Raw genomic sequence first — 72,089 nt, 5'->3', positions numbered from 1 at the left:
ATAGAGGAACATAATTAAAACTTGAGAGGGACCAGGTTATAGTGCAAGTTGCACAGCCAGTAGGGAACATTGCCAAAATTCAAAACCACCTTATGGACTTTGCCAAATAATATGTAATCTATATCTTCCCAGTGTGTTACTCACCTACTCACGTGTGCAAACACATGCACTTTATAAACTCACAAGGTACATACATATTCACATAGTCTCACAATGTAGAAATATCACATACAGGCTGTGCACACACATGTATTCCCAGACTTATGCCACATGCATAGATAAAATGCATGTCCCCCATACACACCATTGTTCTGGGAAGAGTCAGTGCTCTTGGATCCCATGGGTAAGCATATGGCTCAGAACAATTCAATCAGGATTCTCTGCCAGCATTTGGATCTTGAGCAGAGACCGAGTCAGAAGGAATCAGAGTAGTCTACTAGGAAAGCTCTTGAGATAACATCATGAGTGACTGATCCCTCTTAGCTACCTTGTTCTTGTTTTTCTTGTGCTTGGTTAACCAAATTCTCCCTTTTACTCTGCAAGCTGCATGGTAGACTTCCAATAATTGCTTCACCCTCTTAAGTTAATTTCTGTTGATCACCACCAAAGAGCCCTAATTGCTATAAATCATCTCTTCTTTAGCCAGTACAAGTTATTGCAATGCTGGGGTCCACTCCAGTGAGAATTGTGGCCGGAGAAATGCTGAAGGCAAGGAAGGAGCATTTTGTTGCTTTGTTACAACACTGTCCATGGGGTAGGGTCATGATGTAATGGAGGCTGATATACGAGGGCTTTCTAGAATTTACAGTAATAAACCATTTGCAGAGGGGGGGTCAGAGCAGATTGACCTTATTCTGAATCCATGAATTATGAAGTCTGGTCTGATGTTAATTTTCTTGGTTGTAGCTTGCCTTACGTTTTTCCTCACCCCCTTCCTTTCTGGTACTAATATGGTGGTAACATAATGTATTGTTCCTTCTCCCTTTAAGTTTTCAGAAGGTTGGAGCACTCTACATGATGGTAGATACTCTGGGGAATACAGAAGTAACTCAAAATATAGAGACAAATTTAGAGCTGTAAGATATGTTTAAAATAGTGTAGTTTGACCCTTCTTATTTTTAGAGAGGAGGAAACAGAGGCTCAGAGTAGTTCTGTGAGTTATGTAGAATTACAGATCACTGTGGTCATTCTGTGATCACATAGGGCTTGAAGCCCTAGGTCAGTGACATTTGTGGTTCCCGAGACAACTCTTGGAATCCAGATGGGGAGATGGAGCACACACAGGAAGCACTTGGCAAACCCAGTACCATCATCTTTCTCAGTTGAGTAGTTCTGCAGAAACCGAATGACCCAAACAGAAAATTAATAGTCTTTGGAGAAGCTGAAAGCTTGAAGCTTCTCAAAGTCCTTTCACAACATCACTACTTATCTCTTTCCTTCTTGAGATTGGAAGGTGACAATCAACCAAGGAGAGGGTAGGATCTGTTAAGCTACAGAAAGTATGAATGCCTGCTCAAACCACAGGCACAGAAAATCCCAATAGATGAGAACAAGAGACAGATACCACAGACCCAGTGACCTTTAATATGCCCCCCAAACAAACAAACAAACAAAAACCAGTGTGGATAGCAGATTCCTGCTACCTCTTCAATGGGATAAAGACCCTAGCTTTTATTTATTTCCATCTGTCTGAATTACACATGCATGTAGGTATGCGGTGCTGGGGATTACACCCATGGCCTTGCACATGCCAGGCAAATGCTCTACTGCGGAGTTTCATGCTTAATCTAAGGACCCTAGCTTTTAATTACCATGTGTAGGTTTTGATGATCTCCGCAGCGTGACATAATGGACAGTTCTTCTTTCTTGAAACTTAAATTGTTCTTGACTTCTGGGACACCCCAATAGCTTAATTTCCTTATTTTTGGTTGTTTCTTCTTAGCTTGTGCTCTGTGTTTTTTTTTTTTTTTAATTTTTAATTTTTTTTAAATTCATTTATGGTTTCTTTAAATGTGATGCCCCACAAGGTTTTATTGTTGTTATATGTCCCTTTTTGGTCTATGAGTACTTCTTGTTTGACTTTATCATGGTGGCCATCTGCTATTTTCACCCTTCAGCCATTCCCTCCCTTTTTTTTTAGTAAAAGAGAAATTGATTTGTTCTGGTGGAGCCAAAATAGCCTGAACCATTCTCCGATATCCATGGGTCTGCTGTGCTGGTGTGTGTTTAGCAACGAGCATGGGGTACCGTGGAGAAGCCGTAATTTGTAGCATTTCATTGTGGTAAATACTCCCACTGTGGTCAAAGCTTATTACTCCAATATATGTTCACTGAACACCTACTGTATGCCAGCAGGTAAATTTTAGAGACCAGAAATCCACAAGTTAAACAGAACCAGGGATTTGACCTGCTCACTGTTTTTCTTATCCAGCTATGTTAAACGCCAGCACACTTCTGCATTCTTTATATACATCAGATAATATATGTGCCTTTTTCTATTTTTTTTTTGTTTTGATTAAGATAGTTTGTACCTTAATCAATGTCCTAATTCTCTTTCTCCCTTCCCTATCCCCCGCCCCCTGTGCCCTGCACACATACCCATGGCTTCAAGTACTATTTACATGTGGATGACCCCAAATCTCTCTCTCTAGCTAGATGGGTCCTGATTCTAGACTCTGCACATATGTGTGCAGCTACCCATCAGGCATCTTCTCCTGCAGGGATTTCTTTTTGCAAATATCACAGATATTTTATGTACACATTTTAGCTCATAGTCTTTCCTCCCCAAACTGCTTACTGTGTGTTCTATTTCTACTCAAGCCCAAACCCTGGGGGGTGGAGGTGTCATTTTCTACTCTTTCATAGCTCTCAACCTTGCTTAACCAATGACTCACTCATTTTCATGGAATATAGCTTGTAAATATCTCAGGAACACACTCTGTTCTCCCTGTTCCCACCTCCCTGTTCTCATCTGGATTGTAATAGCTCTTCCTGTAGCTCTCTGCAGCCAGTCTTCCCCCATTTAGTTTCTACTGTGTGGCCAGAATAAATGTTGTTTTTAGGTTAAGAAGTTTTCATAGTAAATTTGACTTTAGACCCTGTGTTTGTCAGACTTCTCCAGAGAAAGAGAACTCATGTGTATATATGTGTATGGGTGTGGGCTTGAGTAGAAATAGAACACAGAGGAAACAGTTTGGGCAGAAAAGACAATGAGTTAAAATGTGTACATGTTATATGTGCATATGTATATATGTATATTACATACACACATACACATATATATGTATATGTATAATGTACATAGAAAAATATTATTTTAAGAACTGGCTCAAAAAATTGTGGGTTTAATAAGTTGGTAGATCTGCTTGTCAGTTTGGAATTTCAGGCAAGATTTCTGGGTGACAGTGTTGAGACAGAATTGTTTTTGGAAGGGTGGAAGGGAGTCTTTGATCTTTCAACCTTCAGCTGATTGAATGACACCCACTCATATTATAAAAGAAGATTTTTCTCTACTTAATGTCCACTGATTATATTTATAAATCACATCTACAAAACACCTTCATACCAACTAGACCAAAGCTTGAACATCTATGGGCTCGGTGGTCAAGACAAGTTGACACAATTGGCCATCATAGACCGAGGCTAGGTAGTGTGGACTTGGCCGCCTCAGACATTGAGAATCCTGAATGATTCATTCATTAACTCCTCAGCAGGCTAGAGCATCACCTGACTGCTTACCGTTAAAAACACTGGTTCCCTGACCTTGTTCACAGCGGGGTGTGACTCCCAAGGAACAAGGTGGCAATGAAGTTAATTGGGTGGGGTCCACCAAGATTTAGAAAAAGAACTGAAAGATTGCCGAAAGTATCAGAGTGCATCCCATGTGGTAAAAATGAGTGCTGTTTGAGTGAAAGTTTTGGTTCAGTTATGAGTGTGGGGTGGGGTGGGCACAGGTGATGTTGTAAAATATATTTCTAACTGTGAGTCAGAGTCAAGGTCAAAAAAAAAATTGGAAGCCTCTGGTGAGGGAAAGGGTCAGTACTCACCCTGGTGACATGATGTGGCAAGTCACTTTCTTCTTTTTTAGAGCCATTGACAGTGCCAATTAGTCAGTTCTTCATGCCTCCCAAAGTCCAGTGGTTCTGAAGAAATGAAGGGATAAGGCAGGGAGAGTACAGAGAGCGCTATGGAGTCCCATGTCAGCACTCCAGCATCCCCTCCTTCTCCCTGGTTCCTTCCTACCCATCCCGGGAGCCCTCTTGGCAATTTGTTCGACTCTCTGTTGCCTGTACTGCAGGGACAGCAGAAGCCTGAAGTCAGATGTAGGGTCAAGCCCCCCACAGGGCAGATAGCAAGAGCAAAGTGCACTTTAATAATGCTCCGCTCTCGAGCAGCTCTGGGAACCAAACTCAAGATTTCCTGTGCTGTTTCTCCTTGGCTTCTTGGCCCAAGGGGAGAACTGACTGATGGCTTTGAATATCCATCAACAAATAATAAATAATAATCATAACCTGCCTGCCGCAGGGTTGCGGATGCTTCTTGCTTCTTAATACAAACTCCAAGTCAATTTTAAGCTGAAAGCAGATCAGCTTTGCACCGCATGAATTCTTCCTTGCTACTGTCCTCAAGTCTGATATGCAGGGTCAGGACTCGTTGAGGTGACATTCTGACACAAGCAGAGTGTCCATGATCACCCTGGATCCCCAAGTCTGGATTCCTGAGGTCACTTTTCCTCAGATGCACCTGGCTAGGGCAGCTTTCTTCTCTTCTCTCCCAGGTTATGGTTTAAAATAGACCCAAGAGGAGTGAATGAATCCTTGGGTGTTAGAGATTGTCACCTCCCGAGAACATGCCCACCGTGACAATTAAGACCTCACACTTTGACATCAGAGTCCCCGGGCGTGAGTTTGAATTTCTGCTTTTTTTACCTGTGTGTGCATGCACACTCTTGAGCACATCACTCAACTTCTTTGAGCCTCAATTCCTCATCTATGAAGCAGGGATGATAATAATAGGGGTTGTTATAATAGGTAACATTTATTCAGAGCGTATCAGGCAGGGTTCTGAGCACTTTGCCTTATGTCCTTGAACCCTAGGGACAACCCCCTAGGGAGGTAATGTTATTGTCTTTGCTTACAGATGTGGACCTCCAGCAGAATTTATGGAGCCTTTCTGTGAAGATGAAGGGCTGGGATTGTGGACAGGGCTCTCCCCAGCCTAGTCCATGCTCCAGGTTACATGGTCACTAAGTGTTAGTGAGATGGGCATATTCCACCCAGGATGAGGGACATGGGAGACTTCCCTTTAGGATTTTGATTAGCCCAAAGTAGATATTTTTAATCCCAGATTTTCAGGTCCAGGGAGTTCAAAGGTGCAGGTAGTTATCCTAACTCTGCCCAGGGCCCTGGCAATGGTTCTCTACTCCAATCCCCCAACAGACCAGCTCCCTCCTTGAGAGGCAGGCATAGCCTTCGTCCCTCCCAAATATCATCTCAGTGACAAGAGAGACTGTGCCTAGCACCCTGCACATTGAAGAGTTTATCCTCCGTGTCCGGAGAGCTTTAAAGACAACTGACATGGTGACCAGACTGTCACCATGTGAGGGACCTGGCTTCCCAGTGTTCCCTTGGCTATCTGTGTAAACAGGAATCCTCTACCTTGCAATTCTCTTGTTAACTGCAAATACCCTCGATTGGGAGAAACTTTGAGCCATCAATTCTTTGAGGTGCTTTCAGTTACTTTCAATTGTAAGGAGCTGGTTCATCCCATGTCCAGCAGGAGAAGATGGAGTTCAAGTTCCATTTTACGAGTTTGCCTTAGGCCAGTGCCCTGGGCTGCATGCACCAGGGCTCCTTGTGGAACGTTGTCCTGGGCTGTGGCTGGGAGATGATGTTCCTTTCTTTGCTCATGGTCTATGACCAAGGGGGCCTCCTTTATTTTGGACAATCTGGAATCCAACCTGGGGATCTTGCATCTTCTGTTTCCACATAGCTTCTTGCTGCCCTATGGCTCATTTCTGAGTCTCCCAGAGATGAATAATTTAGCTGGGTTAGGAATAAAAGTCCCAGCACTCACATCTCACTTCATTTAGGATTCACATTTGGCAGCTAGAGGTAGAAGGGCTGTGGAGAGTGACTGAGAGAGACCGTAAACCCATGATATGTCACAGCTTTTATGGCCTCTCTCATGAAGGAGGGTTGCCGGTGCCAGGCATGAAATGGCCAAAGCCCCAGCCGTGAGAAGCCCATTCCAACAGGACTCCTGGAAAATGGCTCAGCCGCACTAGCTTCTAATCCAATTTAATGATTCTATTTTGATAGCATTACGTATTTATTTGCTGGTTAAGAGAAAAACCATCACCCCACAAGGTCTCCCTGCAGGTGCACTCAAAACAGGGCTACTGGTGGGTCCATTTTTCTTCTCTCCAGCCTCCCTTGCCCCCAGCCTCCCTTCCCTCCAGCCTCTCTTCCCTGCATGTCCTGGGCTCAGGTCTTTCATGTGAGAATGTGGCCTCACATGTGCTGGGGTATTTGAAAGTGCAGGGATGGTGGGGCTGGGGTGGCAGTGCTAAAAGTTCTCGACAGGCCAGCTGGGGCGGGAGCATGGTGGCGAGGGAACATTATCTGGTGTGAGTCTTTGTTTGCACGCGGCATCACCTCCTATTTCTCAGAGCAGCAGAATCACCAAGCTGTAAACGGCACACCTTACAAATCAGCGTCCCCTGACGTGGCTGGAGCGTTCATTACCAGCTGTAAAGGTACCCCAGCAAGAAAGGTTGCTGTTCTGTAGCCCAATTTTCCATCGCAATAACCCAATTAACTGGTGTGTGTGTTTGTTTTACAAAGCTCCAAGCTACCATAAACCATACAGATACGCGGGCTGCAGAAAGCTCTGTAATTAGGACAAGGTGTACAAATTAAACTACTCTTTTTAAACTTCAAACCAGCTAACTTCTGACATACTGTACTGCTGGGGCTTCTGGGACTGAACCCAATTAACATCTTAGTATTTTATAAGCATCGTTTTAATTGCATTTGTATGCAATCTTCTCTCCCCGTGCCTTTCAAGGTGCTACTCCATGTTCAGCTTTTATTACTTTGGTGATTTAAATCTTCTCTCTCTGAGGTTCCCATTAATAATGACTGCTGCTACTTCAAATGCTGGTCCAACATAAAACTCGTCTCTTGGAAGAATTATGCTTTAAAACAGTTACATTTAACTTTATTATTACATTTTTAATTTTTTTTTCTCTGTTTGAACATTATGCCCTTAAACGTTTTATCAACCTGTCAGCTCTTGGAATGCCTGGAAAGAGATTCTCTTGAGGAGCTGGGATGATAGTTTTAAATTTTTTTCTGCTCTGCTCTGCTCACCTTTGGTCTGGATTAAAGGTGTTTGGCGCCATTGCGTGCCATGATAATAAGGGGGGATTTGAATACATAATTTTATTATTTTATTTTTTTAGTTTCTGTTAGGGTTTTGGAGCATTTCAGGGCCAAAATAGGTACTTCACTCCTCAAAATGCAGGGATCAAGATTAATAATATTTTAATGCAATATTTTAACAAATAAATAAAATCAATCAACTATGATCCACAGGCCAGTTGCTTGCTTTTGTTAATAAATCTTTTTAGTGCCACAACTGGGTGTTGGCAACTAGAGTAAACAGTAGTATGTGCAGGCGTAGAGTTCTCTCCCATTTTTATTTAAATTGTGATATTTTACTTATAAAATTTTTGAAATTCATGACTACTTTTTAAAATATTGTGTTAGAATATTATTTGTCTGGATTTCTGGGTTTCTGGTATCCCTTTGAATCTGGCACCCTAGTGACTGACTCCCAACTTCCTCACCCCCCAGCCTAGGCCCTGCTGTGTAAGTCCAAAAAGCCTTTAAAAGGGATTCAAATATATGAAGAAGTCCTGAAAGAAATTTTTCATCCCATGAATGAAAAATTGTAGGGGAGGCCCCTGATCCCCTGTGTGTTTCTTTCTGAGTGCACCCAAGTTTTCACCGTCTGCTGAGCAGTACCTGAAACCGTGGTGACACCTGAGTTTATGAGAACAACCAAAATGGCAGGCAGACTCCTCTTCTCGCCCTGTACCCCAAAGCAAAGTGTTTCCATCATGTTCCTTTCATGCCACTTATTGCAAGAAGGAGTTGAGAAAAATGAGTACTAATGTTGTGCTCAATTAGGATTTCTGTTATCTGGATAAAAATATACAGTATTGAGCAGGCAGTGAGATCCTCCTGGAATATTTTAAACCTTTTTGCTTGATTGAGTGTCTTGTCAAACAAAACTGGCAGCCTCTCTCCCAGAGCTGCCTGAATCTATGCAGATATGATTTCTATCATGCCTTTATTATGTGTAGTCTGTAATAAGGATGAGCACATATAAATCATCTCCGGGTGGCAGTTGGAATGCAATACTCAAAGGAGAAAGACGTTTCTGCTTTCAGATGTCTAGCGATTTCAGATATTATATAGCAAGTCTCCCCTGAACTGCACAATCTTCAATTCCACTCAAGCCCATCTGTGGACCAATGTGACTTTCATATCTTTCTTTGTAAGAATCACTAGTGAGATAAGAATTGTGTTGCTAAGACCAGGGGCTCTGCATTTTTTTTTTAACACGGAAATCAAAGTTATAATTAAAAAGAGGATATTTCCATATTTGACTCAAGAGGCTGGGATTGAGGGACTTCAAGTTTTGGGTCTGTTTTGCCCTAATCAGTCACAGGCCTTGCAATGGGGAAGTTTTGAAATTCTGATGATCTGAATCCACCACAAGAAGCAACTGCACTTCTGGTGCCATTTCAAAGGTTCCTTCTCTTCCCTGAGTTCAAAACCCAGTTACCAATATCTTAACCTCCCCTCCATGATACACAGGGTGATTTGGTAGGAAGCAATAACAACAAAAACAAAACTATAGTGCAAATTCAAGGTTAAGGGCTGCAGACCTCGTTACTAATATTATTGAAATGTACTGAGCACTTATCATTAGTTCTAAATAACAAGCATTCCCTTGTACCATCTCATTTAACCCTCAGCAGGATGCTACAGATACTGCTGAAACACCCATCGTATAGATATATAGGAGGAAGTAGGTGGGTTAAGTAATGAGCCTGTGGTCACAGATTTAGTAGGTGATGGGCCAGGATTAAGGCCCAGGCACAATGAAGCCTGATTAGACCTCTTATCTACTCTGCTTTCCCTTATTGTGTGGCCTTGGGAGGCTTCACCTCTCAGACCTCTGGAGGACCCGTCCAAGAACGAAATAGCTGGTTTGAAAATCAAAGCAAGTCGGCATTCAGAGGATCTCCGGATTCTACCTCAGTCCCTGTTAACAGGTGGTGGCATAGGAATTGCTTGGTTGGGTTGTGATGTTTGTGTGTCTAAATGGGGTGGGGAGTGGGGTGGTGGTGACGGGAGAGGAGGTGAAACCCAGCCCTGTTGTAAGGCAGTATTTGTCTTTAGGACCCCAGTTCTCCCGTCTGGGGGTTTTCTTTCCAGTGCCTTCCCCTCCTCTCTCTCAAGGAGCCTGGGATTGCCCTGAGGTCGGTCTGCTGACCCAATGGTCTAGCCCTGTCTTTGTGCATCTCACAGAAACAGACAGCTGATAACCTCATGTGGGGGTGAGTTTGTCTGTCACCCAAGGGACCAAGAGGCACTGGATGGTGACGTTGCAGTTGCAGTTGGGGAAGCTGTGTGCTAGACCATGAGAGACCTGTACCCATGAGTGCCCTGAATCCCTGTGCCTGGCATCGTTGTTGACTGGATAGATCACAAGGCCCCCTCCTGTCACATTCTGATCAAAGTAGTCCCACCAAGGTGCCATGATTTGAGTCAATATGGACACAATATGAGACTGTTCTTCATTTAGGTCACTTTAGCTCTTGGGAGTGGGAGACATTTAGACACAAGGGACTTTTCACGACCTCTGACTTCTGTCATCATGCCCCAAAGCTTTTTTGCCCTGACAGTGGGAGGTGAGAGGTGAGACCCGGCATGTGGTTGAGAAGAAGGAGAAGCAAGATTCGGGAGGAGGCAGGAAGCACACAGAACAGAGAAGACAGGAAGGCCGGAAGAGGGGAGCCTTCCAGGACACGAGTCTCTTTTAATGGGACAGAGGGGGAAGGGCTGTCTGAACACAAACCCCGGAAGTTGCTGGGATATACACTATCATCTTCCTTATCTGCAGGCAGCTCCTGCCAGATAAGGGGTGTCACTGTGATTTGTCACTTTGGGCTGCCGTGGTGGCCTGAGTGTCTGTGTATAGGCTTCCCTGGGCTTTCTCAGAAATCCAAAAGGCTGGTTCAAGGATTCAGACCTTGGGAATGGAGCTTCTGAGAGCTGAGACCCAGCTGGCGGGGTGCATGGCTCTCCAAAGCTTGGTGGAAAAGCATCACCCTGGGAAAGTCACAAGCTTGCAATTCAGGCCCCGTGGTGGTCTTTTGCTGGCCGTGTGAGATTTTGACTTTCTTCACCTCTAAACTGGAGATGGTCAATTTCTTCCCAAACTCCTCTCCAGAAGTGTCAAAGGTGATCCGATCTCCATAACAATGCTTGCAAAGCTGTGCGGTCTACACGGGCATAAGACACTGCTGTGGTTCAAGGTGGCAACATGGATTGAGATTGAGAAGGGGTCAGCTGGTCAACCTCTTTTACTCCAAGAAAGGTTGTTGGCCCTTCAGCAGTCTGAGCCTATGACTCGCAGTTCCTACTCTGAAGCTCACTAGGGGTGGACATTCCCTCTCGGTCAGGATGTCCTTATTCACACTGAAGCTGAGATTTTGTTGTTGCAGTGGGAGATCCCACCTTTCTTCAGTACTGAGACAGATGGACAAAAGCAAGATTAAATCACCGTCATCAGCAGGTCCCTTTATACACTTAAAGATCATCCATGGTGCCTCCAGTGTTCCTTTCCCTTACAGCAGAAGCCCTTCCTTCCAGAGGACCCTTCACTTCCTTTCCAAGGCTCATTTTCTTCCTTTCAATCATTCAGACTCTTCTTTGTGGAGGTTGATGTTTCAAGCTCTCATCTTCTGCTCTGCCCTGTAGCTTAGGGATGAGGACAGATCTCACCCTCCCTGGGGACTAAAAGGTGTGGTTGAGAAATTCCTAGGGCCCGCACTTGGTGATGGAGGAGGGAATGGGCCATTTGGGGCCACTGGGCTGCTGACTGTTGACCTACGAAAGTCCTAGTGGCAGTCCCAGGCCAGATTTAGTTCTGCTCTTGGCAGCTAGAAGCCTGTGGCGGATGATATTTGCTGAGCGGATTAACTTTTCTGGCTTGATGCAGACAGACTGAGGAGCATGGCCCAGATAGGCTACAGTCAGGGTATGCTGACATAGGCATGCAGAAGCCACTTAATACGTACTGTGGGATTGCTGAGATGGCAGCCTCGAGGTCAACAAAAAGAATGCTTCAGAAACAGAGTTTTAGGGTGCTGGTTCTACCTTTGACAAGGAGTGTGACTTGGGCAAGTTTCTGGGCGTCTCTGAGCCTCAACTACCCGATCTTTAAAACGAGGACAGTAACCTATTTTACTAGACATCTTTTGAGGACCAGCAGAGTTCATGAATATGATAATGTGGAGGATGGTTTAATTTGCAATTTATGTGAGATCATTAATTATTATTTTATTAGCCCTATCATTGGCTTCACTAAATCAATATCTCCTTGGGCAGCCAGGATGGGAAGCATCAATTCTCAAAACACAAAATGGTGAGAAAAGTCCTTGTGTCAGGATTCCCACTCAGTTCCCACAACCCCCAGCAAGCAAAAACATTGCCTTTCCATGGTGAGACTCCAGGCTTAGAGAAATTTCCTTGCTGTCTGGACTGGTCAAGGTGCCCATACCACAGGGTGCTAAAGAATAACTTATCAATGGGGATTCTGAGAATTATGTTAGATGGATTGAACAGTCTTAGAACTCAGAAAGAACAAAAATGGACCTGTCACTTAACTTCCATTCAGGAACCTTCTAGGATTGAATTATTTCTTTATTCAACAAGCATTAATGAATTTCCTAAAATCAGGTGACAGATTGTATGTGTTTGTGCAATTCTTTTTTACCATGGGAAAAGTGTTTGGACCTTTGAATTTTTGAAAGGCTCAGGATCTCTCAGAAAAAGGTTAAAAATCTGGAAAAGATGAGCCATTTGCATTAAATAATAGCTGCAAGGCAGGAGTATCTTGTCAAGAGTATACCATGGAGATATTAAAGAGGGAGTGATTCGTGTCCGCCAAGGTGCTAGGTGAAGACTGCCTGGACAAGGATGTATATGACCTGATGCTTAACAGATGGAAGACTGCAGGTCAGTGTCTTTTTATTGCATAACTCCTGGAGGAACCATTCATATTATAGTCTGTATTAGCAGAGCTACTTGTAGTTGAGCAGTGCACAGCTTATGCAGCTGGACATGACCATCCTGGCTTGGTTGAGGGAGAGAAACCATCCTTGTGTCTGTGAGTTATGGATTACTTGAGTAAATTTTGCCGACTGCTCTTTTGTTTCTCATGCCAATGGAAGAGAAAAATGAATAGGAACGCTAAAGAAAAATTCAGTAATAGCATTGCTTATGGAACAACCTCGGTGTGCAGATAGCATCCATCTTTTCATTTTTCCACTTCGTTGCTTGGAATCTTTACATACCTTACACTTAGACTCTTATACCACCTTTTGGATTATGCCAAAGCCCAGGTGCTTACTCAGCCCAAAGGTGTTCAGTTCTTACTGAATACCCACTGAGGGGAGACTTGGAGTGTGGCCTGTCTTCGGGTGGCATGGTCTCTCCTGTGAGACTGGTAAAGCACAACCTTGCAACATTCTCAAGTGAGGATGCAGCTTGAGTCTTGTCATGTCTGCACCAAGATCTCACGCTCTCTTGGCTTGCTCTGACTTGCTCATCTGTCTTCCAAGGATGAAGTTGTCAACAGCTTCATTGGTTAAGGCCTGGCTTCAAAGCCCACTTGTTCAGTAGCCTAGAACTTTGATCCCTCTTCTCCCCTCTGACTCCCTCCCCTGGGGTGGGGTTGCTTATTTCTCAAATGCTTAAAATGAAGTAGGGTTTATTATATCCCTGCCTGAGAACAATCAAGTACTATTACAACATGTCTCTTTTGAAGAAAGTTTCCTTGGGTGATTTATACTGTGATGCAGCTGGTAATTTCTTTCCCCTGAAGAAGAAACAGCCCATCTTAGTCTCTGGCAGGCAGACCCGGGACAGGCTCCTTCCCTACAGAAAGGTTTTAGAGGCAGATGGTACCTTGGGAAGCTCATCAGCTTTAGAGTAAGAGTTTGGATTTGGATGGTGCATTAGATCCGTGACCTTGGGGAATCACTGGATTTCAGTTTCTTCTTCTCTCATATCTTTCTAATTTAGCCACCTCCTAAGGGTTATTACACAGATTAAATAAGATGATGCATATAAAGCACTTAGCACTGTGCCCAACATAAATGTTGTCCTTAATAAACTTTAAGGATAACATTTTAAACTAGGAGAAGAAGAGATGGAGGAAAAAGACAATTGGGCAGGCAGCTAGAATGAAAAGAGATACAGCAGACCCCCAGGGGCAGCCAACACCTGAGATCACCCTGCTGAAGCCCTGTCTGGTACTAGAGCACTCCCCTTCCCTCCTTCCCTTAAAAGCAGGAGAAATTGTGACAAGGACATTTCCCCAGCTGCACAGATCCCAAAATAACCTTTTTTTATTGGGAGCTTTTATTTCCCAGATTTCTTAATGGGTTATGGTTTTTTGATAGCCTGAGTCAACCCAATCTAGCTATGAGGCCACAGAAACCCCCAGCTCCAAAATATCTCTCTGCCATTGTCCCCTCCTAGATCTGCTGTGGGAGTCTCAGCCAGGTTCCCACTCAGCTTCTCAGGGATGGACCTTCCTGCATGTGCCTTGGAGGTAGTCGTGATGTCGGGATCTCTCTCCATTAGCCCCCTGTGCTCACTGAAGGGGACAAGGGAGCTCTTGCTAGGATCCTTGAGCTCGCCACTGAGGTGTTCTGCGGGATCCGGGGTACACATAGATGAAACTCAGCATTTGCTCATTGAACTCTTCTTAACAACACCCGGGCACAGAAAGAACAATGGGCTATGCCTGGAATCTCCCCAGTAAAATACAGAGGGATGCTCTCTGCCTCTCCAGGGGCTGGCAAGCTAGACTCAAGCAATATCCCTGCCTCCTGTATCTAGTTCTGGGAGTATCATTGTTTGGTATCATTGTTTGGTAATGAGGAAATTAGTCTCATGAAACCCCAAGAAAATTAGAAGCTCAGCACATGTAGGGGTGGAAAGATGAACACCATCGACGACCTTCTCTTACTCATGGACACTGGCTCTATCACCTACTGTGTGCATACATTTAAACAAGTTACTGTTCTTCTTCATAGGTTTCCTCATCTGTTAGGCAACAACAATGGTTGTGATAAGACAATGCTTACAAGTCCCTGCTGCAGTATCTGCAGGAAGTAAGTGCTCAGTCAACATTTGTTACTGGGTATTGTTATTTGAATAGCTCTTTTATTTTTGCAAAGCTTTGCGTACCCCTTACTTAAAGTTTCAAGCCTCATGAAACCTCTTTATAGGAAGTCAGTCTCATTTAACAGTTGAAGAAACTGAGGCCCCCACAAAGGACAGTACCTTGACTGAGCTGACACCCTAAGCCAGGCTCAGATCAGATGGTCTGATTCCCAGGGGTGAGTCTTGTAGCTCCACCCAAGAACAAATCCAGGGATTTCATCAACTCCAGGCACAGTCCACATGCTAAATTCCTGCAGAGGAGGAACTTGCGGAGGCTGCCTTGCTCCTCTTGGAATATGCTACTTCTTTGATGCAGGCTTGCAGTAACATTGTACTCCTTCTTTGAGGTCCTTCTCAAGTGCTATGGATCCCGTAAAATGAACTTCTCCAGGCCCCCAGGACAAATTAACCCTTCTTTCCTTGCATTTTGAACATGTATCTGATTTGGCTCTTGATATCTTCCTCTTGATATCATTGCAATTAAATTGCAATCAACCATGAATTCTGTAAAGTAAGGAACAATATCATATGCATCTTTGAATCCCAACCAGCTCAGAGTAGTTCCCAAAAAACCCCTTGAAGGATTAATGGTACCAGCAACTATGACTTCATTTAATCCTTCCAGCAGCCCTGAGAGCTACCATTATACTCCCACTTTTCTAAGCTCTTTGTCTCTGTGGAGTCAAATGTCTTCAACTAATCAAACGTGACTGTTCCTGAGTAATTCCATGGGTCAGCCACATACAATATGGGGATATGTTGGAGAACCTTAGAGAAATGGGTCTCTTCCATTGTAGTTGGCCTCTTCCAGGCTCTTGAACCAGTTGATCTTTGCATGTCCCCTTGCCTGCAATAGCTGAGAAATCACTTTTCAGTAAACACTTCTTGCCTTTTGCTATGTCAAGTTAATGGAAGTTGACAGGGGTCAGTTAGGAGTCACAGTGCCAACTGACTCCAAGGGGTGACACTCACACATAGAGAAATGCCAGTGATCACTTAGTGGGATAGGAATACAAATGCATGTGCAAGTGGGAGCCAGAGCTTCTAGGTCAGAAAGTTGAAAATGAGAAGGATTGTACTGCAGTTATGGAGCAGGTCACAAAACCAAGCTTGGGAATCAGGATCATCATAGTAAGGAAGAGGCCACTTTAAACCAGCTTTCTGGTTTAAATTCAAGAAGAAAGCTATGACTTCTGCCCAAGGCACACATTGCAACGTCTTAGGACTGCAAGGTAGGAACCCAGAAAATGGAGACTATTCATCTTTCCACTCTGCAACCCTGTGCCCATAGCAACCGTGGCCATCACTAACTGATGGTGCTGTTCTCTCTGAAAATGTCTATGCGTAGCCTCAGAATCCTTCAGTGCACAGTGATTCAAGCCCCCATGGAGTTGGACCAAGACTCCAACCAGGACTTTTGAGTTTCAGCTTAGTTCTCTGTGCACTGTTCCTTCTCACATGGGCTGTGGGAATGAGAGGACACATATTTAGAGATAGGGTCTTCACAGAGGTGATTAGATAGAGGGTCTTTGCAGACACAGGAGAACAAACAATAGAGGAAGGAAAGAGAAACAAGCATTGCCCCCGACACCAGACAGGGCCCAAGCCTGTCCCCAGACACCTTTAGGAGATTCCTTTATGTTTTGTTTGGTAAAAGCTACCTGCTGCTCCTGGGCATCAGATAGAGCCTGTTGTCTCACCTAGAACTTTCTGAACTTTTCCTGGGACAAAGGAAACAAAAATCAAGCTCAGGAGAAACTGGGATATTGGAAATGGACCGACATCTCCAATGAGGCTAAAGGGTCAAATCACTGTTTGAGACCCTTTGGAATTGGGCTGGTTGAGAGTGAAAAAGGAAAGGAGCCCCACGCTGGAGCTGGGGAGGGTTTCTTCCAGGCTCATTTGGCATTTCACCTGCTAGATGGCGCTGTCCTCTAAGAAAAGGCTCTGCTTGCATGGGGCTCCATCAAGAAAGCAGGAGCCACTGAAGTTGGAAGGCACTGAAGGGCAGGAGGGGCAGAAATCGGGAAGCTCTTTCCCCAGCACCACCAGCTCCTTCTGTGGTGCTCCTTAGTCCCTTTATGGTTTTTATTTTGTTTTGTGGGGGTTTTGTACACTACATCTGACAAGTTATGGGGCTTTTTACTCTGAGCAAAAGTGAATAAAGAAAAGAGAGAGAGAGAGAGAGGGGGGGGGGAATGAATGTATTGTGGGGAGGGAAAGGGTGGGAATGGCTGTGAGTGCCCTCCTCAAAGCCGCAACTTTAAAATGACAGGTCCCAACTAGGTCTTTGGCCTTGACTTACACAAGATCAGTTGGGGAAAGCAACAGTGCTTTCCGCACCTTGGATGCCTGGGGGGACTCCAGGTGGTTTTCCTCTGAAGCCTTCTCGCTTAGCTCCACTCAGGGGCAAGCTGCATGTCGGCACTGAGACCCTTTTTTCTGTGGAGTTTTAGTGTCAGACTGACAGGCTGGCTCCTGGTCTGCATGTGAAATCAGGGACAGAGCCTGCAACTGCTCCCACTGTATCAGCAGCGAGAGGAAGGAAAACAAAGATAAGGGGGAGGGGGCGGAAACCAGGAAGGGACCCAAGGGGAGGGGGAGGACAGGGAGGGAGGAGGGAGGACAGGAGACACAGGGACAAAGAACAGAGGTGAAGGGTGAAGGGGGCGGGGAAGGAAGAGCTGGACAAGGAGGACCAGGTGTCCAGAAAGAAAGGAAAGGGTGGGTAATGGGGACAAGTCCCTGGTGGAACAGGAAGACCAAAGGGGCAGGAAGTGGGAGGAAGAAGTGGGGCCCAGAGTGTGTGCAAAAGAAATGGAAGAGGCCAAGGAAAGAGGATTTGTGACAACAGGAAGAGAGAAGAGAAGGGAGGTCTAGTCAACAGAGACAGCTTGATGGAGTCCCTGACACAGAGGATGCACGGTGACAAGGAAATCAGAGAAGATGCCAGGCAGGAGATGGGGGAGGAAGCTCTGAAACAGGAGGTTCTGGAGGCAAGGGAGGCAGAAAGGAACTCAGAGAGAAAGAACAAGCACAACACAAGGGAGAGAAGGGGCAGGGGAAAGAGCCATTAATAGAATGCTTATGGTATAGCCGTAAAAACTGCAATGTGTATTTTGGCCTGTGGCCATGGTCCAGGAAACACAGTGTGGCTTTTAAGCAAACAATGGAGTAGTTGGGTCCACACTAGTCAGGAGATCACCCTGGTCCACTTCTTTGAAGTTCAGCTGCTCGGAGCTGCTCTTTGGTTGGCTGATAGCCTGGATTGGGGATACCCAATGGGTCCAAGGTGTCCCTGCTCTGGTCTAGGGTGCTCTGAGTTTGGAGTATCAGTTTCTCTTCCAGGGCAAACATTGAGACGTGTTCCCTTTGGGGATGTTTGGTGATAGAACGAAGGACTGGGGTAGAGGTTCTGGGAGAGCAGAAAGGGAGACATAGTTAAAGTCCGTGTAGGGTGGAGGTCAATGGGTGGGCCCCTGAAATCTGATGGGTACAATTCAGTTCTGAGTTGACTAGGTAGTTTGTCTCTCTGAGCCCCAGCTAGTCATCTGTAGAATTGGAGTCTTAATTAGACCTGTCTCACAGGATTCTGGTGAGGCTTTCATGAAAAGATCCATATATATTGCAGAGTTTTGCTCATAATAGTGCCCACCCAGTGTTATTTCCTTTCTACCTTTGATTAAGGACCATACAATTGAGCATGTGTTCTAGAGGATCTGTCCTTGAATGTGGAGCAAAGGACTTAGATTCGAAAATATTTTAGCAAGGGAGCGATTGGTACAAGGCATTATTTTGGAAGATGAATCCAGCCGTGACCTGAGGGCTGATCTGTGTAGTAGGGGAGACCATTTTGGTGACCAGAGTGGGTTTCTGTACCAGGGTCATAGGGTACTGCAAAACACGGAAAGAGTATTATGAGAAACATCTAAAACCCAAAGCACTTGAAAGTTGGATGTGGAAGAGGGACATTTCAAGCGTGACTCCAAGGGTTTGGGGCCAAGAACAGGAGTCAGAGGGAGCTCTCAAGCTAAGAATGTGTTTTACATTTTTAAAGGATTTAAAAGAAAAAGAAAAAAAGCAGAATCAGAAACAAAGAGGGATATGTAACCCTGTTGTGGTGTGTAGTACCTAGAATGTTCACTTTCTGGCTTTTTACAGAAAGAGTTAGCCCACCTTGGACTGGTCTTGGAAATAAAGTAGCCTGGTGAGGTTTTGGACAGAGTACAGCATCCCCCAGAAAATTAGATCCGTGAGACAAAAGCTGGAGCAAGGTTTGGGTGAATAATATATCAATTGATGAGTCACATGTTCATTTCACAAACATTTTTTGAGTGCAGGTTTAGGAGAAAAACAGAACTGTTGTGAATCTTAGCAGAATGATCAATCTCTATGGGTCTCAGTTTCCCCATTAGTAAAATAGAGATAAGAACAATACTTAGCTCCTGGTATTTTTTTGTTTTTTTAAATTTTGAGGATTAAATGCAATGAGACATGTAAAGCATTTAAACACCGTCAGGCATGAAACACACAATAAACATGAGCTATTATAGTTATTGAGGACCTAGAAGCCCAGAGCTGGTAATGAACAGGGCATATGCCAACCCACAGTGCAGGACGGGTTGGCCTGGGGAGTAACAGCAAGCGAATGAATATCAGTTGCTATTTTCATCATCAGTCTTATATCACTCTTTCACAGTGATAAGAACTTGGGGTCTGGTCTTGGGACCCTGCAACCCTCATTGCTAAGCACAAGACTTGCTTAGATTCCTTCTACATGATTTAATTTTTTTTAAAAAAAATTCAATTTCCTACATTTTTCTTCCTCCTTTCCCTCTATGCGGTTCCAAGCACGCTTAATTCTCTTGAACATTTCTGACATATGGGGCATCTCTCCACCATCCTCTTTCAAAGACCCCCATCATGTAAGAACGGATTCTATAATGCGCCTGCCCGCGCCCCATTCCCAGCCATTCTGATTCTTTCACGGCCCCTCCCCCCACGAGGCAGCAGCTTCCCAACAAAAGAGTGAAGTCATTTTTCATGCAGGATCAGCTCAACGTCAACCTCCGAAGCATTTGTCCTTGTTTCTGTGAGTGTCGGAAGTTCTCCGTCTTCCCACTAGGACTTTCTGAGAGCATGGAGTGGATCCCAGAATTTCTCATCCCTCCCGGTTGCAACGGAGCTCTTCCCACACTCTGAGAAACGTGCAAGTGGGAGAGGGCGGCCAGGAGCCAGGAGCGCAGCGCAGAGGCCAGGCCCAGGGGCAGCCAACGCGATGCTATGCGCCCAGGTTACTTACTGCTTCCTCCAGAGGCCAGGCAGGGGAGAGAGATTAGGGTCATCAAGATAAGGCAGAGAATATTCAAAGTGGAAGCAAAAAGGGCTGTTTTTCCAATAGTAAGTAATCAGGGAACAGGAGGATGTAATTTGCAGATTAGAGAAGTGAACAAAGAACATAAAATTAACTTTATTGCAAAGAGGAGCACAGTCTGTTTGAAGAAATAAACTCCATAAAGCATTCTTGTTGATACAATCAGACTGTTGATTTAAACGGAATAGGAAATATAACCAAATCAGCCAGAGGACGAGAGCTCTATGGAAGTTGAGATTGAAACTTCAGGCAGACATAGAAGCCCCCATGGACCTAGAGCTGAGGGGGACAGGGGTGTACTTGTGGGCTTCCTGTGCCAAGAGTACAGAGAAGAGGGATGTGCCTTACCAGGTTGCTTAAGCTTCCTTTAAGCAGGGATTCTTTATTTAAAAGGTGCCATTAATTTCTAGGATCTAGTAAGCAGCAAATATATTCTTGCACACATTCAATCTCTCTCTCTTCCTCCTCTCCTGTATTTAATTCTCAAGTGCCCATCAAAGTTCTGCCTGAAAAACCAACAACTGTTCTCTCAAACACCAGCGTTGACCTGGGTTTCAAAGCAGACCATTTGAAATGATGCTTTTGGTCCCGAGGTGGTTGGATCCGGGCTTCTGTCCATTTTTATCACGGGCAGGCTGACTCGATTAGGAAAATGTACTTGCAGTGGGCAGTGAGAAGCCCTTCACTATCCAGTGCAAAGCCTTCCTGGTCCCACATTGATGAGGGTGTGACACACTTGATGTCTTTGTTGGCTTTGACCTGCTGTGGCAGGACTCTCCCCGGTATCTGTTCCCAGAGCATCCGGTGCAGCAGGATGTCCTGCGGTCTTTGTTTACCTCTCCCCTGATCCTCTCCTCCTTTTCATATCTTGCTCTGGGTCTCTGGAAACTGCATGGTGGGAAGCCCTTGCCTTCTGGCTTTCTGTGGAAGTCTGGTGAGGGGAGGCACTGCAGGGGACCAGGTGCATCAGGAGAGCGGGTCAGGTATTTGTTCCTTTCCCACCTTGCCAGGCAGTCACTTTTCCCACATGGGCAGTCACTTTCTCTAGCAAAGTTCAGAGTGCTCCTTGGACTACAGATGCAGCCTCAGCTAGAACTCTCTCTGGGTTCAGAGTTCTGGCTTCATCCCTTCAGGTACAGGGGCATCATTCTCCCTCCCTCCCGGAATATGGCAGCCCTTTGCTTCCTGCCTGTGCCCTGTGTATTTGAACAGTCTCTTCCTTAAACTCTCCTCTCCTGCCTCCACTGCACATGCACTCTGGCCAGGACCCTGGTGGATACCAGGGAAATACTCCAGCCTGGAAATCAAAAGGCCTGGGCTACAGCTGGGGGCCTATCACAAGTTAACTGTGTGCCCTTGGACAGGTTGCTTGACTTTCCTGGACTCAGTTTCTTCACCTATGAAATGGGGATTCTGAGAAGGTGGCCTTTCAGCTAAGACATACCCTATTTCCACTATTGAGGGCTTTGGAGAATAAACATGGCTTTGAGTCTTAGTTCTGACCCTGACTGGGGATGTGGCCTTGGCCAAATCACTTGATCTCTCTGAATTTTGGTTTGCCTCATCAGTAAAACAGGTGTGATAACCCTTCCTTTGCAAGTTAAGGCAGGGAAATAAATAAAATGTCACGTGTGACAGCAGCTAGTGCAGTTGAAATTCAGAGAAGGAGGAAGCACGTGGACGCAGAGTCCTAAGGACTGATTTTAGAGAAAAAATAGAAACAGAGCCAGACCTTAAAGGATGGATGGAGTTGTTATGAGCAGAAAGGGGAAAACCTAGCAGAGGAGTGTAGGGGTGGGGGGATGATAAAAGATGGTGGATGGAAGTCTAAAAGTAGACCTGTTTGGCTGGAGTGGAGTGTTTGAGAAAGTAGCTGATCAGAAAAACTGGAAAGGCTGATTGGTGCTAGTTTCCGGAATAGACTGAATGGGTAATGGAGGAACCAGAAATAGAGAGCTCTTGAAGACTTGCCTGGCTAGGGAGGGGCACCTAGTGGAAGTATGCAGAATGATTTCAAGTCTGGAGCGTTTGCCTCATCTGTTGACTGACTCATAGACTCACTCACTCAGACTCACTCAGTTTCAGGGGCTCCGCTGGGTGCTTAATTCAGGGGTCAAGGCTGGATACCAGTTGTGATGTTCTTTCATAAAGTTAAGGAGACTTATTAGCCTTTGCTTAGGTGAGTTTCTTCATCAAGAACAAAGAGTTAACTTAAACATGAAGTAAAACCAAGTAAGCATTATAATGAAGGCCTTTAAAATGCATCTTATTGTAAAATTGTAGAAAAGCAAACAAGTGCTCAGTTTAGTGAATTATTATATGGTGAATACCATTAGAAATACACGTGAGTCAAGAAACAATTGCTGAAAATAGTAATAATATATCCATAGTGTCGATTAGTGGTATTTGAAAGGAAAAAAAAAAAAAGAATGGTATACTGGATGTAAAGAAAGAATAGAGATTGAATGGTTTACCTTAAAGTTGAATTATGACTAAGGATGTATGCTTTAAATCCTCCAAAGGACCATGAGTGATTTTGGGGGGTGATAAAACTCTTTTATATCTTAATTATGGTGATGGTTCTAGAAATTTTGCATTTGTAGAATCCTCATCATTATACGCAATAAAAGAGTACATTTTATCATATGTAAATAACAATTCCATAAACCTTTAAAAAAAACCCAGAAAGCAGAACAAAACAATGTTCTGGCTGCCATCCACCCCTCCACGTGACCCGCCCTAACCAATCCCTCCTTCTGAACATCACTGCTCTGCTTTTCTGATTTATGGTGATCACTTCCTTGAGCTCATCTGTGGCTTTGTGTGTACGTTCATAAACCCTGGCAGTTTGTCTTGCTCAGACACGTGTTTTTAAACTTGATATGAGTTTTGAATCTTTTCTGGTTTTTCCCTCCACCTCTTTCTTCTTCTTACAATTTTGTTGACAAATCTGGGCCATTTGACGTGTCAAATTTCCTGCAGTTGGATTTTTGATGCTCATGCCTGGTACAGTTTCACACGTTGCTCGATCTTCTTTATTTCCTGCAAATTGAGAACTAGATCAAGAGGTTTGATCTGACACAGGTTTGATCCCTTACCAAGTTGGGTTAGGTCTTGTGCCTTTTATTGGGAAGCATAGAATGTCTGGTTTGTGCTCTTTTCTGACATTAGCTGTGGAAAGGGCTCCATGTTTATATCCATTAATTCATTCGGTCTGAAAAATACTAACATTTTAATTCTATGTTTTTCTTTTATTACCTAAGATATTTTACAGTATTTTCCTTTCATCCACTATTTTTATACACAGTACTATAGTTTATATAGGATAGATAAGATAGGTGTTTATTTCCTTTTATTTACCCAGTTTCAAGAAAACAAGTTGGACTGTTATTTCTTCAGAAGGTGATGTATTATTATTATTTAAAAGTATGCTATTATGAACTCTTGGGTTTACATATATTTGATGTGTTTCAGTCTGTTACAAAGCCAATGGAAACCTCTTCCAGGTCATTTCAGACTCCTTTTGATGTGAATCTAGTGTTTGACAGCTTCCTCCTAACTTCTTGTTAACGTTATGACAGTCCTTGCCTCAAGCCTCAGGCACACTCCTGGCCTAGACCTGGAATCAGTCATCTGTCCAAGAAATCCTGTCTTAGTTCAATAAGAAATGTCATCTGAAGACCACATCTGATGTAGCAATGCACATTTCCATTGAGTTGGTCACTGTTTCTGTTGATGGAAAGTTCCGGAATGCACAGTGCCTCATGTGTCTATACTGATGTTTCCAGTTCAGGTCCAGATATTCAGGGTGTTTACGCAACACTTTCTGTATTGCTGGGCAGCTTCTTTCTATGCCCTTAGAATCCATGCAAGCTCAGTATTGAAGACATAGGGAATGATAGACCTGGAATATCCATATTTAACATTGGCTTATTCTACTTCACAAATACAACATTCTCAGAGTAAAAATTATAGTACTGCCACTAATAACAATACTAGAACTATTTATAGGCATTATTGTTATTGAAAACAGATAAGACACTTTGCATATACTGATCATCTCCTTTCTAATTGCATTTTTAAATGCTATAGTAAGTTCATACTACAGTCTCTCCTTTTACCCTTACTCTGTCATCTGCGAGTGACTGTATATCTGGTATTCACCAGCAGTACCTATCAGATACTAACTTTTTGGTAGATTCCTTGAGAATAATATTATCTTTTGCATGTTATTAACAGTTTGAGTTTTCCAGATGTAAAAGCCTTAGTTCACATTTTCTTCTTCTTTTTTTTTAATTCGTTCTAATTAGTTATACATGACAGAAGAATGCATTTCAATTCACTGTACACAAATGGAGCACAATTTTTCATTTCTCGGGTTGTTCATGATGTAGAGTCCTACCATATGTGCAGTCCTACATGTACCTAGGGTAATGATGTCCCTCTCATTCCACCATCTTTCCTGCCCCCCCCCCTTAGTTCATATTTTCTGCTCTTGAATATTTTAAATATATTACTCTAATTTCTTCTTGCATTAAACTTTGCTGTCAAAAATTCCTGAGAAGAATCTAATTAATTTCCTTCATAAGTTCTGTGCTCCTTTTGCCTATCTTTCCAAATATATATTTTTTTCTTTTAAACCATATTTTTCCTAGATTATGCTTGATTTTGGGCATTCTGGTTTAGTATTCTCAGGTGCATGGCATGTATAATAGTTCAAATCATTTTTGTATCAGGAAAACTTTCTTAAACTATAGTTTTTGGCATTTTCTCTCTTCCCTGAGGTTCCCTCACTCCCTTGCTTTCTTCTCAGGGTCTTCTATTAGCTGTGCATTGGATTCTGTTTGCCTTTCTTCCACTTAACTCTCTTTAATCTTAAGGTCTAAGCATTTGTGGTTTTTGTAATACCTAAGAGTCTTGGGCATGTGTGTGACTGTTTTAAAGCTGATTTATAATTTGGAATAATGACTAACTATATCTTTATATTAGTTTCATTTGCGGGGGGGCAGTGGAGAAACCAATGGACAGTGTGCATTTATAGCACCACGGGGGGCCAGTAGAAAATACCGTTGGGTGCTGCTCAGATGATACAGTCTAAAAATCCAAGACTGGCACTGGAAGCAAAAGAACTACCCACACTGATGGGATTAGAGACCCTTTCTTTGCATTTTCTAATCACTAAAGCTTTTTAGGAACAGGAAATCTAACTTTCATCTAGCATAAGACTTTAGGAAGACTGGATTATTTGCTTTCGTAGAACTTGAAGTACCATTTGTAGGCTGGGAAATGATATGAGCAAAAGCATAGGAGGTGGTCAGAGTAAAGCATGTTTTGTGACTTAGTGGAATAGTTTTTAATGGTGAGGAGATGAAGTAATGATGCTCAAAGTTCTTTGTGGTTCAAAGCAAAGTCATTTGTAACAGTAGTAATTGCTGGTCTCTACTATGACCTGGACTCTTATTTCTGAAATATATTTGTTTTCGGTTGCTGCTGTAATGAATTAACACACATTTAGCAACTTAGAACAATATAAATTTATTCTCTTATAGTTGTAGAGGTCAAAAGTCTAAAATGGGTGTTGTGGCCCAGTTTGTGTTGCTATAACAAAATACCTGAAGTGGGGTACTTTATAAAGAAAAGAGGTGTATTTGGCTCATAGTTCTGGTGGCTGAAAAGTCCAAACAGCATAGTGCCAGCATCCAGTTGCATCACAATATGGCAGATGAACAGAAAGCAAATGACCTTGTATAGAAGGGGCCAAGCACGTGGAGGAGATTTGTTACAACAATTTGCTTGGTGGGAGCTAACCCCGCTTAGAGAACTTCAAGAGAACTGTATTGGTCTATTCTTAGGGTAGTGCAGAAAACCTAAATCACTTTCTATTAGGACCTCCCTCTTGAGGAGCCTCCATGTCTCAATACCATTACATTGGGGACCAAGCTTTCAGTTTGTGAACCCTTGGGGACACACCAAAACCGTATCCAAACCATAGCAATGAGTTTTGCTTGGTTGGCTAACATTGAGGTGATAGTGGGGTTCCTTCTGAGGTTCTGGGGAGAGCCAAGCAGTTTCCCTGCCCTCTGCTTCTAGTGGCCCTTTCCTCCAGTTTCCAACTGCATAACAGTCTGCCTGCGTCCCCACGTCACCTTCTGTCTGTACTTCATGTGCATTGTAAGGGTCCTGTGTTCACAGGCAGGGCCTACCCAGCAATCCAGGGTGACCTCCCCATCTCCAAGTCCCCAATTTCATCACACCTGTAAAGTCCTCTTTGCCATGAAAAGTAAAAGGTTCTGGGATTAGCCCCTGGATATCTTTGGGTGTTACTATTTAGCTCTCCATGCACTTAAGCTCTTTCCTTCAAAGAACCCCTGATGATGGATGGGGGCAGTGAATTCATTTTCGGGGAGTTGATAGAGTTGGTGCACAAAATAGTCTCCTAGAAGCCCAGGAGTTTTTTTGAAGACTTCCATTTGATCTTTAAAAATCTGTTCCAGTGTTCTAAATTTACATTTGTTCTTGTTTCCTAACAAGAAGAATCTCCCTATCCCAATTTACAGCAGCAAAAGAAAACTTGGGGACCATGCCCTGAGCTCAGTGGTAGACTGAGTGCTTAAAATGTAGGAGACCCTGTGGGGCTCCAGAACACTTTAGAGGTATCCATATCTGGTTTGGACAGCATGGCATTGCATCATAGAGAGGAGTGACTGGAGGTATCATCCATCCCAACTGTGGCAATCTCAGACATAGCTCAGTAACTGGGGAGAGGAGGGGCCCCAACGGATCTTTCCCACCTTGATTGCCCCTCGCTCACGATTCTGCACTCATGCCTGAGACCTGAGTGGGTCAGGAGGCCTCGGTGGGGTTTGCGGTAAAGATAGTCAATAGGCCTCACTCTTCAATGAGGAAGGAAGTCCCTGGAGGTCACAGGCACCAGTCCCTCCATGGTAGTGAGTGGACAGCTGATCCTTATGAAGTACTCTTCAGGTGTCAACTGGGTCTCAGAAGGGACCTTTGTGGTTCTCCTGGCCTGGGGTGGGCTCTTTTCCTCAGAGGGCCTGCTGGACATGGAATCACATCCTGGGCTTGGATTCTGCTGGAGTTTGGTGGCCTTATTTCTGCCTGGAACCCAGGCTCTTGTTATTATGCATGCTTTCTCTGAATCTCTGCCCCACCCCTCTTCTCCAGCCCCTTCTGCTCAGTAACCACTCTGGGTCCCAGGACAGTTGAAATGTGACCAGCCACAGTGCTATTTTTACCGTCTCTGCGCATCACAGCTGAGGACTTGGCCCAAACGCAGGTGCATCCACGGTTGCTGTCTCTTCCTCTCGAAGGACGCAGGCAGAAAACTGATGCCTGCTCAGGGCCTGGGAGGGGAGGCCAAGTGGGCTCTCCACCTCGGTCTACACAGCTCTGCTCACTGCAGCGTGGAGCGTGGCAATATAGCAATTCATAAAATGTGACACTCGTGTGAGGCACACTGCTGTGAGCCTGTCTTACTCCATGATAAAGACTACATCTGTCAGGCCCTATCTGCTCATGTTCCGGCCAGGAGGAGAATTATATTGCCCAGATTTGCTCTCTCCTTCCCACTTACTGAGACAGTTTTCCCCTCCCTCCTGCCAGAGCCAGCTAAAGGGTCCTGTCTCAGGGGACAAATCCAGGGTGGATCTTGCAGTTTCAAGAAAAGGATGAATCTACTTCAAATTATGTATCTCTTTAAGGGACTTGCCTTATAATGTCAGAGAATTTCTGTTACTTCTTAAAAAAAAAAAACAGATACATTTCATTTTGTATGTGTGTTGACTGTTACATACATATTTGTGTTTAGGCATATATATATATATATATTTAAATTTTTTTAACTGACTTTGGTTTTGAAACTTTTCAGTAGGCATTTTTGTTTCAGTTAATCACGTTTCTATTGCAGCCTGGGGACTTTTAAAACATTTCTAGAACCCCCTATCTTGCTCCCAAAGGCTTAAGCATTATTTGATAATTAGCCTTCACAATTATGTTATACGTTTTGGAGAGAAGTGTGGGCTGGGGGAGGGTGGGAGGAGGAAAGTTGTGTGTGTTAGTTAATGTGGGAGGAATGGGGGGGTATTATCTGGGGATTGGAAGAATGCTTATGAGAGAAAGAAGTGCACTCTGTCAAAATTGTGTTGGTTGCCAGTTCTCCCTAAAACCCTCACTTAGGACCCAGGGAAGTGTGTGTGTGTGTGTGTGTGGGGGGGTGGTTACTGAAAACTTTCTCGCCTTTCCTAATTAAAGTGATGCCAGAACACAGGATCTGCATAGAGGCCAGCTGCCTGCCATTTAAAATGAAATATGCTTTGTTAGACCCTCTCTCCTCTTCCTAGAGCTCAGGATGCAAACAGGAGACAGAACACTTGTAAAAATTTTGGATGCAGTATTTTGGTATTTATCCGTCTGTGACTCTGATAGCACAACAAAATGGTCCTTGCTAAAATGACGATTTCTTTCCCTTTCTGGCTGCCTTGTGTTCAGCTGTGCCATTTCTCAGCACCCACTCACACAAGCAAAATGCAGACTCCCGTACTCTGGGAGGCTGTGCCTTGATTCATGCTCTCTTTGATTGCATCTTTTCAACTTCAAGGAAATATACTTGCTTTTTTTTTTCATTTTATGAAACATTTCTTAATTTTTTTAAAAAATTTTTTAACTTTTGGATTAGATTTCAATGAAATTGAGTAGCTGGCTGATTTGAAGAGACAGAGAAACAGTAGAAGGTGTGTGTCAGGGTCCATTTCTTCTTTCTTCATTTCTTTTCCCTATCAAGATGTTAGAGGAGCAGAGTACTTTTCTGAGATACAGTGAAATTTCAGTAGTACCAGACAGTGGGGAGGCTTGTTTGTTGTTTGTCAGCTTATTGATTACAATTGTTATTTATTTTTGGTGGAGGGAGAGAGATTTCTGAAGTTCTTGGTCCTAATCACACACAGAGCTGCCTAGGCTTGCTATGCTACGTGTTTCTTTTTTGACCAGGAGTAAGAATCACCAGTATAAGGGCTGTAGGTTCTGACCGGGATATGGATGCATGAACCAGTCCTGTGAAGAGAGCAAGGATTAAGGTGACTTGCAAACAGGAGCCCTGCAACCCCAGTCCTTTGCTGGTGGGCAGGGATATGCATCTAGGACCCACAGATCTTTGATTTTCCTGGATTATGTGAAATTTCTTCATTTATAATGTTGATCAGTCACTCAAATAAAGAGGATAAGTAAATACCTCTAACACACCACAGGACAAAGAAAACACATCTGTAGCCTGGGTTCCTCTGTCATGGAGAAAAGAGTGTTGTATACATATGGGCCCACTGACATGCTGCACAGGGACCTGGAGGAGGAGCTTCTGTAGTGTAAAGGTGTCTCCTGAAGTTCATGGGCTGAAAACTTGCTGCCTGATGTAGCTGTGTTAGATGGTGGTTGGGCCATGAGGGCTCTGCCCTCCAGAGTGGATTAATGCAGTGATCACAGGAATGGGTTCCTTATGCAAGGATGGGTTTGGCTCTGTTCTTTGTCTCTCTTACCTTCTCTTGCCCTTCCGTCTGTCAGCCTGGGATGATGTGGCAAGACCCTCCCCAGATGCCAGTTCCTTGATGTTGGACTCCCCAGCCTCCAGAACTGCAAGGAACTGAACTTCTGTTTTTCTAGATTACTGAGTCTGTAGTGTTTTATATACGCAGTATCTAAGACAGAAGCATGTGCAGATGCGGGTCAGAAAGATTTGGGAAGCGAGACCATTTCCTGCCCATGTGCCACTGTGTTCTTTTGGAGGGAAGCCTTCTTTGAATTCTTTATAAGAGCTGTCTTGCCCTTTCCCAACCCTCTCCTTCAACAAATATGCTCATCAAGTATATTTATTAATTGCCTGCCTGGGGCCAGGCAGACTGCGGTTTCTACCACTCTCCCAGTTGTGTTATAGTTATTTGAGTAAAAGGATAGAGAAAACTTGATTCCCTCAATTTTCAAGATGCCAAAGAAGGAAAACCTGCCTGCCGGAAATGCTTGCTAAAAGAAGGGTGAGATGAGCTTATGCCTCACCAAGAAGCTTACTCAGTGAGGTGCCCACCCACCCCGCAAAACCTGACCTCTGTGAGGAAGTGAAGCATGGAGTAGAGCCACCAAGAGGGTGGGGAATTGTGGTGCGTGAGGCCACCCCTCTCTCCTCAGTTTTCAGCAAGGTCACAGAAGTCATGAGGTGATGTGCCTAACCAAGGAAACAGGCTCAGAAGTGGCCACAGAAGAGGAAGACTGGGAATTTGCGGAGGTCATGGGAAGAATTGTAGATTCAAATAAGTCATAAAATTCAGTCCAAGTCAATTTCTGTGATGCACTGAGGTCCCCAGGTAATATCCAGGCACGTGATCTCCTGACCTAGCCTGTGGGCAGTTTGAGAGTAGAAGCCAGGTCAAGATGGACACTGTAGGCACAGAGCACATGGCTCAGCACCTACTTGCTGAATGAATGAATTGGCAAGAAAGCTGTGGACCACCAGTCTGATAACACAGAACACAGGTGTTGTCTGTACTAGGACTAGAAATAAACTAGATTGGAGAGGGTTAATTTCCGCCTTCAGCATTCGCAGGAAGGATAATGTATGCTGGGGAAGGAAAGCATTAGTCTTTCCCTTTTGAAACCCCAAAAAGATTTGTCTGAAGCATGTATTGAAATGGGTAGCATACAGGTGTTTTGAGAGCCGCTCCAGCCCCAGAGAAGGCCTCTGGGCAAACCAGAGAAGACGTGCTTGGTAACGAGGATCACTCCTCAGCTGCTCTGCGTGCTTCAGTGGGAAAATGCAAATCAATTCATTTCTGCTTTTGAGGACAACTTCTGATAAAGGGGTCCCCGGGCAAAGTAACCCCTTCAATGTGCCTGACTATCTTTCCCCATTGCTATCTTTCCCTGCACTTCCTGCAGAGAGCCTGGTGGGGGGTAGGGAGGGCCTGTGGATGGGCTGCAAGGGAGATGCGTAGAAATGAACTGGGAGAGGGGAGAGAGGGAAGGGGGCTTGAGCTTTGTGTATGGGGGCAACTATACAAGGGCCTTGAATTGGGAGGCGGAGCTGCCTCTCCTTGGGTCTTTGTCAGCCACCAGCTGTGCGTGACCTTGGGCAAGGATTGGGATTCACAATCAGTGGAAGCTTCAGTGAATAATGGTGGAAATCATATCAAGTCCATCATCTAGGTTTATATATTTATTTATTTTAGCAATGGGGAAGCAGATCTGAACAAGTTTTCCATGGGTACAAAATGTGGAAGACTGGAATTAGAATCCAGATCTCCTGGCTTCAGAGTGAAGCCCCTTCCACGGGCCTCACTTCAAGTGTCATGCTGAGCATCAGCAGCCGTGGGTTTTCATGTTTCATAAATGGGACATAAATGTTGGGGTGTATGGAAGGGTTTGATTTAGATTGTAAAGACCTGAATATCTAAAATTTACAGTGACCTCCCTGGGTTCTCAATGTAGGTAACTGAGAACAAAAATAATGCAAAATTGTAACACAAGTATAAAGAAGCAGGATAAAGAATTTTTCCAGTGATGACTACATTGATGATTTTTAAATAGCAAATTGTATTAAAAGTTTATTTTATTTTTTTTTAAATATTTTTTGACTTGTAGGAGGACACACTACCTTTACTTTATTTATTTATTTTTTTATGTGGTGCTGAAGATCAAACCCAGTGCCTCCTACATGCGAGGCAAGTGTTCTGCCACTGAGCCAAAGTCCCAGCCCAAACTTTTGTATTATTTTTGATGTTCCTGTTTTCCTGGTACCTTGGCACAAGCTTTTCCTGCTTATTTGGGAAATTCAGCTTATGGCTTTGCACGTCATCTCATACTGATTTTCGAGTGAGTGTATGAGGGGTTTTGTGAATGTATGTTTGAACAATTGTCTTTGGTTATTTGTGTGTGTGTGTGTGTGTGTGTGTGTTTAAGTTCTGGGGGTGGAACTCAGGGCCTTGTGCACACTAGGAAAGTGCTGTTCCACTGAGCTACACCCCCAGCCCTGTGCTATGGTTTTCTATGATAATAGTAAGAAGTGTGTGTGTGTGTGTGTGTGTGTGTGTGTGTGTGTTGAATATGTATGTGCTCAAAGCAGATTTGTTTATTTTCTTTCTATAGATTTTTAACCAAAGAAATTGCTTAAATTGGCAGACTCTTAGTTTGCCCAATGAGATAATATCCAAAGGGGCTTTGCTAGGGCTTGCAGTCCCTGCTTGAAGGTTACTTTTTCTCAACAAAGTTAAAAAGATACCACTCTGAGAGTTTGGGGTGGAGCTCAGTGGTAGAGCACTTGCCTACCGTGGTTGAGGCCCTGGGTTCCATCCCCAGCACTGAAAAAAGTGAATGAATGAATGATTTGAAAAATTATTCACATAAATGTCAATCTAAAAGAGAAATAGTTTGGCTTAAGAAAAGCAACTGGGACCTGAATTTCCAGAGAAAAATTGTGTGCTAAAGAAGTCAAAGAATGGATTAATTTGCTTTGGGCCTTATTGATTTTAATGCTTTGATCTAAAGGGGTAAATACCTTTCAATTCTTTCTCAATCTGCAAGGAGTTTATAGAAGTTTTTCCTTGTACACCTGAAGCATGTGTGTGTATGATGTATGTGTAGGCACATATGTGTACTTTATAGATGCAATATGTATTTCTATACACACATATTCTTTACTATTGGTGGCCTTTTGGTTTTGACATGTCTGCCTTCTTTCTTCTGTTATAAAACTTCTGTTATAAAACTTGGTGTGCCATCTACACCCTGGAATCATCTTAGGCCCAGGCAAGTGCAGTGAGACTCTGGCCTTATCTAGAGAGAGGGTCTAGGCACTCAAATCAAAGGCTGGAATTGCTCCTTGTGATAAGAAGAGTTGGAGGAATTTCCTGCTGAACACTCTTTCTCTCTCTAAGTGGTTTTCTCATCTGTGCCTCCAGTTGATTCTCAAAAAAAAAAAAAAAAAAAAAAAAAAGATTCTGAACTACTGTTACTGAGTCTTTTGCATGGTTAGGTGGTTTTGGGAGGAGGGTAATTTTTCCCATAGCCATCCTTCCCTCCAAAGGATACTTGGTAATACGGGGAGAGAATTTTGTTTGTCACTACTGGAGGAAGGGGGACCACTGTTGCTGGTGCCTAGTGGCTAGAGGTTGGGCTGCTGCTACTTGGAGGGTAATGTGCAGCGCCTGTCTCCCCGCCCCCACCAAATGAACAATTTTCTACCTCCAAATGTCAGTAGTGAGGTTGAGGAACCGTGGTGTGTGCTGACCTCCGTGTGTTCCCTTATTCTAAGCACGTTTCCCTCAGTTCTTTCCAGGATCCTTCAGGGTAGGTACTCTTGTCTACCCGTGCCATTTTAGAAGGCCATCTTAAAATTGAACGGCAGTCTGGTATAGAGAGAAGAAATGACATGACCGAAGCCACCAAGACCTAGTGCAGATGCCAGGTCTGTCTTTGTCTGAATTCTCAGCTTTCAGTGCCATTCTGTGCTGCAGACTTGCTTAGTCCTGCCTGACCAGCATCCCAGAGAACAAGCTGGGGTCTCCACTTGAGGCCCTGGTACCCGTCACAGAGGTAGGTGAATTGTTCTTGTACTGGAGAGATCATGTCTAGATTTTTCAGCTTCTCCTTCCAGAAAGTGGGTTCTGTGTGGAAGTGTAAACAGTTCCTTCCTGGTGAGCCCCTTTCTGTTCTGTCTGTGCTTGGTCTCCTTTTTGGCTTTGTTTTCTTGTATCACCACACTCTGGATCTCCATCTATACAGCCCTTTCCTTACAGAGCCCTCCAATATCTGGCAGGTCGATGTCATTAAAGGCCTAACTGGATGGTTGTCCTTGGGGTATGTGTGTTGATTATTGCCTCCAGGCCAGAGAAAAGGACAGTTTCCTCCCAAACTGCCCAATTCCTCCTAGACACTTTCATATACTTCTGATGAAATTCACTGGCTCTTCAAAGGCAAAGAAAACAAACAAATGAACCAAATTTAGGATTCAGATTGTGCCAAGATTTCACAGGAAAGCTTTTGCTTTCACAAAAGCCTTCTGAGGAATTCCTTCATCAGGAGAGAAAAAGCATTCCTAGAGATCTCATTAGGTAAATTACTCTCAGATTAACATATTTTATTAATTACCTATTATGGGACTCCAAAGCTAAACAATCATAAAAACAACAAAAAGAAGTAAATATAGTTCCTAGTGACTAATAGATGCCATGAAAGGCATAATCAGTAAAATCAATTATATGCATTATTATAATGAAAGGTACAGTTAGTGCTTTAAAAAAATAATTAGGTTATTGGCTAAGAGGAAACTAGCCCCCTTCCATTACCCTAGAGCAAGCCCTGGAGGCTTCACTCAAAGGCTTTTAGTAGAGAAATCATTGGTTTTATTGGCCAGGCAAATTAGTGACTCCATTAGCTTCGCCAGTGGGGGACCCTGGTATTCCTAAGTCACCAGGTGCTTTTGATCTGGTTGTGCATTTTCTCCAGTAGAAAAATTTAGGGTTAAAAGAATGTATTGCAATGTGTATAAAATACATGCCACTCTACATGTATGGTGAGGATAGAAACCAAGGAAAATGATAAAGTAGATAGTGAGGATTTGGCTGTGCATGTGGCATGTGAGGTTTGTATGTCTGTATGTGCATGATTTGTGTGCTGCGTGCATACACCTGACCGACCAATGCATTCATATGTATTGCTTGAGACTGGATCACTGGCATTTCCAAACCTCTGTCCAGAACTCAATTCATCTGTCTTCCTTTGTATGTAAAAATATTCTATTTAAACCTGTAGCAAAGCTACCTCCAAAGTGCTAATAAATAATATATGCAAAGTTTTTTTTTTTTTTCTTATCAATATAAAGAAATGTGGAGTTGCGAGGCTGGTGAAAACCTGCATTAGACAATGTAATGAAGCAGGAATTAGAACAGCGTAGCTCCTCTGGCCATTATAAATGAGGACGGCAGCTACCTGGAGAATGGGAAAACTGATGAGTACAGTCTGTTGGGGAGAGCAGGAGGAAAATTTCCCTCAGGAACACATTTCAAATTACTTATTTATGAACTGATGAACTGGGAGACCACCTATGGAGACATCGGTGTAAGCAGTCTGCTGCAGACAGCTACAGAGCTCCAGTTAATTGTGAGGCTGTTTTGTGTTAGAACTCCTGCTCTCCAGCTGGGCTTTGGAGGCAGGAAATTTAGGCTCTGACTAGAAGTTACACTTTTCCTCTTTCTTGTCTGCATCCATGTATACATGCATATTTTAATCCACTTGAATCATTTGTGAGGGCCTGGGAAAAAGCTGCTACACTTGACCTGCAGGTGGGGTAGGGGGCTGGACCCGGGAGAAGGTTTGGTGTTGGAAGGTTTGTAGGTTTGTCAGTTCTCATAAGGCTGTTAGATCAGGTCATGGACAGCCGAGTCCTCCTCCTCCCCTTCCTGGTCAGCTTCTTCCTCTCCCTGCTCCACACCTTCATTGCCATGGTGACAGAGTAGCTGAGTGCTTCCTGTGAGCTGGGCTTTCTGTGGTGTTTTACATGAATGATCTCATTTTATCCTCACAAGATCCCTGGAAAGTGATACCATTGTTTTCCCCATCGTGGAGGTGAATAAACGGATGGATGAGAGAATTGAGATGACTGTGTCTGGGCCATGAGCCCAAGTTCTTAGGCCCATAGAACTCAGACCCCTAAATGGCTCCTGAATGATTGTGAATGTTCACCAGGAAGGGAACAGCATGGGGGAGGTTGTGCTGTGAACTTTCTGCCTGTGCTTGAGGCTGTGTGTGTGGTGAGGCAGTTGGGTGATTTGCATGTGATTGAGAAGGGGTGGGCCATGCTTAAGAACCAAATCCCTTATGGATTTTCATTCTTTCTTCTTTTGCTTATGGCACTGGGGATGGAACTCAGGGCCTTGCACTAGCTAGGTAGGCAAGTGCTGTACCACTGAGCTAAATCCCCCAGTCCTCTGCTTAGGGATTTTTATTACCTCCATTTTAGAGATAAAGTAACATTGGGAAAGTGAAGCAAACTTGCCCTAAGTCATACACCTAAGTGACAGAGAGAGGGTGTGAACTGAATCGGAGCTGTGTGCACCTACCGCAGTAGGGAGCTTCTTGAAGGTGATTCTGAATCTTATCCAACATTTAATTCTTAGTACTTAGCAAGATATCTGCCAAAACCCATCCTCAATATATACTTGTTGCAAATTTGAAGAGTTCACGGAGCTTTTGCAAAGATCCTCATTCACTGGAAAAGACCACAGTAATATTGGCATGTAATACATATTGCCTGTCCAGCTGTGTGTCAGCTCCTACACCATTCCAGTGCATGGTCATCATCTCACTCAAATCTGAGAACCTGATGAAGCAGGTTCTAGGTGCTCTGTTGCTCAGAGAGGTTAAGTCACTGATTCTCAAGTGGGAGCAGTTTTACTCACCCCTCTTCCCAAGAAATAATAGGCAAAGTCTGAAGACATTTTTGGTTGTCACAGCTGGAGGGTGAGGCATATGGATAGGCAAATATCCTACAATTCACAGGACATTTTCCCATGACAATGATGCAGCCCAAGCTGTCAGTATTGCCCAGGGTAAGATGATGATCTGAGCAGAGTTCTTACACTGGCAATTAAGAGAGAGAACAGCCTCCTTTGTCCTACTCAAGGGACTGTGTACCTACCTTCTCTTGGACCACTCTGCCCATCCCTCCCTTCTTGGGGGAGCCTGTGGTTTGCCTGAGGACAGAGTTACAACATGAGTCATGGAGCCATAAGTGACTTGGGTGAACAAGTGAGGTGCCTTTGATATGGATCACTACACAAAGGGAATTCTTCATCTTTTCTTGACAGCTGGGTCTGACCATACCAGATCAGGAAGTGTGCATGGCTGGATGGAGCCATCGCCTGGACTTGGTCCAAAGACTAGAGATTTGGAGTATCCCAGGTTCCAGGCTAACTTCAACAGTTCCTGGCGTGTCACCTCTGGAAATGTGTCACCTCACTTTTGGAACCTCCGTAGCTTTAGCTATGGAATGGAGAAACCTCTGTTCTGTCCGAGTCTCAAAACTGTTTATGAAAATTGTGTGAGGAGATGGCCTCCAAGCACTGCAAAGAGGTTAAAGGGCTTCCCATCCATCCCCAGGAACTCCCTTCATTGCATCCATAGATGTGTAATAACAGCAGGGGCAGTGAACATTCTATTATGAAGTACTTACATTTTGCAAGATACTAAGGAGTAAAAATTTTCATCTCATTGAGTCTTTGAAACTATCCCAAGAGGAAGGTACTAAATTAGTAGGGCTACACACTCAGTTCAATATTTGGATATTCAACATCTAGAAATTCTTAACAATATTTGAATAAGGAGCTCAATGTTTTCATTTTACAAAGGGCCTAGCAAATTTTGTAGTTGGATTCATCCTTTAGACATGTCTTTCTGTAGCCCGAGAGTATAATAAACCCTCAGCATTGAATCTGTCAGAAATGGCCTCAGCCCCTCTGGGATCAGAGGTATAAAAGTTTTAAAAGTTGATCTGAACATTTTCTAGTCTTCTTTTCCTTATGAAAAGAAGAAATGACATTTATAAGACTTATCAACCAGTCCTATTTGCACATTGATCAGTAGAGAGAGTAAGCAACTAGACTAGAGCAAGAAAATAACAAAGAACTGGGTAAAGTCAGGCTTGCATTGAAAGGCATCTCAACAAAAGTAACAGTAATAATAACAGAATCATCATAATGATAATGAGAATGATAATAAAAACAGAACCAGTATTGTCACAGAAAAACTTTCTCGAGATCTCCCCTTGCAGAACCCTGTGGCAAGTGTTTACATGCATGATCTCATATAACCCACATAATAATCCACGTGGTCTGCACTGTTATGTTACCTTACAGATGTCGAAACCTTGGCTGACTGGCATTAAGTGACTTCCCCACCACATCAGACAGCCTGAGATGGCACCCCAGCTCTATTTGTTGGCTGTAATGACTTGAGCAAGTAATGCAACCATGCCTCACTTTCCTTGTGTGTAAATGGGAATATAACTTCCTTTACGGAGTTGTTATAAATTTTGAATTAGGTAATGTAATCTGGAATGGAAGAGGAAGTGCCTTGCCCATTTTGCTTACTGCTATATATAATGTTTTAGAACAGTGCTTGGGACATAGTTGGTTTACCAGTTATCTAAGGCCATAATTCTGTGTAACCACCACCCACAAAACTTTAATGGCATACAGTAATAAGCAATAAAATGTGAATTTACTGCTGTCAGGTCAAGAATCATTTGGACATTGGCTAGGTAGGTTTGCCTATCTGGCTGGGCTTGTAGTGGGCCTCGGGATGAGCTGTTTATTGGTGCCTGGGGCAACTTGGTTCCACTCTCCACAGCTCTCACCCTGCAGGAGGCTGCCCATGCCATGGCATGGTAATGGTGGGGTACTTGAATGCAAATGGAAATTCACAAATGCTTTTTAAGCCTCCACTTGCTTCACATCTGCAAATGTCCACTGGCCAAAATTTACCTTGGCAAACCCAGAGTCAAGGGGGCAGGTCAGGTCACCTTGCCCAAGGTGAAAGAGCTAAAGAATAGAGGCCAATTGTACCATCAATCTAATATAATAAATATTTGAAGAAACGATCTGAAAGTGCCTAACACACAGCAAGGGATCAAAACAGCAGTAATTCATAACTCTAATAACACTAATCTGATAAGCTGTGAAGTTTGTTAAAGGGTTAACCCAAAGGAAGGCACCATACGTGCCTTTGACCAAGCATGTCTTTTTATTCCTGTTGCTGTTTGTCTTGAAGTTTCTAAAGGGTGTTGACTGGATTGAGTGTCACTTCTTATTTTAAAAAGGAATAGAGTTGCACAGATCGTAGAGGGAACCGAAGAAACAGCTCCTCAGAACCAAGGTCACAACAGGGCCCTTTGCACTTGGCTGTAGGAATCCTGTTCTCAGCAAATTCCCTTGACACCTTTCACACCCTGGCTCTGTTCCTTTGTTTTAATCTAGTGGGGCAGGGACCTGGGCTTCATGTGCAGGCACTATTTAAAATATTCCTTTGCATGACTCCCAGACCATAGGACAGAAGCAGGTCCCCTCAAGCCCGAGTGTGGCCCACCACTCTTGGCTCTAGAGTGCTGGCTGTGGAGCAACAGGGCCCCCAAACTGTAGTTTCTTTCACTGGCTTGAAGAGTCTGGTTCTCCGGCGGGGGTGGGGGGGGGTGTCTCTCTGAGAGCTGCCACTGTGTGCGGCGACGGATGATGACAGGTTGGTTTAATGCAGCTCTTGCCAAGATTAAGGGCTTGTCAGACAAGTATCACGGGAGAATGAGGGATTGCTCTGGAAAGTCACTCTGAATTGCTAACTAACAGAACTGGTGCTTGGGTGGGGGTGGGATTTCTCACATTTGATGAGCTGTAGAGAGGGATTTAGCAGAGCTGACTTCTGTCCTCCTTCTGAGCAGAGTAGGTGGGCCACTGGGATGCATCCGCCCTGGGGTTATGGGTTCTAGGAGTGTCTAGGTTGGGATATCAGAGCATCCATCAACCTTGCGGAAACTGCTTGCAAAGATACATGCTCCTAAACATGACTCCCTCCCTGCCCAGGAAGAGGAGCCATAGTTTTTACCAGAATCCCAAGGGTTTGTGACCCCTGAACACTGGGTACCCTTTCTGCTCCATTTTAATCAGTGCTATAGGCAGAGCTTCTGAAGGCAACTTTCAAGATTTTCATCTGGACAGTAAAAGCAGTAAGCTATCATTAAATAATTTTAAAAAGTCAGGTGATATTAGTAGGCCTGATTTTCTAAATACTTATTCTATCTATAGGATTGCTACAAAAATGATAGATCTATAGCTACTTTCTCTTATTGATGCATTCCATAAATATTTATATTGAATGCCTAGCCTGCATAGGAAGCCTCTGGGTAGAAAGCCTGACCTCATGGAGGATAAACAACAGAGGGGAGAGCCTGAAGACTTTTAGTACAGCCCCGAATTCCAGCATAGCATAAAAAGCGTTGTTTGGTCAACCATTTATTTGTTAATTTAATAAAGACTTACTGAGCCTCTACCATGTACCAGGTCCTGCTATATCATGGGGATTATCAGTGAATTTTAGACAGGCATTGTCTCTGCCTTCATTGAATTCACATTCAGATAGGCCAGATAGGTGAATGAGCTGTATATGACATACTGTGACAGCCACTAAGAGAAGGAATGTATGAGGTTCAGAAATCTGAGCTTCTCCCTATCGGGTAGAAAGATTAGGCACAAAAAATGTAAGGAAATATGGCAGAGGTGATGTTGTATTCACTAGATTTTTCTCTTTGTGGACATGTAGGAAGTTATGTTTCCCAGCATCACTTGCAGTTAAGTTGGGGCCATGTGACCAAGTCTGTCCAATGGAATGTGGGCATGAGTGATATACATTCTTTCTAGGACTGAGCCTTCCATCTTCACAGGTGATCCTCCAGCCCTCTCCTTCCCTGCTATGGGGACCACATGTTCCAGATGGTACAGCAATAAGATAGAGGAGGGCTGCCTAAGTCCTGTGCATGGTGCTGTGAATGAGAAATAAACTTGTGCTATGCTAGGATTTAGGGGTTATCTGTTTTAGCAACTAAAGTTCATAATACAGTTGATAGCATTTACAAGTCCTCTGCAAATATCAAAATAACTTACAGTATTCAATTTTAATTATTCTCTCGGCCATTGTCACAGTCCCCTAATTTCTCTCATTTTACATCTTTTATTTGCAAGTGACAGAATCCCACTCAAATAAGGTCTAGCAAAAAAGGGAAACAATTTTTATTGGGGGTGAATGTAGAATTTGAGTTGAGGATTCTTTGGTCCCAGTTGCTGCATCTTATCCTGAGGTCCTATTTCTTTCCATCTCTCAGCTTTTCTTCCTTTCTATTGATCTGTTCTGCACCCTCTTCAGATGGTGGTCCTTTACTGCCCTAAGCTCATGTCCTAAGGAGATATCTGAGACAACTTTTTTTTTTCAATGATTCCAGTAAATCTCTGGCAACTGCTTTTCTTATACTGCTTGAGTCAATTGTCCATCCATGAATCCATCAGTCACCGTGTGGTTACTTGATCAGGTGTAGATCACAGACTCATCCAGGAATATTGGAGGTGTGACAGCCCATTGAGAGGGTATATAAATGCTCCTTGAAAGGAAACTGGAGGGGTAGAAGCCAAAGGGGTAATAGATGTCCATTTGAGTCAATATCTTGTGTTAGTGGGGGTTCTCCAGAGAGAACCTACAGGATGGATGGATGAATGGATAAACAGATGAGAAGGAACTTATTAGGGAAATGGCTTGTGTGATTACGGAGACTGAGAAGTCCCATGATGGACCATCTGCAAGCTGGAGAACTAGGGGTGCTAGTAGTGAAGCTCAGTTAAATCTGAAAACCCCAGAACCAAGGAAACAGATGGTGTCAGTCTGAGGCTGGTTGTGGGAGGCTGTTGATATTAGTCTCTGAGTCCAAAGTATAAAGGCCCTGGATTTCTGATGTTCAAGGACAGAAGAAGGCTGTCCCAGCTCCATAGGTGCAAGGGAGAAATTTCTTTCTTCTGCCTTTTCACGTTCTCCTGGCCCTTCACAAGTTGGTGGTGCTCACTCATATTAGGTGAGGATGGATCTTCTTTACTAAGTCCATCAATTCAAATGCCAATCTCTTCCAGAAACGTCTCGCAGGCATATCTAGAAATAATGCTCTGCCATCTCTCTGGATATCCCTCAATCCATCTAGATTTAAACATCATAATACTATTTAGTAAGGGCTTGTAATATGTAAGAGACAGTGCAAAGGACTTTTTATATATTATCTCACTTATACCTCCCTATATCTTACTTATATCTACCTAGGAGGTAGATTCAGTTATCTATGGAGTAACAGCAGTGATATCATTAGTTATTTTATGTAATGTGAATTTGGTATAAATTAATACACTCACACATATTTTAGCATAAACTGATTGCAGGGGTGACCATATTCAATGATAGTATAATTTCTCTTGTAATAAACAATGAAATTCCAAGAGGAAGAATTGTCTGGCATAAAAACATTCTTGCTTTAGTGATTGAGGCCATTCTAATAAACAACAAGAAATATGGGGTTTACACTGTATTTATTCGTGGAAAGATATTCATATAATTCTGTTCCAGTGTCATGGATATAGCCATAATTCATGATCCTGACAACTTTGCAATGCATTCTGTGTTGTCTCACCATCGAAGGAACCTGAATTTGAAGCGGAAGCTGCCAAGACAAAAATAAAAACCATAAATCACATATATTCAAATTCTCCCTACTGTTCTGACACATACACCCTTAACGTTTCAGGTTTGGAGGAAGATCCTTCTCTTGAACACCTCCTAAATTCTCCCTCCCATTTGGACTTTGGCTTTCAAATGGTCTTGCACATGTTGAAGCTGTTCATAGCTCCTGGAGAGAGTTGGGGAAATGGTCAGGGCGGGTCAATCAGTAAATTCTTGGAGAGATGGAGGATAACTGGGGGCCCATTTAGCAAATGCATAAGAAGAAAGAGTACAAATAGGGCAGCTTTCTCTCATCCATAAGCAAGGAGATATCTGAAGGGCATTCTGCCCTTAGGTGTTTGCCACAAATGCAAGCTCTGGTTTCTTGTTTGGAGAATTGAGTTCAGTGACACTTTGATTAATGCAATTCCTATTTTCACAGAAAGAGCAGTGGCTTATATTTGGGCCCATATATTAGATGCTTTCCATAGCTCAGCCTCAGAATTCCAGCATCAGGCTAATGCTGTTTATGGCAAAGATGGATAGGTGCCCACCCAAAAGTTGTCAACCTCTTTCCATAGTATGCAGCTAGCACTGAGAGTCAGTAGCCCAGCCAGGGACTGCATGTCACATGTGGCCTTGCATCTACATGTGGCCACATGGCTAGTTCTTTAACAGAATGTGAGACAGACTTTGGTAGCACAGGGTTTCCCAAGAAGTCTCTGTGCCTTTTCTGCATTCTCTTTTCCTATCTACTGGCCAAACATAGAGGCCTCTAAGGCTTTAGAGGGTGCTATAGAGTTACAAGATGGAAATTACCCAAGTCCTAAATCACAACATGGGAAAAAGTGCCCTCTAACCAGGAAAGTTCACCGTTGATTTTTACAGGAAAAATAAAGTTGTATTGTGTAAGGCTACTGAAATCTTATGGTTTGTTGGGAATAGCAGTGAACTTATTATAATTAATGTATCTCTAATCTACAAACTAGTGGCTAATTCTTATGACTATCTCTTTTTTTCATCAGCAAACAAAGATGTTTAAATGATAGTTGTTATTCTATCATGATTTGCTTGAAATTCAGTGCTTCAAACAATCCTGAGTCTGTTTTTACAATAAACAGAAACCATTAAGCATAATTTAATATTCTTTTGATATGACAGACACTAACCACTAATGGAAGACTGTTGAATAAACAGATATAACCTAGGGCACAACTCTAGGAAGCCCTGTGTCCAAGTTTGTTGGTACTTAATAGACAGTGTCTGGACATTAATCTGAGTCTTGACATATGCAAACATAATTAAAATTCTGTTACTGCAAATTTCATAGATATTTGCAATTATTTTGCTATGCTGAATTTGCATGATATGTTAGTGAAACAGTCTATTAAATGTTTATAGAGGACCTACTATGTGCATATCACTGTGTTTGATTCTCATTCATTAACAATTTTTAGGCCCCTATGATGTGGCAATCACTGTCTTTTCTCCCATTTTCCCTTTCTTCAAAGACATTTACTGATATCTCCCACTGGTCAGAGATGGTGCTCAGACAGTATTGAAAAATATGGCTACCATATCAATAAAGAACTGTCACACCAAGAACATTTTAAAGTTGTGATAAGATAACATACAGGTTTGAAAATGAGTGTGCTTTCAGGCACATTTTGTCATTCTTTTTATACCATGGAGAGGTCATCCAGTTTCTTCTAGATGTATGTGAGGAGCCATGTCTTGCTGGGATCCCACAGGCCTGTCTTTGTTACCTCTGTAGGACAGAGATTCCTTTTTCTTGTCTGTGTGAATTACTAGCAAAAGTTTTAAAACCTGTTTGCATTTCACATATCTGCTTTTATTTTTCTTTTTTGTAAAGCTAGTCATGATGCAAACTTTCAGGATGGGGGGTTCATGTCAGGGGGTTGGACATTAGAACCCTAGTCCCTCATTGCCTCTCTGGATTCCATAATCTCGTCCCAGACTTGTGGACCCTGGAAGCATTTCTCATTCTAGAACTGCACCATCCACTGAGGTAGCTACTAGCCACATGTGGTGACTGAGATTTGAATTAAAATTAATTAAAGTAAATGAAAGTTAAACATACAGTCTCTCAGTTTTCCTAGCCCTTTTCAACTGCTCAGTAGCTATATGTGGCCGCCACGGGGCTCCTGCATTTGACAGCACAAATGTCATACTTGCATTATTGCAGAAAGTTCTATTGGCCATTGGTGCTCTAAACTAGTGAGAATTTGGAGGGTGAATTTTTTTAGAAGGAAGAGCAGGGAAATATGTGAATAGTAATGGGGCTTCAGCATCTAGGCTGATTTATTTTTCACTTGTCTCTTGCAGGAGACTGTGAAGGCCATAGCTCAGGAATCTCCTTGTGCATTTAATACAGAGACGCTCAGGAATGCTTGTTGAGAAAATGAAGGAAGCATGGTTATCAGGATTATTTGGAAAAGGGAACAGCACAGAGTGGGACTCAGGCATTGCCTGAAGTCCTTCTTGTCCTTGTATGCTGAGGACCAGTCCTAGAGATGGAGTCAAGTGGTTTCGGGGAAGGGAGGGGAAACAGACTGGAGACTAGGCAAGGTTTGACATTATCTGAATTTCCTTGGGTGTACCAGGTGTCTCTGGTTAATCTGAGAAATTATTATTATGGTATTTTATTTTTTTCCACTAGAGATTAAACTGAGGGCCTCTTGAATGCTAGACAGGAGCTCTACCACTGAGCTATGACCCCCCAGACCTAAGTTATTCTAAATGACTTCCTGAGTAAACTATTTCAGGACCTGTGCTTTGTACATAGCAGGTACTTAATTGTTGGATGAAACAATTTATTAATGTTATATTTATGTGTTTATTTCCTATCCCCAGCCCTGCCATCCACCCTTCCCCTTCTCAAGAGAGCACAAGCTCCCTGAAGTTAAGCATTTTGTCAATTTTGCTTATTGCTGCATCGACATCTGAAAATAGTGCCTACTGTGTTTTGGTAAATATTTCTGGAATAAATGAAGAAAGTTTAATAACTTATCTAAAAGAACTGCATAAATTTTAGAAACTCTAATGTGATGGAAAAAATATTGGGGAGACAAGAAAGATTATCCAGGGCTTTCAACCTCTTAGAAGGAATCACTGACTTTGCCTATGCATAGGGCTCGGCCAGCCCCAGTAAATGATGTGCCTCAATTTGAAATTTAAATCCCCATAGGACCCTAGGTGCATACAAGGCATAATACTAAATGGCTGATAACTTATGACATTTATTTCCCCACATGAAGAACCACAGGGCAGCATCTCTTGTCAGGAAGGAAACAGATTTGTCAGAAAGGAAACCAGCCATCATATGCTCTTTGTATTTTTATGATTTATGTATTTGTTAGATGCACCCTCCACTTAACAACCTCTGAGTTCTTTTAAACATCTCATAGACAGAAGGCAGGCATTGCCATCGTGGATGATGAGGTGAAGAGGTACAAACAGGATGCCATCCATAAATCCCAGAGCACACCATAAAATCATCAAATGCTGCAGAAGCTATACTTAGGCTCCCTACGAATCACATTTCTAAGTGGAAAATTCTAAATACCTGAGCTTTTAGTGTTGGTTCTAGCACTTACTAGATTTCATGGCTTTGGGTGAATTTCTTAATCTCTTTTAGTCTCATTTTGTTCATCTCTGAAATGGGCATAGTAGCAAAAATGGTTGTCTGTTTATCTTAGACAGTTAAGGGATCAAATGCTCTGACTGCTTGTGATTCACAGAGAATCCCCCAGTGTAATGGACCAGCATTAGCCGGGTGCAGTGGCACATGCCTGTAATCACAGCGGCTCAGGAGGCTGAGGCAGGAGGATCACGAGTTCAAAGCCAGCCTCAGCAACAGCGAGGTGCTAAGCAACTCAGTGAGACTCTGTCTAAAATAAAGTACAAAATAGGGCTGGGGATGTGGCTCAGTGGTCTAGTGCCCCTGAGTTCAATCCCCAGTACCAAAAAAAGGACCAGCATTAAAAAGTTGAATTCCGCCTCTGTATGAATTTGAATTTCCTTTTCTCTTTCTGGTATGTGGGGCTCCAAATGATGTTCAGCCATTTCTCCATCTTTCAGTCTTACTCAGGTATATGTTCACGCTACCCCCAGTGACTTTCTTCATGATCTTTTTCTCTGCTTGGGGCTTCTTTTCCTGGTCATTCTCAGTTGTTCAGATCTTAAAGGAATTTGAGTTTAAACTCTGGATTAATACTTGAAGTAACAGAGCTAAAAGACTAACAGTCATACCCATCACGAGCATTTATTAAGTTCTAACTGTATGTCTGGCTACATGATTTTTGTATACACCGGCATAACAAATCCTGGAAAAACCCTACAAACAGTGTCATCTCCTCATTTTATGAATGAAGAAGTGGAAGTTTAGACAAGGAGAGTAACTCCATCAAGGTAACAGATAATAAATAACTGGCCAAGTCAGAAATGGAGTCTAAGTTTAACCTTGACTTTGAAGTGCCCATCTCTGAAAAACAAAAACTTCTCTTTCTGGAACTTTGACTCTGGCTGGATGGGTTTTCTTTCTCTTTCTTTTTAAAAATATACCTTTATTTTTTTCCATTTGTTTTTATGTGGTTCAGAGGATTGAACCTAGTGCCTCACATGTGCGAGGCAAGCGCTCTGGCACTGAGCCCCAGCCCCAGCCCTTGAGTGGGGTTCTGATGTGGCATACAATGTGTGTCATGTGGGAAGAGTCCCATTTTCATTTCTAACTTCTACTTTGTTTCTACACAGGTAAGTTTTCTGTCTTTGGACACTCAAGTTCATGACCTTCGTCTTATTTCTCTACCTGGAAATTGGTAGCGTAATGGCAATCCCAGTTGATTAGCTATTCTCATACTCCTAATTCTTCCTTTCTAAAATTGCCAAATGCATATGCCCAGTTCCTTTATTAAGCCAGAGTACTGGCAATGAAAGTACTTAGTTTTTGGATTTCTGTAGAACCGTTTTAAGTTTTTTACTCCTGCAAGACCAAATTGTTCTATCATTTAGGCAAAGTTTAACAGCCTACAACTTGATTTCTGCTTCTATTCTTGCCTGTACAGATATTCAACCACACACATAACTCTTCTTTTTAATTTTTTTAAGCTAGCATCTCAGAAAAGTTTAGTGAACTGGACCTACTGTTTTCTCTCTTTTTTTTTTTTTCTAATCACATCCTAATGTCCACCACTCCCTTCTCAAGGGCACAATGGCTGCCATCTTGTTAAATTCAGTGACTGAGAATCAAGTCTCATTTTATTCAGACAGTTGATCCGTTCTTTTCAAAGTGCTTTCCACACATGACTTGTGCCATGCCATAGCGTCCTGGTGTTCCTCCTGCTTCACTGCCTACCCCTGCCCTCCTCTATTTTTTTCTCCATTCTTATTCACTAGGTAAACAGATCCAATCCATGGCTTTAAATGTCATCTCTACATTAATGACTGGCAAACCTATTTTTCTAAACTCAGTCTCTCTCTTGTGTTTCAGACTCTATAATTGCCTTCTTCCTGGGTCCATTTAGATGTCTAAATTAACATGACTAGAAGTCTCGATTTTCCTTTTAGCCTCCAGAAATTCCCACATCTCCCTTCATTTGTCCTGTCTCAGGATATATCACTACCATTCACTCAGATGTTCAATCCCCAAACCTAGGAATCCCCCTTGGTGCTTCTTTCTTAATATCCCCAAGCTTTACATCAGCATCAATAATTCCTGTTGCTGCTACTTTCCAAGTGTTTACCTTTGCTGCAGTTTGTGTCTCCCAAAGTTCATGTGTAGTTGGAAAGTTATTCCCCAATGCAGCAGTGCTGAGAGGTGGGGTCTAGTAAGAGTTGATTAGATTGTAAGGGCTCTGTACTCAGGAATGGATCATTGCCATTATTGTGGTAGTAAGTAAATTATCTTGCTAGTGGGTTCCTGATAAAAAGGATGAGCTTAGCCCCATTTTGTCTCTCTTGTGTACTTTCCCCTCATGTCATGCCTTCTGTCACGTTAGAGCAAGAAGACCCTTACTAGATACTGGCCCCTTGATATTGAACTTTTAGCCTCTTTTCTTTATAAAGTACTTAGCCTGTGGTATTCTGCTATAGCAACACAAAGTGAACTAAGATACTTTTCATCAAAGATTTCAAAAGTATTCTTCAATGTCATTATATCAGGACCAGTAACTGCAGTGACTGGGAAATAGACAGAAATTTATACTACAGGGAGTTTCCAAGTGATGAAATGCCTTTAAAGCTTTGGGTGGTGGAAGCGCCCATGTCATAGCACACAGATCCAGGTGTGATGGTGGTGGCAGAAGGAGAAGGTGAATATCATTTTTCTCTTTGCCACATTCAGGGTGATATGCTGGTTTGCAAACAATATGATTTTAACTGAGGTGGTCTAGCTACTTTTGAAACTTTGACCAGCTCACAGACTGTATTCTAGAAGAGGGGACACTTGTGGTGGGCTTGGAGTGATCAGGGAAGGCTTGGTGGGAGAAGTAGATCTTGAAATAGCTTTTGTATGTGAGGGAAAAGAAGAGCATTAATGTAATAGAGGAGTTCGCGGGACAAAAGTAAAAGTGGTGTGTGGGGGGGTGTTGGACGCTGTTGCACATCTTTAATCCCAGCCGCACAGGAGACTGAGGCAGGAAGACCACAAATTCAAAGCCAGCCTCAGCAATTTAGCAAGACTCTAAGCAACTTAGCAAGACCTGTTCTCGAATTAAAAAAATTAATAAAAAAGGCTAGGGTGTGGCTCAGTGGCTAAGCACCCCTGGGTTCAATTCCTAGTACCAAAAAAAAAAAAAAAGATGGGAGCCACTCCAGTTACACTTAGGCAACTAAGGGGAGAAAAGTAAGACTAGAGTGAAAGGTTTAAACAAATTCTAGGTAAAAGGATTCACATTGCAGAATTCATTTTTTAGGCTAATATTTATGGAGTATGTGCTATGTAATCAAGAACTGTACTTGGTATTTGCATGTGCTGTTTAATTATTACAACTACCCTGTAATGTGGGTGCTATTTTAATCTCATTTTTGCACAAGAGAAGACAGTAGCTCACTAAGATCAAGATATTTGCTTAAGGCCATGTAGTAAGAGCTAGAACGGGGACTCAAAACCAGAGATTTACCCACAGTGAAAGAGTATAGAGAGAGGACAGTACAGAAAGGACACCTTTTGTCCTTTATATTTCAAGAAAGAGGCAATCTTAGATTATGTTCTGAGATAAGAGTTTATTTCAAAGGTTACTGACTCTCAGTGAGTAGGACATTCTGGGTTCTGGTACTTTTGAAACTGAGATATATGGAGGGCCCTATGAAAAACTGACCGCTCAGGCTGCCTCATCGATGAGTCATACATTCTAAGAGACAGGATTTGAACAAGTGAATTTGTCACCACCCAGCATACAGTATCTATTGGGAGCAGTTTCCCGTCAAGTCAATTGGAGGTGGTTTTTACTGAGTTCACATTCAGTTCTAACAGATTTGTGGTCATTTGTTTTCTGCATGTATAGACACAGGAGTGACTTCATGATGGCAGTCGCAAAGTCAATGCCTACAGAGGTCAATGATTGACATAAAAGTGTCAAGGAGGCTAGATGGAGACCATGGGGACTATTGGAAGAGGTGGCAGCTACTTAGGTCCAGCTGATTTTCACCATGTGTAAATAGATAATATTCAATAGATGCAAAATTCCAGTAAAATTTAAATTCAATAACTAACATGAAATTGATGACAGTACTCTTTGGGTCAAAGAATACAGACCAGTTTGCTACCACTGATTTCAGTATGTTTCTTTAGTGTGTGGAGATAACTGATTTTTCAGAAGTGGTGCTTGGTTTATCGAGAAGACATCTTAATGGACCATTGAAGATTGACTTAGCGATCATGTGCGCTTGCCCTTGGTGACCAGATCTTCCCAGTTTTAAAGGCCACTGATTCTCCTGTGTCTGTCTGAACTCCTGCACACCACTCTGTATCCCAGGACATGTGGGGAGTCTGGAATCAATGACCCAGCAGTACCTATGAGAAACACCACATCCGGAATGAATCTCCCTTCGTTCCCTTTAACAGATCAGTCACCAGGGGAAGCTGATTGCTCCCCTACCCATATCACACTCTGATTCATTTACACTTAAGTGATGAAAGCAGTCTTTTCTCCCTCTCTCTTCAAATGGATACTAACCCGGGAGGGGCTTGGGGAGTTGTAAAGGTGAGTGCTAGCTCCTTGGACACACTCTGGGTTGCATTCTCAAATGGCCCACTCAATTAGGGGTAATATTTCATTGACTGGTGTGCCTGATGGCTCCCTAGCCAGCAGTGTTTTCTAAATGGTCCTGAGGCAAGACTTTGGGCTTTGAAAACAGCCCTCCATCACCTTTATGTGTGGGACTCCATGGGCACAGCCTGGATGGAAGCAGCTATTTCCATCCAAGGGAGCAGTCACAGTCTCTGGCTGCAATGTCCTGACTTGGCTGCTGTCACTTGTCAAAGGAATGACTACTCTGACTTTCTGGGCTAGGTTCATGCAACATCATTATCTACATGTTGAGTCTGACCACTCAAATGCTTGATTGGAATTTATATAGGAAGTAAAAATGGTTGGATTTTTAAAACTCAGAATCTTTTTTTTTTTTTTTATCTTTTTCTGGGGTTGCACAGAAAAGGTAGATGTGTTTGGATAACTAGTCTTATTTTTCCAGAAGGTTCCATGTCAGTGCATACTCCCAAGTCAGCCTTAGCTTCAAGTATAAATTGCTTGCTTGATATTTAGAACAATGGCACATCTTTTGTTGAAGAAGTCTGATGCAGTAGAAGGGTATGTCTGTGTGTCTATCTGTATGTTCTGGTGTCTAGGTTTTGTGCACAATGGTGAATATGTTCACACTGACTGGGCACATGATTTAGATGAGCTTCTATTCCAATTATAAAGCTGGTTTGATCTGAATATCTATGAAGTACTTGATTTGAGTCAGTGATAAAAGGTTCTCAGTAGATAAAGCTCATACACCCTTTTATAGCTACACTTTTGTCTCTGAATTAGGGGCTGGGTATGATTTGTGGCAAATACACGGTTTGGAAAGCAGCTACCCATCTGAGGTACGTGGAAAATTATCTGGTAGTCTCATGAGAACAAGAACTATAATAATAGCTAACATAAAGTGAGGATACTCTATTCCTAAGCCTCTCTGATAACGTCGATACACATTTCCTCCCTCACAGCATCCTTATGAGGTAGCTGTTATTATCCCTGTTTCACAGATAAGAAAACTGAGGGATGGAAATGTAGATCATTTGCCCAAAAGCTGCACCACTAGAAATAGCAAAGCTTAGATTTGAAAACAGGCAGCTTTGTTCCAGAAGATGTTTCTGGAACATTCTACTGAACTTTGCAGCCCAATACATTTCTTGTTTAGAGTTGAATCTCTGGATTTTGCACAGTAATTGGCACCCTGTATGTAGATGGGTTGGATAAATTCTAACATTTGTATAAAAACCCTTCAAGACAAGGATTTCTATAAAAATGTTCACTTTTATTATTACATTTGATGCTAGTATTATTATTAACAGTAAAACTACTTTATATTGGACTCTCTCCATGGGCCAGGCACCAAACTAACACTTAGACAAGTTATTTCATTTTCTCCTCATGACAATACCATATTGCAAATGGGGACACTGAGGTACTTAGAAGGCAATGGTTTACATTTTGAAGTCATCCTTCCAGAACTTAAATGGAAATCTGTTCTTATCCCATAGTCCATCGCCTTGACCACAAAAGCAATACAATATCATTGCTATGAGAGCTTCTATTTTCTTATTCTCTCAAAAGATACTCTTGGGGTTTTCACAGGATTAAATAGAAATAAAACTACAGTGGTAATAATAAGCAAAAAATAGAGTTTGAGATACACTCAAATGACAAATATTTATTGAATAATATAAAAAGTATTGTGCTAAATGGCCTAGGGCAGTATTTCCTAACACGGCAGTCTTTGCTCATTATCTTCATGATTTTTTGCCATATCTTAAGTCCATGTGAACTCCCACTTAATATTTTCTTATGTTAATTCATTTTTGAAGGCTAAAGTATATTTATGTTTCATAGTCATGGTAGTTGAAGATTTCTCAAATATGTATTTCTAGGACACATTAAAATTATATCACTACTAAATAGGAAGTGCTTTCTATTTAGTAGGTAGTTTACTCTTTAGAAATGTTATTTTCTTTAGAAAATATCTGCACTATCCCCTAAGTCGCCTTTCATACCTCCTCTAGCTCACCTACCACTCCACGGGGAACACAGGGAATGCAAGGTACAAAGAAGCACAAAACTGCTCCACCCTGCAAATAAGCCAACCTCAGTCTAACCTAGGAAGCAAGAAGGAGCTTGAGGGTCATGGGAAGGAAGCATACAGGTGCCTAATGGTTGCTGCCCTGAAGGAGCTTACACTCTTTTGTAAGAAGCAAGACCTGTGATGCAGAGGTGGTCAGTTAGTAGGGAAGGTATTCGGGGGCGGGAGGCTCCATGGACTAGGTGGTAGAGCTTCCAGAAGGTGCTGCCTTTGGAAGGATGTGCAGGGTCAGTGTGGAGAGGTGAGGTGGGCATGTTCAAGCACCTACTGGAGTCCGGCTTCCAGTTCCCTAGCCTCTGACATCCAGTTCACACCCCACTCTTTCAGGATATGCTGCTCTGAGCCACAGCCACAAATCAGATCTGCATACAGGTCTTAAGGGAAAAAGGTCATATTTGAGGTCCTCTCACCTCCCTGTTACACTGAAAATGACCTTTTCCACTTTTGCTATGTTTTCTTAAGTCTATGGAACATGCCATCTGTTTTCAATTTGGCAAAGAGTAATGAAAAAAAAATCGAATCCAGTTTTTCAAAACACTTAATTTTTAAAGGCTAAAATAGACTCTTTTTTTCATTTTTGTACCAGTGCTTAACAAATACTATTTACTTACCAGCACAATCTATATATTTTCTCCACTCAGATAATGCATCTGTTTTTCTCTTGGCCATCTTAACACTTACTGGCTTCTTGTTCTAGCTGTTAAAGATGGAGAAGAGTTAGAGGTGTAAGCCAAAGCAGATGATTTCTTGAAGAGAAGAAATGTGCCTTAAATGATTTCTTTTTGTTAGATCTTTTTATTCTTTTCATTGGGCTCTTTATGGGGGGATGGGTGATGAATGTCTTTTGGATCTAAAGAGGTGTCAGGAAACCTCTGAAAGCAAGACTTACAAAAAAAAACATCTAATTTCCTAGAACCAGAGTTGGAGCTGGCCTCTCAGTGTTGCACATTAATGTGGCTTTCCCTCCCGTTGGGAAGCAAAGGCCCAAGTGGCAGTCATTACTGCCAATAGCACGGTTACCCAATGGATTCCTGGAAAGGCTCACTTAAAAGATTCAGCCAGATCATCTCTAGGGGCCTCCAGTTCCCATCATCCCAGGAATGAAATATTCAGTATCATCTTTCTGCACCTGGGGCTGCCATGGATTAAATTCTTGCTTCCTCCATTACTGGGGCAGCCAAGCGCTAGGGCTACACTGAGTGGATAGCAAATGCTTAATGGCTGCACTGGGCTAGGAAAAAGAGAGGAGAGGAAGAGTCTGGCACCACAATTACTGTAGTTCGGAGAATTAGTTGCTACAGGTCAGAAAGAATTTAGTTGAAGCTTGCTCTCAAACTGCCCCTGAGACAGCATGTTTTGAAGCCATATTCCCTGTGAGCTTTAGTCACCTACACAGTGACAAGTGTGTATAAATGGTGACCCATGACAGTCTCTTCGCCTGGACAAGTTCCCCTTTTCCTGTCTGCTCCTGAATAGATGGCACCCAAACATTATGTTCACTCCTCTGTTTCTTACAATCTTTTTATCTGAACTTCCACTAACTATAAACTATGGACAGGGGACCCATGTCATGCACTTTGGCGTGATAATTTTCTTGGCACATATTAACTGCTTAATAAATAATTATTGAATGGTTGATTGAATGAGGGAATTCAGCTCAGGAATTCACTCACTCAGAATGTCATTCCCTCAGATTCAAGACTTCCATTGGTAATTGCCCACAGAACACCTTTTCTAGAAAATCTGTGGTGGGTTGAATGGCCGCTTTCCCATATATGTCCAGGCCTTAATCTCTGCAACTTGTGACTGTGCCGTTAGATATACAGCAAGAAGTACTTTGCAAATGTGATTGAGAATCTTGAAATGAGAAAATGACCCAGGATTTCCTGTTTGGGAGAGATGCAGTATAAATGTCCTTATACGAGAGACACAGGGGAGTCAGGGACCCAAAAGAACCAAGAGGCATCCAACATCTGAGATCTGTCAGGACTGAAGCAGGGGCTGGGGTGATGGGCTCCAAGCCAAGAAACACTGGTGGCTTCTAGAAACAGGAAGAAGTGAGAAACCGGTTCTCTCATGGAGCCTCCAGAGGAGCCAACTCAGCCAACACTTCACAGAGTCCCCGTAGGGCTCATTTTAGATTTCTGATCTCCCAAATTGAGAGACATTAAACTTGTGTTGTCTAAAGTGAATAAGTGTGTAATAGTTTGTTACGCAGCAATAGGAAAGGGATGGAGTGTCCTATGATAACCCTAAGTCGCCATGCCTGAAAACACACCATCTTCTTCCCCAAATCCGGCCCTCCACCCCCAGCTGATGATGGGCTTTCCTTCACCATCTCCTTGCTGGGGAAATCTGAATCTTCTCTGATTTTTCCCTGTCTCTTGCGCTTTTTGTCAAGAGTGCCAGATTCTGTTCATTTTACACCTGGGGTGTTTTGCAAATCTACTGCCTTTCTTTGTGACCGTGCCTCTTCCCCTAGTAGCTAGAGCGCTGCCTGGTGGAGAGTGAGTTCTCATTCAGTGTTTGTTGAGGGACTGTGCATTGCTACTCCCCTTTTCTGAATCCTTTAAAATATTCTTTCCATTGTGACTGATTTTCATGATGACATCTCCAAGGGCAGGACTGTCTTTTCCAGCATTCTATACAAGTCTAGAACCCAAACATGGTGAACTAATACCTGGTCTTACTCCTTGCCACTGCCCAATTATCAAAAAATGTCAGGCCTGGTGATGAACACCAGGTAAGGGATGAGACAGGACTGAGTTCATGACCATGCTCTCTACCTAGCTGTGTAATTTTTTTCTGGCAAAATGCTAACCTTTCAATTCACAGTTTCCTCAACTCTAAGAAGGGGATAATAATAGGACTCGCTTTTTGGATTGTTGTGAGGACTTCCCTGGGGTCTAGCCCAGGATATCAAAGAGAGAAGCTATGAGGTTCTATCCTTACTTCCCTGTAAACAGGGGACACCTATGTTACAGTCTCTTGATCAGCCGGAGTCCCAAGTGTGGGTTGCATGTGCATGTGTCAGGCGGAAGGGACATTGTCAGAAAGGAAGGGCAAAGAACGGGAATTGGGAAGGCAGCGAGGCAGGAGTTTTGCATTCAACAATGGAGTAGGATTTGGAAACACTTGCCTTGTGTAGCCCTCAGCTGCCTGCGAAATTCATCTGAATCTTGTTCCGTTGGCCTATGGGGTATTTTCAAATACAAATTAGGTTGGCCAGAATTCCTTTTCTGCACCAACTCTCCTGGGTGCAACTTAGAGGTTATTAAGATGCCTAATAAAAGGAGAGAGCACATTTAATAACATTACCATCAGCTCCATGGAGCTGAGCTACGTGGGCCCACAGTGCCCCAGAGCCCGAAGCCTCCCCCACTGGTGCACTTGCTTAGAAGAGGCCCTATAATTATCCACACTTAAAAAGCACCATTAAATCCATTGAGGCAGTCATGTCCCATTTGCAGGGCCTTTTTACCCACATTACTCCAGAGACCCCGGGCCTGGCTCCTTTTGGTGGGAAGAAAAGAGGGCACTGGATGGAGGTTCTTGGGCTAATGTGTTGGCTGGTTAAATTCACAAAATGGCAGGTCTGCCACGTGTCCTTGTCTCCCCTCAGGTGCTCTTCCTCCTTTTATTTCACGTATTTATGTAGTGAATGCTTCTCAAGCACTTGCCAAGTGTAGCCCTGTGCCACTCTCCTGCAGGGTCCTGCTTCTTCCATACAATCACTTCTTTAGTAGATCGGGGTTCTTGGCTAGCAGAGTGCAAGGAGAGGTGTGGCAAGGTCTGGAGATGGTTTTGGTTTGCACAACTGGGGTGTGGCGGGCTTCTAGCATCTAGTGGGTGGAGCCAACCAGGCCTCTGAACACCCTGCAGCACATAGGCCCTCACAACAGAGAATGGCCTGGCCTGAAAGTCAATAGTGCTGAGGTTAAGCAACCCAGCAGTAGATGCTGTCCTTTCCCCTCACTTACGGATGAGGAGTCTGAGGCCCAGAGAGGTTGTGAGGCTTATCTGGTGGCCGGTGTCTCATAGCTGCTCAGTGGGAATTTATCAGAGCCTGAACTCTTATAGCTTTGCCTCCTGGCATCTCCCTCTGTACCCATCCTTTGTAGCTGAGCTCCCTCTCTGTCCCTGTAATGTCAAGTGAGACCATCTAGAACCATCCCAGCCCAGCTGTCAGCCTTCAGGAGGCAGTCACCATTGATGATGTTTAGGTGTAATATAATGTTTACTTTGGTGGGAGTTATTTCCTATAAAAAAGATTACTTTGAGGAATATAACATTATCACATATTTGAATGAATCAGGAGCCTATGCAAGAGTGTCTACCTTCAGCTTTAGTCTGTGTGCAGTGAGAACAAAGTGTTTTTTTCCAAGCATCTAATGTCTACTTACAGTTTCAAAGACATTTCATTTTAAACAGATAGTCTCCAGTGGTTTAAGAGGTGGTGATCTGGGGGAGGAACATCTGGTGGCCTTGAGCAGAGAATGTGCAGGGTATTGGGAATGAGAGCCATCATTGTGGCCCTGCTCAGCCTCAGGGCCTTTGCATAGCTGGTCCATTTCTCAGGAACACTCTTCCTTCTTCTCTTCTGGTTCTTTCCTTTTCCTCTTCCTGCATTTCTCACCATAAAAATCATTTCCTGTTGGAAGGATTCTCCAAGATCTTGGCTAGGCATCTTCTGTATGCTCCTTGATTCTCTAAATCTTTTATACCACTTGTGTCCAAAAGGAATATAATGAACTGAATGTATAATTTTAAATATTTCATAGTCACATTATTAAAAAATTAAATAAGTGACAGGTGAAATTATTTTTAATAATATTTTATTTAACCCAGTATATCCATATTAATATAACAGTTTAATATAAAATGGATACAAAAAGTGAGAGAGATTTTTCATTTTTTGAATGAAGTCTTTGAAATCTGGTGTGTCTTTTACATTTACAACTCATCTCAATGTAGATGCTGAGTTTGGGGTGGTTAAAGTGAAATATACCAAAGAACAAAGCTACATTTATAAATTATTTTATAAATGATTGATCAATTATCTTATACCATTTTATTTTTTAAATATAAATGAATAAAAATTAAATTAAAATTCAGTTCCTCGGTTTTGGAAGCCACATTTAAAGTGCTTAATAGCCACATGTTCTAGATTGTTTCAAGTTACATTAAGTTGAAATTGCCTATTAATTTGTTTTTTACTCCCACTAGATCACAACATCATTGAGATCAAGGTTGCTTCCTTGTTCGCTCTATTTGCCAGTGTCTTGCACAGATTTTGGCATACAGAAGGCACTCAATACATGCTGGTTGGCTGACTTGAAGCAATACTTTTAATCCTGGCTTTGCTATTGACTTATTGTATAACCTTGATAATTTGGGTTCTCTAATAAAATGAGACATTTGGACACTTTGAAGTCTGCTCTCTACTGGGTGGTAAGAAATATCAGGTGATTGAAGGGATTTGTAACCAGATGGGTATAAGGAAAGCAGAGGTCAACACAACTGTCCTTTATTTTTTAATTTTTAATTTTTATTTTTTTTTAACTGAGAACTTCTCAGAGCCTTGCACATTTTGGTGTACTGTGACCTGGTGGGAGGAGAATCCCGGGTGTCCTGTCCTCCCAGTGTATGTGACAGTGCAAACTTTCTTCTCAGAGCATCTTTGGGCTGGTACTCTCTGCGACACAATCCAGGAAAGGCCAGGTGGCTCTTGGCTTTTTCAGGTGAGATGCTCCTTAGACTTAGGGATTCAGACTCAAGGACTGGTGACAGTGAACATCGATTTCCTGTGTTAGTTTTAGCAGATCCACCCCTCAACACAAAAAGGAGTACCAGAGCAACTGTCTGCCACCAAGTGACTTTATTCATAACAGGTTGCTTCCAGATTAGAAAGTAGCATTTCTTCAAATAATGGCTCATTTTCAGAGGGGTAGTGAGAATAGTCTCCATCTGTATCTTCCTTCTCTCTTACTTGAACAGGTGCACAATGAGAATATGTGGTTCACTTTTTCCTGAATGGTCACCCCAGAGTTTGAAGTGGAAAGGTAACACCTAGCTTACGTTAGGGATGAAATAATAGATTGAGTTATATAAATTTGCTGATACTCAACCACTCCTGATATACAAAAATGACAATTTCATATAGTTCACCTTACTAGAAATAATGAATATCTCTACTCTCATTCTAGTTAGTGGGAACCTAAAGCAGAATGACCTTCCCAGAGAAGAACAATTTCAAAGTACATAAAAGTTTTAAGGGGCTGGGGTTGTGGCTCAGTGGTAGAGTGCTCACCTAGCACTCATGAGGCACTGGGTTCGAGCCTCAGCACCACATAAAAAAAATGTAATAAAGATATTGTGCCCACCTCAAACTAAAAAATAAATTAAAAAACCATGGAGGGAAGATGTCTCTTTAAAAAAAAATAAAAGTTTTAAATGTGCCTCTCATTGACCCTGCGATTCCACATCCAGGAATTAGGTATCCTAAATTGTAAAGAATAAATACATACACAAAGATGTATATACAGGGATATCTGTGGCAGTGTTGCTTATAATAGTAAAAATTGGAGGCCATTTCAGCTTCTAAATAATTAATATTAACATATCTAGGAACTAAGATATTATGATAATGTTAAAATGATGATTTATATCTGCATTTATTGTTATAGAAGGATGTCTAAGGCATATTTTTAAGGAAAAAAAATAAATTCCAACCTTAGCATGTATAATATAATCTCATTAAAATTAATCTTCACATGTAAATAAATATGCATGTATAGAAATATGTCTAAGATGATATACATAAGTTTATTAATGGAAATTTTTCTAGGATAAGTACAAAAATGATTACTTTCCATAAAGGATACTACTTAAACTGTCCTGCATAGATAATGGCGTGACATATAATAGAGGTTATCTATTGGTTTTAGTCAGCTTTTTCACCGCTGCATCTAAAAGACCTGACCAGCACAATTATAGAAGAGGAAAAGTTTATTTGAGGGCTCACGGTTTCAGAGGAGGTTTTATTGAGGGCTCACGGTTTGAATCCATAGACAACAAGTTCCTCAGGGCTTGAGGCGAGACAGAATATCATGGCAGAAGAGTGTGGCAGAAGGAAAGCAGCTCACATGATGATCAGGGAGCAGAGAGAGGGGGAGATATTTCCACTTGCCAAATACAAATATATACCTCAGAACCACCCTCAGCCTCACCCTATCTGCCTTCAATCACCACTCAACTAATCCTATCAGGTGATTAATTGACTGATTGGGTTAAGGCTTTCATAACCCAATAACTTCTCCTCTAAATCTTCTTTCATTATTTCACACTTGAGCTTTTGGGGGACACCTTTCATCTAAACCATGACACTATTGTAGAAAATTTCTAGACTTTTGACCCAATCAAGTCAGGTTGTTGAGAAATGGAGACAAGTTTGTTTGTTTGTCTTAACTCTGGCCTTTTGGCTCATGTTCTCTGTGGGTTTGATTTATGAAGATCCTGAGTTGACTTTATAATCTTGGAAGGAACTCTATGTTACTCTACTACCTAATATTTTCCTTAAATACCATATATTCAAGTCAATTTTCAGGGTGCTGCTCTATATATCATTTCCATTTACTGGATGGCTGATAAATGGCTGTGTCCACATCTCTTTTTATAGTCTCTATGAGGAAGGAATAATTCCATAATTTTTTTGATGAGAAGACTGAACCTCAGCAGGACAAATAGCACCAGGTCCCACTGATGGTGAGGGCAAACTTAGACTGATATTCTTGCCATCGTACCATATTTTTTTTTCTTTGAATTGTCCTAAATAACTCTTCACCTCTGATTCCCACATCTGAATCCTCTGGGATGCCTCCAACTCTTCAACCAGGTATGAGGAAGCCAAAAGAACTGGGTTGCCATTAAGAACAAGCTGTGAGGGCAGATTTCAAGGTGGAAACCTACTCTGTCACTTATTCATTATGTAACTTGAGCAAGTTAATTAACTTTTCTATGCCTCAGTCTTTCTTTCTGTTCACTGGGGGCAGTTAGTGATAGACCAAACCATATGCTCGTATGACTGATGGAGAACATTCAGGAAAAGTCGCACAGCTCAGTATTTGGTTCATCCTGGGTGGTGGATCAGTGCAAGGCCCTGTGGACATTCTCTTTATTATTATCCTCACAACGACTTCATATAAGAAGGAAGAGTTAACGTACCTTAGCTAAGGTCACAGAGCTGACAGATGAAGGAGTGGCTGTTTTACCATCTTCCCGATGAGCAGAAGGCACTTATGGGGTGGTCTGGGTAGAAAAGACAGGAGAAGGGGCATAGGGCAGCAGTGATATTTCTCCTTGTGCTGTGTGCAGTAGGTAAACGAGATGAAAGGGCAACTGATCCAACCCAGCCCCAAACCACAAATGTCAACAGATATTTTATAGCAGGGAAGGTGCCAACGAACATGTCACATGCTCTTTTGAAAATAAATGAAGCCACATAGGGACTCTAAAGAAAAAAAATAAGATCTGGGCTATTTATGGATCTCCTCTGGCTCTGGTTTATGGTGTTCCAAATGCGGCGGCAGGAACAGGCACCATAGGAGGAGTGTCACAATGTGGTTGAGAGGTCATCTAATTGCATCTCACTGGACAAGTCATTGAGGGCCTCTCTGCCTACCTCATCATTACTGGCAGGGGTAATAAAACTCCTGCTCCTGGGTTTGTTAGGAAGATTCGAGGATCCAAGTCCTGGTTTTGTTCCTGTTTTCAACTGAAGCTCAAAACTGCTTGAATTCCATTCTAATTTGCTTCTATTTTCAGACAAGAATGAGATCCACCTTTTCAGATTTGGTTTACACCTGTCAGCCTTTTAAATAAAATAAATGTGGTGGTCAGTTCCCCCAAAACGTTCGATGCCTGCATCTTTTTGGAAGCTAGGCGGAGGTGCTACATGGAATCAGAGTTGCAAGGTTCCTTGGAGATCATCTAGTGATCTTACACCACGGGTTTTCAACACCACCCCCCCTTCCCCCCCGCCATAGCAGAGCTTATTTTGCAGAGGAAATTTAATGTTGAACCTGAAAATATAAAATATAAAAAGGAATTGCTTCAGTTGAAACAAGAGTGTCTTTGACATTTGCCTTACCCAGAGGTTATCTCTGTGGTCCTGTATAGAATTAATTACTCTGGACACATCATTTAAAAATGTGCATTTAAGGTCTTGTGGGCATAGACTCCATGCTGGATGGAGAAAACAGATGCCTGGGCTCCACCCTGAAATGGTTACGTCAGTGTCTGGATTTTCAATGAGATCCCTAGGTGATGCTGACTCCCCAAAATTTGAGAACCAGTGATCTCTTCCAATGCTTTCCTTTTTATAGGGGAAACTGATACCCAGAGTACAGAGACTACTATTCTGTGGTCTCATGGGTAGTTAGTGATGGGGCCAAGCCTTACATGCAGGGATCTTGGCCTTACCTCTAGCTTTGGCTCCCTGGTTGCAAGCAACAGAAATAGTGGCTAAGCTAAGCCGAAGAGGGCAACTCCATGGTCCATCAAATGGAAGAAAAAGCACAAGAGCCAGAAGTTAGGGCAGCCCTATTGGAGTAGGAGATAGGAACCAGCAGAATCTCTTCAAGGGACCTCTTCCAGAATAAGCTGGAGTCCGCCATTTTTTAGCCCTTGTGGCATTTTATTAATAGTCAAAATCTTGGGAGAGAAATTTGATTGGCTCAGCTTGGACAAAGAACTCTTCTTGGCCTGGGACCATAGAGAACCATCGGCCAAAAGGCCCATGAAGACCTCAAGCAAGGGGTGCGGAAGGATCAAGGTGACGTTACCAGTACAAACAGGAAAAAGGCATCAGGAGGCCAAATACTTTAGATGCCCATGAACTCTGCCACCTTTTCCACCATACCTTGCTGTCTTGCTGATATGGTCGATCCTTCACAGGGGGAAAGAAAAAAGGCCAATTGAAATGAAGGGGTTAAGGTAATTCTGTGACTTAACTATCAACAAAATGACATTTTAACAGCCTTTTTAGCATAGCCTGGCTGGGTTGAGACCTTCCTTGCAAAATGCCTTAATCCTTGGCCTCTAAATAGAGAGTTATTTTCAATTTCTCCAGTTCCTAATGTTTTAAATGGAACTACTGTTCCCCTTAGAGCACCCAGTGACTGGCTGGAGACCTTTATTGATATATATATAAATTACCCCAATCCCCTCTGCTGCCTACAGATCCAATCATATTGAACTAATGCGCATATAAATAAAAACCTGGAAGTGTGGTTTATGGCAATAAGTAGTGCAGCCGAAGTTTATACCATTCTGCAAAGACACCTTGATACATTGCCAATAATCTTTATAATGTGCTTAAAGAGGCACTGTGTCAGCTCCAGCCAGAGCACTCTGGGACCTGAATGGGAAATCTTATTCCCAACCTAATTGACCAAGAGAAGAATCTGTCCTGCCAGAAGGAGGCCCATCCCATGCCACACAGGGCCAAGAGGCTAGAAATCTCTTCCCAAAGTCACTGGCCAGAGGTAGGCTGGTCTGGAAAATGTAGGAGTTGGGCTAGGAGTTCTCAAGTCCCCCTTTGCAATCCCATGTTCTTTATTCAGATGTATTCCTTCTAGCTGGAAATCTCTCCTGTGCCCCTCTTAATGAACTTATCACTTCCAACTTACTCTCATATCCATTTATATATGTGTACTAATTCCTTCTTAGTTTGTGTGTGCCTGGGATGGATTCATTTCTGAATTTTCCAAACTCCTGCTGTGACTTTCATAACAGGTCCTCAGTGGTCACTGTTTGCACGAATGAAAGAATGAAAAAAGGAAGGTGTGGCTTTTGGTCACAGCAAGAGATGCCAGCCTTCAATCAGAACTTGTGGGATAAATATGCAAAAGGCCTGGGAGCTTGAGGAAGAAGGGCATGGAGCACAGAGATGGGGAGATCAGGGTGGTAGTAACAATTGGGGGATTAGATGGAAGTGAGGGGAGTGAATCTTTCTGTTCATGGATATTCAGCCCAAGTAAAGCCCTGATGCTAAGCTCAGGAAACAGATGCAAAATAAGCAAATTTCATCTTTCTCATTTAGTGTTATCAAAAACAGCCAAGTGGAGTTTGGGGGGAAAATATTAGAATTTGTACTTACATGTATTTCTAATTTTTAAAGTTTAATGTGTATGCAATATGTTAGCATTGTGATATATGCACATTCAATTTAAAAATAAATGCATAAAGATAATTATATATCAGACTGTATGACATCGATTTCTTTTTAAATGAATGGACTGAGTATTCAATCAAAAGTTTACAGACTGGTGCTTTAGAGCTTCAAACCAATGCCAAGCCAGAGGCTTCCAACAGCCTTCCAACCTTGAAGTGATGTTAATTCCATTCATTATTCAGGGAAAAATAACAAGTGGTATTTGGTTTCTCCTGATTTATATGCTGTTTTCAGATTCCTGCTGAAGTTCAGTGTATTGCAGTAATCAAGTGCCTGGCCTTGGGGTTACTCAGCTCTTGTTTCTATCTCGGGCTCTGTCATCTACTAGATTTTGGTCAAGTCAACCTCTCTGGGCCTCAATATCCTCATCTGTAAAATGGGATCTATATTAATACTTACTCCATACATAGGACAATACTTACAAATCCATCAGTCAAATGCCTGTCACATAATTGATGTCCATATATTGTAGCTACAAAAAGGAGTTCAGGAATGTCAATCAGGTTGTGATCATCTCTCCATTCATGACCACAGCAAACCTCACTAATGGATCATGGCCCTTTTTCTTTCGAGAGCAAGGTTATATCTCTGAATTAGGTTCAATAACAAAACTTTTTTCCTGGGGACAGCTGCAATCTCGAAAAAGCATTTGCTGCAAAGCTGATAATGTGCAGAAACAACGCTGTGGACCTCCCCAACAGCAGGAGAGATCCCAGTGAGACTTGAAGAGCTTTTCCTATTTAGGATCCCAGTGCGATGTTATCAAGAAGGCCTTTGAAAACTTTTCTCTGGGGATTTTTGGGGCTATGGCAACAACAATGAGGATAATGCTTCACATTTTGAACAGTGCTTTTTAGTTTTCAAAGCACTTTCATGCACATTTTCTAACTTCATCTTCATAGCAACCCTGCCTGGCAAAGCAGAGCAGGCATTAGAATCAGAAAAACAGCATTTTTTTTTCCCCTTAAAATGAAAAGAACCCTAAACATTCTGTCCAACCTCTTCAATTTATAGACAAAGAAATTGAGACCTGAAATGGTCTCAATTATTCCATTGTTCCTGGTGACTTGTTCCTGGAAAGATACTAGAAACCAAGTTACTCATATTTGACTTCTTGATCTCTCTCACCCAATGTGCCTAGCACATGCTTAATGAAGAGTAACTTGAAAAGGGAATAAATGAATGTAATTTCTTAGTGGCCAAACCCAAACCACCAGAAACTTCTTTCTGTAATGGGAAAAAGTATCCTTTGGATATGAATTATTACCTTAAGACTCATGTGTTGAAGGCTTGGTCCTCAATGTAGCAATCAATGTTCAGAGATGGAGATTTTGGAAAGTTGGATCATGAGGACTCTGACCTTATCAATGAATTAATTCATTGAAGGATTCATATTTGATGGCATTATTAAAACTAGAAACTGTAGGTAGAGGGGCCTAGTTGGAGGAAGTAGGTTACTGAGGGCATGCCCTGGAAGGGTAAATCGTGTCCCAAGCCCTTTCCTCACTCTCTCTGCTTCCAAGCCACCATGAGGAAAGCAGCTCTGTTCCACCGGCTCTCCCCATCAGGGTGCTCTGCCTTACATTTGGCCTATCACAATGGATCCATTTGACCATGGACCAAAAATATGAGTCAAAATAAATAAGTCTTTCCTCCTTTAAATTGTTTTCTCCCCTACGTATTTTTCTTAGTAATGAAATCTAACACAGGGAAGAAACTTTTCCCAGAAGCCCTCTGTAACTATTAATTTTCATTGCCTACATTTTCACCTAGGAGTCCCAGCAGTTCCAAATATGAGAAATGGTCCAGCACAGGTCTTGGCTGGATTGGAAACTGTGACCTGAGATCTTGGGGAAGGAAACACCACTCATTTGGGGGGAAAGTGCAGGTGGGAAGACATAAAACTCCATGGTGTTTGACTTGGGGATGGAGAAGGACCATGTGATATGTGATGATTTTGAAATACTAGACTCTTGAGGATTTTAGAGGTATGTAAGATTGAAGCTTGCTCCATCTGGAGTTGTGGCAGTGTCTGGGCTCTCCTCTTTGAGGGGCTTCCCTCCCCAACCATCTTGAATGTTTTCGCAAGTTCTCTTTGTGGGGCAGAGGGTAGTGAACTTGCACAACTGATCTTGTAAGAAAGTCTAATTGGGGTTGGTTCTATGATATAAGAGGAGCACATGGAAATAACAAGGGTCTGATTTCTTGGTGTTTGTGGAGGCAGTGTGAATATTTTTCTGGGGGATAATGTGAATGAGTTTCTCCCTTTGATATTGAATGCTTATGCTCTCTTAGGTACTCCTGGAAAGTACAGAATTTAAAGGATGTCAGAAAACAATATTTTGGAGATAAGGCAAGACATCTGCAAGTGAGATGATTAAATGAGAATTTATAGATTCACCTGGAGTTGAATGGGTCATATTTATAGGTTTAGGAGTCCAGAGGAGGAATCACGGTAACCTATGGTATGGAACCTGAACTGGAAATAGAAGAATGATATTTATATTTAACTACACATTTAGCACTATTCTTAGTAAAACACATATAAATTCATTAAAGTATCATAGTAGGCTTATGAAATAGATACTAGGATCAATGTTTTGTAAGTAATGAAATCAAGAGAAAGAGATTAAGCAACATGCTAAAAGTAGAGGTGGGATTTAAAACCAGCCAACCCAGTGTCCACAATCCTAGACAGAATGCAATGCAAACTCTCTGGGTATATGGGATTTGGAGGGCAGAGTACAGGGGTGAGATATGGGCAACATATGAGGAAAGGGTTGCTATTGACAATGTGTCTTAGTCTGTGTGTGCTGCTATAACAAAATGCCAAAGACTGGGTAATTTGTAAATAATATAAATTGATTTTCTCAAAGTTCTGAGGGTGGGAAGTCTGAGATCAGGGCACCAACAGGTTCAATTTTCTGGTGAGGGACACTCTGCGTTCAAGTTGGCACCTTGTTGCCATATCCTCTAGGAGGAGAGGAATGCTGTGCCCTCATGTGGTGAAAGGCAAAGGAACATGTGAATCAAACCCTGCATGGAGCCTCTTCTTATAAGGGTCTTAATCCCACTCATGAGGAAGGAGCCCTCATGGCCCAATATCTCCCAAAGGCCCACAGTCTCATTGCACTAAATTTCAACACTACCAAGTGTCAAATGCTACTAAATCTTCAATACCCCAAAGTTTTGAGGGGACACATTCTAATCACAGAACCAGGGTACAGTCTATTCAGGGGAACTAGCTAGGTGGAGTGCAGAGATTCAGCCTTGGAATATCAACATGGAGATATGAAATAGGCAATGGGTTACCGTCTACATGGATAGTTTTAGGTTAGGTGGTTTAAGTTTAAATCTACAAAATTCTTTGTTATTCCTTTCTTGAAGAGGTGAAGCTTGATCCCATCCTTCTTCAGCATAAGTTGGATTTGCTTCTAACAGTGTAGCAGAACTGGTGGTATTTGACTGTCACCCAAACTAGGAGGCCACTGGTGTAGTAAAAGCATTGTGGTGCTCTCTCTCTCTCTCTCATCTCTCTCTCTCAGAGAAATCTGCTACTATGTTATGAGGACCCTCCAGAAACCCTGCAGGGGTGAGGAACCACCACCAACGGCTGTGTGAGAGAGGCATTCTGGGGGCAGGTGGTCCACCTCAGTCAGACCCTCTGTTGACCAACTATAGACTGGCTGACAACTTGTCTGCAACCTTCTTTCAATTAAGCTTCTTCATTAAAGATGTTTCTTAATTCAAGGATTTTCTTAAGTTTTGAAATTTAAGGGTTCTTACTCAAAGGAACAAAAAGACAAAGCTCTTTTGTTTTTTTATGCCGCCATGTTTGGGGGTGATGTGCTTTATCCCAGTAACTAATACTGCCCTCACTGTGACCTTGAGCAGTGTGCCTAACATGGAGTCCCTGATTAATAAATGTGTCCTAAATCGAATGGATACTAGGAGCTGCTCTGGAGTGCTTTGGGCAGGTGAACAGCTTGACAATAGTAACTTTTAGAAGGGTTGATTCAGAGTGAATTGTGGGTGGAGGGGATGTAGGGAGGCAATTTGGGCTATTGAAATGGCTCAGTGGTATGAAAGTTTGGTTCAGGCATAGATATTGGGTGGAGAGGAAAAATACAGCACTGTAAGTTCCATGAGAAGCTAGCTCCTTGTTTCTTTCTTTACCACAAAGGCCTTAGATTCTTCTATGCCACAGTACTTGGCATGTAGTAGGTATTCAAGGATACTGACTGAATGAATAAGTGCATAAATGGTGAATGCATGAGAAGGTGAGTGAGTGAATAAAAAAGATAAGAAATGTGTTGCCCCCAAAACCTTAGCCTTTATTTTTGTTTAGAAATGAAAACCCTCCAAAGATGGAGTAGTAATATCTGGAGTAGATTTCAGTTACCTTCAACTATTTTCAATTTCCGTGACCCCAATTGGAGCCAGCCTGTGTTCGGAGCTCAGTTCTGTTCTAAAGCTGATTTAAAAACTTTCCTTTTCTTTTCACATTATTCATGCCACAAACATTTATTGAGCATCTATAATATGCTTGGCATTGTGATGGGCCCTGGGGGGAGAAGATGAGTGAGGTATGATCCTGCCGTGCTTCAGTATTTCTCTCTCTGCTTTTATCTCCAGGCATCTCAGAAGTTTATTTTTGAAATAAAGATTCATTTTCTTAGTGGAATTCTTAAGTGGGGAGTGATGAGATGAATTCGGGCTTTTAGGAGCTGATTTTAGAACTTGTGGATGAGTTAGACTGTTTCCTGCTCACCCTTGCTGATATGCCCTATTAATATTCAAAAGCTGTCACTTTATTTTATCTTTGTTCTTTAGTAGACTAGACTGCTGGCTGAGAGAACCTGGTTTGTCTGGTTTAGTCTTGTCACATTGGGGGGTAGGACAAAAAGAGACATGGCTCAAGGTTGTTTTTCTTTTCTTCAAATTTTAGGAAGTTTCTGCATATTTCTGTTGGCATCCCACTTTATTTAATTAACTTTTGTGTTTTTTTTTTTTATTATTTTTCTTGTAAATAAAATTCAATGTTGCTAGGAAAAAATCCCAGACCTGAGCAAGGCCTATTGTTGAGGGGACAGTGACTCAGGAGGATGTGCAGCCTGGATTGGAGGAACACTTGGAAAAAGTTGTCCAGGAATGTGATTGTGTAACAAGGGCTCTGCTCTTAGAAGATATGTCCTTGTGCTTGTGAGAGAGATCAATGTGTTTGTGACATTCGTGATGTCTGCCTGTGAGCAGGGCTCAGGGACTGACAACTGAGAGGCTGGGTCTCAGCTGAGGTGTTCAAGGTGAAGAACCACATGTAGACAGGTGAGGGAATTTTCATTTCCCTTGCCTAATCTTTTCTCCTCTTTTTTCACATTTGCTCTTTCATCTTGGCCTTCTTTCCGCTTTCTCCAGTTTTCTTTCCTGTTTTTTCTCATGCCCATTTGTCTTTCTTTCCTTCTCTCCTTGCCTCCACAGGTCTCTCTTTCAGTCCTTATGAAGGGCACCTCCCCTCTCTGCTGGTCCTGGACAGCTCTGGAGCCCCTAGTGCTTAGGGTGAGGGAGGCTGTGGCTTTATAGCTCTCTAGGATTCACTGGCCTCTGATTCTTCTAGGCTTCTGGGCAGGCTGGCAAAAGCACTAAAGAGACTGGAAGATTTTCAGGGTCGTAGCCAAGTACATGGTCAGGACAGAGCTCTCAGACTAAAGAGGCCATGCAGGCACATGACCCTTCACCATTCATGGTCTCCCACGATGCCTTTCTTGGCTCATCTCATCAGAATTAAATTCAGTCAAAAATTTTAAAACACAGGCCAGGCAGGGTGGTGCACACCTGCAATCCCTGAGGCTTGTAAGGCTGAGACAGGAGGATCTCAAGTTCAAAGCCAACCTTAGCAAAAACGAGGTGCTAAGCCACTCAAGTGAGACCGTCTCTAAATAAAATCCAAAAGAGGGCTGGGGATGTGGCTCAGTGGTGGAGTGCCCCTGAATTCAATCCCTGGTACCCTCCCACCTCCAAATTTAAAAAATACAAATGTTTTTAAATGTTCACACTTTGGACTCCTAACGATGAGCTAAGTCTCATTTGAATTTGCCTTCTGTTTTAAGTCAAGGCGGGCATGCTCAGAGCTGCTTCCTCTGGCAGAGCAGACTCAACTATTATTATAATGCTGTCTCCCTTTTTTTCCCTTCTCCCCACTTGAAAACCATATTCTCCTCTTAAATATTTAGTTTTCTTTTATTCACTCTTTCAGGTTACTATCTTGGTACAGAAGGGAGGGGTGAGGCCGTCTTTTTCTTATCCCAGTTGATATTCATCTGTCTGCCTAAAATGATTTTTTTTCCTCTTTTTTTTTTTTTGTCATTTACCACCATTTTGGCTGGTGGGTGTGGGGTGTGTGTGTGTGTGTGTTTTTACCCTCTAAGCACATTGAATGTCTTTAGCTTGCACATTAGACAGGAGACTGATAGGATAATGAAGATGGAATGTTAAATGCCATCTATGTAAATCAGCTCCATCAATGGGTACAAGATTCAGCTACTTTAGGTTTTTTTCTTTTTGACATACATTTTTATTTTTTTTAAAAGAGACCTATCTTGGATTATTATTAACCTACTTTAGAAGAATCTTTGCATTACCAGACACATTACTATTTTGCATAAAGTCATATTAAATTTTGGTATGATGTACAACATGGTTTCCCCTAAATGCTGCTTTAAAAAAAAAAAAGAAAAAAGAAAAAACCTCCAGTATTTTCTTTTGTATCTTTGGTGGAGGATTGGTTTCTGATATTCAGACATAGTCAGAGCCCAACTGGGAACTGAGAAGGATGAAATGAGGATCTTTGTGTGCTTTCTCCTGGCAGAGGAATGGAACTGATATTTCCCCCACTTATTTGAGGTCTGGACATCAGTAGGGTAGATTGTGAGCATGCCTATGTTTTGAGGAGATGAAGGAAACCTGCAGATCCTCTTTGGGTTCTAGAATAAAGCCAGTGGGAGCCTGAGTTGTGGCAGGATTGGATTCAAATAAGGACACAGAGTAGTTATCCTCCTGTGGTTCCAAGTGATAGGATGCAACTGAAGTCTGATGTGCAGGATGCAGGTAGATCCCAGCCTGCCTGGAACAGAGCTCAAGAGATGACAAGTTTCCCTCTTGGGTACCCTCCCATCCGTCCCTCACTCCTTCCCATCTCTTTGTATTTGCCTCTCAGTAATTTTCTCTTCCTTTTCCCTTCTCTCCCATTTCTCTCTCTCATCCATTTTTACCTCCCTCTCGACCTCATTTGTGTCCCTCATGACTCTCTTCTGGTATCTCTCCTCACCTCTGCTCCATTTTTCCTTTATACACCTTTCTCTCTATCTTCTCTCCCACTTCTCTCTCTCTCTCTCTCTCTCTCATTGATTCTGTCTCTTCCATATCTCTGCTTTTCCACTTCTCTCTCTCTTATCTTCTCATCAGTCTCTCTCACATTTCCTTCTCTCTCTCTCCTCCAACTCATCTTCCCTCTGTTCTCTCTCTCTCTCTCTCTCTCTCTCTCTCTCTCTCTCTCTCTCTCTCCTGGCTTATCTTTTCTCACTTCTTGCCCTTCTCACACAGATCTATATATCAGAGAAATTTTTAATTGAATTGGCTTGGGTTATATACCCACTTCTTGAGATTAATTCACTTACTCCAGCAAAATAAGAAGCTGTCTCACTTACTTGGGTTAAATGCCCACTCATGTGACCAGGGAGGCAGGGATGAGGGTGAGGAATTAGGATTGGCAGCCCCACTACAGGCATTTAGAGCAGAGAAGAAGCCATTCCCTAAGTACTCCAGAGTGTTATAACAAAAGAAAAAGGAATAATCCCTAGGTGGACAGAAGCAGCAGTTGTCTACTCCCACTATCCAGACAGGGGTATGGGAAGAAGAAAACCACCTCTGTACCACTAACTAGCTCTGGCCATAGGGGGAAGATTGAAATGGGTATGGAGAGGGTACATTTCCTACTGGTGGATGTAGGGGGGGCTTTTCTCTTTTAGTCTTAAAGATCCTTTTAGTTGGTTGAAAAAGACCCATTTTAAATTTTTTTTCAGTCCCATTTCCACCTCTCACTAATGTCTTCCACCTTGCTATGAGGGAGCTGTATCTGTTTTAGTCAGCTTTTTCACTGCTTTGATCAAAATATCTTACCAGAACAATTGTGGGGGAGGATAAGTTTACTTGAGGGCTCACGGTTTCAGAGATCTTAGTCCATAGTAGGCTGACTCCATTCCTCGGGGCTCCTGGTGAGGCTGTACGTCATGGT

This window comes from Marmota flaviventris, chromosome 5 (genome assembly GCF_047511675.1).
Source record: "Marmota flaviventris isolate mMarFla1 chromosome 5, mMarFla1.hap1, whole genome shotgun sequence".
NCBI classification, from domain to species: domain Eukaryota; kingdom Metazoa; phylum Chordata; class Mammalia; order Rodentia; family Sciuridae; genus Marmota; species Marmota flaviventris.
This window is presented reverse-complemented; position numbering follows the sequence as displayed.